A 72,089-nucleotide genomic window follows, 5' to 3' on the forward strand; every position below is an offset into this window, starting at 1 on the left:
CAAAAGATTCACCACATATACCTGTTAAGTGTTGAGAGAGAAAAACTTAATTTCTACTAAGTTTATTACAAAGTTAAGGATGATTTGACAAAGTAATAAATGATTGTGAGAAAAAAAATGAAGTTCTGGTGCTTTCGTTGGGTTTTATACTACGTTTTACCGATGAAATCATCGACGGATTATTAAATATTATTATTTTAAATTATTTCGTCGGTGATTTTTCAGCAACTTCACTTTGAAATTTTCATTTCGCACTAAAAAATTCAAAAAACCCTCTAGATTTTTTGAGGTCCATCCGTGATTCCGTTGGTAAAACTATAAATAATACACAATCAGAGATGCATTAATTACTAGCGTGTTGGAATTCACAGTCCATCTGTAATTCCCTCGGGAAACCTGCCACCCACTCAGTGAACTTTAATTGTCATCTCCAACATGAGAAGAGGAACAATTCCCTTCGCCTCTGGAATACATCGATGATTTTCAGTCCATCGGTATTTCCATCATTGTTATGCACAATGAACAGTGCCAAAGGTATGAGAATAGTTCCCTTCGCCTATGGAATTCACCGATGGTTTTTAGTCCGTCGGTATTTCTATCGGTGTTGTGCATAGTGAACAGTGCCAAGGAAAGGGGAACAATTCCCTTCACCTCTGAAATACATCGATGAACTTGAATTGTAGGTATTTCCATCGGTGTTTTACACAGTGAATAGTGTAAGGGGAAGGGGAACAGTTCCCTTCGCCTCTTGAATACACCGACAGACATCAACCGTTGGTATTTCCATCAGTGTTGTGCACAATAAATGATGCCAGATTGTATCTGTATTCCCTATCGATCCATTTATCAAATACTTAAATTGAAAGTTGCACGCACAATACAATAACACAAGTTCACATAAGAATAGTAAAATAAATACTTATTTGTTTAGAATTTCGTCAATAACTACTACATTATAGTTTATGGCAATACACTTTTATATTATGATAGTTAGTCAGAATTGTCTTCTTCTTCTTCTTCTTCTTCAATTGACTCATCGTCAGCTCCATCGTAATCTTCTATGTTGATATCATTGTTATTATCATATTTATCAACTTGTGCTTGTCCGCTAGAGCTCAAAACAACATACAACTCCTTAGCATCAACATCAACAAAAATATTATCGAAGATGCAAAAAAATGAATTTTCTTCTAAATCAATCGATGGTGCAACTCGATATAGTCCAACCAACTCACTAACTTGAAAAACATCATCTCCTACATTTGAGTCATCGTTCTCATCTTGAACAACCTCGACATGACCCCCGGGTTTGGATTTCAATACGGATAACCAATTAACTCTTGAACAATCCTTTCTAAAGGAAAGAGTGTATGTGTAATAAACTTAATGGCATTGCTTGGCAAAAACAAAGACATCATTGATGTTGTGGAGTCTAGCTTTTGAGTTAATTTTAACTAAACCATGATGGAGATTTACTATGATTCCTCTGTCAGTGGTGTCATAACAATAACATTTGAATAAAAAGACTTTATTATACTCACTATGATATTGCATTCAATTACCTCTTTTATTTTCTTATAATAGTCAACTTCAAACTCACTAGAAGTCGATCTCTTAATATAAACCCCACTGTTATATGTCTTTCTACCCTGCCTATATTCTTCAGTATGAAATACGTATTCATTGACAAAATACTCATTGAAGCACTTCACCTTTCTTTTAGGACCCAAACTTAGTAAAGATAATGTAGCACTAGTATTCATTCCCAGTTGATAAACCTTGTACAGTAAGTACAAAAATGAATAGTGAACGAGAATTCTATAACGAAATTAAGTATCCCGATAAATAATGAGTTTGTGATAGTACTTACATGTGTTCTGAATCACGTGGCAAATTATTCATCTTGTAATCGAAAGATTTGGGATTCGGTCAGCTATGAGTTATTAGACAGTAAATATTGATGATGTTGCGTACGAGGTATTCAACAATGTATGAGTTTGTGATATTACAAGAGATAAATAGTACATTAATAACGAAGTTTAAGTAATATACTTACTGAATAAAAGGTCTCAATTTATTGCAGTTAAATAGCACATAATTATATGTTTGTCTGAATTCTATTTTAGACAAATATCTTCCCATGACAATATTTTTTGGTTCGGGTCGTCTAGGATTGGAGAATATTGACAAGTTCCCACTCGAAGGCACTTCACCACCATCGTCATGCCTTGGAATGCGATTGATTTTTGTTCTCAAATGAGACTCAAAATAGTACGAGATAAATGTTGAGATCTCCTAAAAAATATAGGACTCACATATCGAAGCTTCAACATACGCCTTGTTTTTAACCCTTTTCTTAAGGTTGAACAAGTACCTACATGGAATTAAACAAATATTTTTAATTAACAAAAACAATGAAAATACATTTTTAATTACATTGCATATGTAATCTCTAACCTCTTGAATGGATACATGATATACTGGTCTGAGCCTCCAACTTTTACCTTGTACGATAAATGTATGGGTGGATGCTCCATCGAGTCAAAAAATGATGGAGGATATTTATTTCAAGCCTCTCAATGTGTTGTGTCTGCAACTTGTTGGAACATATATCTCTAAAAATTTGATTGATCTCCGTGAATGCATCCTATATCCCCTTTGGCAATAAATCACGATAAGCTAATGGAATGAGTGTTTGCATAAACACGTAGCAGTTATGACTCTTCATTCCATATAATTTGCAATCCTCCAAATTAACCAACCTTGATATGTTTGAGGCATGTTCATTATGAAAACACAAACTCTTAAGCCATTGGTAGACTAGTAGTTATGCATTATTATCTAAGGCGAAGCTTGATTTAGGCTTTGTAATCCATGACCCAACATAAACTAACTCCATATTTTTACGCTGACAGAACAATGTTATATCCATTCTAGCCTTGATATTGTACTTTGTCTTCCCAAACATGTTTTTTTCTATGTGCATGACGTCAAGGTTATGGCGAAGGAGATTAGTCTTCCAATAAGGAAGCTCCCAGAAAATACTTCGCTTTATCCAATTATGGGTCAAACCAAAACCAGGAAACTTCCAATTGTAAACCATGAGTATAATTTGCCAACAAGAATAACGAGCAATAAATGACCCGAATGGATTGAATCCATCTATACATAACCCAAGATGCACGTTCCTTGATTCAGTTGAAAAGTGAGGATGCACATTGTTAAAGTATTTCCATGCTTCACCATCGAAAGGATGCACCATCACTCCATCCACCACATCATGTGATTGGTGCAATGTTATGTGTTCAGCAATCTTTGGTGATATGAATAACCTCTATAATTTAGGTGTGATTGAGAAGTATCTAAGTTTTTTATGTGTAATAAGAGTCTTTCTCATAAAAACCAGTTCTGGGTTTATAATGGGAATGCCCACATGTCCTGCACTCGATCAACTCAATATTTTCAAGGTAGTACAACATGTAAAAGTTTGGACACATATCATTTTTTTGGTATCTTAGACTGAGGGTTTCATCATGGACTTAGCAGCATAAAAATTATTATTTCAGTATGTTCCCTTCAAGTAAAATGCTTCTCGTCCATTCGATACTTCTGTCATAACCGGCCTCACTCAACCCATAATCCGACTTGATGGTAAACACTTGTGCAATGATCGATAATTTACTATGATTTGTGCAACTATCCCATAATGGTTTGTCAGAATCTTTCAAAAGATCAGAAAACCTGGCCACGTCAGCGTTAGGTTCTTCATCTATGATTGGATATTGATTGGCATGACCCTGATTCATTCTCATCGCATCCATAATCATAGTCATATAAGGATTATTATTGTCATTTACAACTCCATACATGTTGCTAGCACTAAATGTTGACCCAACCATCTTTTCTACCATGGTCTCGTGAGGAACAAATATTTCTTCTTATGCATACCAACACATGTATTCCTCCATGAACTCTTTGTGTAGAAGATACATTGTTATAACATCTAGATCAAGAAACTTTTTATTTTTACACCTCTTGTATGGACACCTAATACCGCCTCCACTAATATTTCTCGGATTAGATGTTGCATAATTAATAAAACCCTAAATCTCATTGCAATAATCCATCATCTGCTATCCTTGGAGTGAATCTTGATACATCCATAAACGATCATCCATGACTTCTATCGAACCTATATCAAATAATGATGACAACATGTATTAATTAACTACGTTAACTAAATAAATTTGTAAAAATATTAGTTTAGCTCAAGATTATCCAACCTACTTTAATATTTCTCTTAATTCATTATCAATTATCTACACATATATAAATTTGTACACATTTACAGAAATTACAATTCGACAATAAAATTGACAAAATATAAAACGAACCTGTTAAACAAGCCATTATTTATTTCATCACAACACTCCTAAGTCGGTAATTCGACATAAATTTTGACAATTTACAAACAAATATAATTTTACAAAATCTAAAATAAACCATAACATGTACAAAATCACAACAAGTTTGTTTGAGAAAAAACAATAAAACAAGTAAACACCCAAACAAAATACATATACTACAAAAATATGCAATAAAAAAATTAACATTTTAAAATTGTGTTCAAATTAAAAAAATGGTAGATTTACTTAAAATAGAAAATCCACTATAAAATTTCAATCAAAACACGGATGTTGTCAAACAAAGTGTTGTTGTGACTGGAAAAGTTGAGAAAAGATGAGTTGTGTTGAGATGAAGGGGGGATGGATGGGCTGTTTGTTTTGTTGCAGAGAGGTTTTTTAAGGAAGAAGAAGAAATAAGGGAGGGGAGAGGAGGGAAGGGTCGATGACCAGGTCATATATTAACTATTACTGATGGATTTACTGACATATTTTTTTTGTCTATCAATCCGTCGACAATTCTGTCGGTATAAGTGAGACATCACTGTACGGGCTTCTCTATTTGAATCCAACTATAATTCCATCGATAACAGCGTTTATAAAAACTTACACATCATCGTATTGTTTGGTTTTTTTAATTCCTTGTATTCTGACTGGGATTTCCTTGGTGTATACCGACGAAATATTTATATCGGTAAATACCTACAGAATTAGTGATGGAAAAAATTCAGTTGATAAAAACCACCCCAAAATACTGACAAAAAAAATTCGCCAGTGATTCTGTTTGTATTCATAGATTTTCCGGTAGTGTTCGGAGTTTCCAAGCTAAGAAGGTATACATATTCAAATCTTGAAAGTGGAGACCATGAGACCTGCTGGATTCTTTTCTTATGTTCAATTTGAAGTTTTGAATGCCTTGATATGTTGTTGATTGTTTTTCTGCCATTATATTGCATGAACCTTGATTTAATAGATGCCAAAGATGGCAACAAAGAAGCAAGGGCACTCTCTGTTAATGAAATGATAGCCTCTACTTCTGGGTAGTTAGTCTGACCTTTTGAAGTGAAAATGGTTAGAATTTGAAGCTCATTCATTTAAAGATTGCTTTCTATTTTGAGTTGGTAGCTTTTTGGATTGAAAATCAATGCACTTTTTTAGTTTTTGGGTTGTGTTGTTTCTTTGGCCTCAATCATGTTCACCACAAATAGTATGGTCTGCGGGGATAAGGAGGACACACTTTAAAGGCCAAAAAAGGCCGTTCTGGGCACATTTTGTCTATTTGGGTATTCTGAGTTTGTTTTCCTGGGTTTAGACAGATTCATCCGTTGAATCTTGCCTTAGGTGCTAGTCTCAGAGCTTGTTTGGTTTAAATTCCAATTCATATAAGTTCACCCATCATCGTTGATAAGCAATCTAGGAGTTTTTTTGCACCAATAATAGGTTTTAATGGATTTTAATCCTAGGATTTTGGTTTTGAACCGAAACCCATTTTGGCAAAAATCATGTGATTTTGTCGATTATTGAAACAAATGATCCCCTAATTCTTGATCTGTGTAGGATTACAAAAAGAACCATCCCTCCTATTGTTCAAACTATGCTCTGGATTGAGAATTACATTTTATGAAGGGATGAAGAATGTTTTTCTGTTTTGTTTTGTTTTTTATGCTTTGATCCGTTTTGATTGAAAATTCTGTAAGTTTTTATGTTTTTGCAACTTTTGATCTATTTTGGTTTCGGTTTTTTTGGGTTTGTTTCTATGTCGACTCGATCGGGTTAATCCAACCGAATCAACCTGGTCGGGTCTGTCTGACCGGTTCAACCCATTTGGGCTGACCCGACCAAAATAAAAATAATAAATAATAAATATAAAAGAAAAGATAAAGAAAATAAAAAATAAAATAAAAAATCAGATTTTGCCTTTATGTTTTGTTTGGTTTTTTTTTTTTTGGGTTTAAGGATGTACTTGGAAAACTTCTTTTAACTTTCAGGGGTAGTTTTATTTCAAGAAACCTACAAATAAAAAAACTATTTTTTTTGTGTTTTGCATACAGCCAAATCTCTCAAAAATATAAAAAAATCATATCGTTTAGTATTTTCATACGAAAACAAAAAAAAATGTTTTAGTATGCATTTTAGGATTTAATAATCAATTTATTAAATCCATGAGAATTTGGCCAATGTTTCAATAAATCACCATTTTTTTTAATTCATGAGAATTAATGGTTAAAATTCTAATATAAAACGCTGAACCTACAAGTGAGGCTGATATTTGAAATATTAGGATTTCACCAGAAAATTCTCAGAGTTATTCTAAATATTCACCAAATTTAATTGGGAGTATTTTTCATCTTAATACACAAATTACAAAGAACCTTTTCCTAAGAATTTATTTGGGTATATGAGTTCATAAAAAATTCTTAAACGCCGGATTTATTCATTCAAGTAAATCTCAAATCCTAAACCACAAATAGACTACCGATCAGAAAACCATCAAAACATTTAAACCACATCAAACCACAAAGCAGTTTACCTTAGGTAGGGTGCGCTAGGGGTATTAACACTTTCCCTAGCCATAACCAGTCCCTTACCCTTGAATCTCTGATGAGACTAATACAGCCGGGTTTTCCTAGCGACCCTAAAGCAAATAACTAGATGGTAACTCCAATGGCCCCTACTCACCTTTCGCACACGTGCGACAATACCAATAATCTCAGGGAAAAAATTTCCTTTAAGAGCTAAAATATTGTTAATCTCTTTGCAATATTGGAACTGAGATATTAATGGAAAAACATAAAATATGATTTCAATAGTTGAAGAAGATGAGAAATATGTTCTCTGAATAATAGATGGTTTAACCAAGGTTAGTAGCCATCTTTTATATTTATATAGTTAGGGTTGTGTATAATAACAAGAATGCAAGGTTGCAATACACTATAAAAGATCACAAAACTATACAAGCTATGTATTTATGAAATGTAATTCCCATAATAAACCCTGTTAAGCTGAAGATGGAGACTCCACATGAAACTTGGATCGAAGATAACCAAAGGTCGCATCAGGAATAAGTTTAGTAAGAACATTAGCTAGTTAATTTTTAGAAGAAATAAATCAAACATGGAGCTCCTTCTTAGCAACTTTATCATGAACAAAATGATGGTCAATCTTAACATACTTAGTATGAGCATAAAAAATAAGATTGACAGATATATAAGTGACACCTTAATTATCACACCATAATATAGCTAGAGAAACAAAGGAAAGTCATAGTTCAAGGAGAGAATATATAAAACTTTAGTAGTACCATAAGCTAAAGCTTTATATTCAATTTCAGTAGAAGAACGAGTGGCAATTCTTTGCTTCCTAGATTTCAAGTAATAATAAATAAACAAGATAACTTGCTATGTTCATCAACACTGTCAACTCAATGAACATTAGTGAATCTATCATAATTCAATTTTGAGTCTCTTAGAATTGCTTATTTTTATGTAAAAACTACTTTTTTATTAAGAAATATTTAAAATTAAACCCTCATATCTCAATTGTTTCTTTTCATAAAAAAAAAAAAATTGTATCAGTCTCAACAACTCTAATTAATATTTAGTTTTAATAGAATATTGATCATGAACATTTAGGAACAATGCTTTGATGCAATAAGAATCTCATTATTAATAATAAATATTTTTTATAAATAAAATTAGTACTACATGTAATCAACCGATTAAATGCATGACATAACATAGCATTCATTAGCCATGGAGATGTTTTGAGTATAAATCACATCTGAATAGCAGCACTGCTGCACAAGTGAGATTCTAATTACTTTTGGTATCTATGCTGTTTCTGTTTCTTATCTTGTTTTTCTTCCTTTGTGTTTGCTTTGTTACGTGTTTGATGCGATTGTGGGTATGTTTGTGAGTGCATGTGTACGATATCCTTAAGTTGTAGTTTTTGCCGAAGAAGGTATTTAACAATTAAGTTCTCTTTCTTCCTTTTATTTTCCAAAGTCAGTGCCGGAATCAAAAGAAAAACAGAGATTAGACTACAGACAAGTTTAAAACCTCTTCTTGTTCATGACTTAATCCATTCAATGAAGTTCTTGAAATTCTCGCTTGAATAACCAGCTTCTCCAACATTCTGCATGGCCAATCTTTTGAGTTCTGCAGCTCTTGCCTTGATTTTTTCATCACTGATAACTGTCTCCACCTTATTCTTTATTTCTTCCCTTGTGATGATCCCACATTTGTTTTTGTCAAACTTCAATCCCACCTTCCAAACATCACAAATGTAGGTCTCATTAAGGAATTGGTCAGCAAAATATGGCCAGCACAAGAAAGGGACCCCATTGCTTACACCCTCCATGGTGGAGTTCCAACCACAGTGGCTCAAGAAGCAGGAGATAGAAGGGTGACTAAGGACTTTCTGTTGAGGAGCCCAGCCAACCATCCTTCCACGAGTGGCTACTCTCTCTTGAAATCCTTCTGGATAGGCATCGTTGGTTTCAGTGGTAATATCTGGCCTGACAACCCACAAGAATGATCTACTGGATAGTTCAAGACCCTGAGCTAACTCTTGGAATTGTGTTTTGTCGAAAACAGTAAAGCTACCAAATGCGACGTAAACAACTGACTTGGGCGGCTGCTGGTCTAGCCACTTCAAACATGTTGAGTCTTCTGGCCAGAAGTATCCCAACTGATCTCCTAGCCGATTGCTTGCCAGAAGTGGTCCTATAGGTAGAATGTTTGGGGCCAAGGAAAAAGCTCCAGGCTCAAGGTCATAAGCCGAGTTAGAAATTATTCTGTCTGCCATTTTCGCTGCCTCATTGGTTTTAACCATGAGATCAAATATAATTTTCTGTGTGGTAAAGTCACCAAGGCAGGCCCATACAAAATTTGCAGTGTCCATTGCAGGCATTGTTGGTGCCAACTGAATCATCTGGTTATTTAGCGGAGTTCCTTGAAAGAAAGAACATTAAAGTTTTAATAATCGATAGTAGGTATTCCTACTTTGAAGATCTAGAAGATCTGATACGTGGAACTTGTCACTATTACAAGTACCTTTGATGATCTGAGATTGGACTTGTTTAACCAAATTGCTACCAGAAAACAAGACAGTTGACGCTAATTCACTATGATATTGCAACAGAATAACTAAAAGGTTTGTGATAGATGATCTCACCATCGCCGTCAATGATTCCATCACTTAGTAGCTTTGGAATACTGATCAGTGAGCATAGTATGGCAGCTGCAGCAGGCCAGTAGATAGCACGTCGGATTTTCATCTTCTCTGCCACTTCAAGAGCCCATCCCATGCTCCAATCAGTAATTATACAGGTAATTTTCTCTTCTTCTGTCATATTGATCCTGTCTATGAGCTCTTCTAGCTTCCCTGGCATGACCTGAAAAATTGCTTTAGACAACTTTCCCAGTTCATTTCTATCCCCACAAGCTTCTAGCCCATCTGGAAGCGAAACAAGACTAATTTCACCCCCAAGATTAATGTTCCCCCTCAATGCTTTCAAGACCCTCTTGTGATTATACTCTGTGCTCACAAATGTGATTTTGAACCCCTGTTTTACCAGGCATTGTGAGAGTTCCATGAAGGGAATCACATGGCCCTGTGCTGGATAAGGTATGACTACAATATGTGGCTTGCCCATTTCTGTTTTAAGGATTTTCACCTTTGCCAAATTCAGCTGTTATCTTCTTAATTCAGCATCCAGATAAATCATTCGATTTTATAGAAGACTAGGAGGAGAGATCGAGAAACTAGGCAATGCATCCGGCTTTGTCTTCTTGTCTGTTGTTTGCAGTTGTTATAATTCGATTCTTTATCCTTTTTAAAAAAAAAAAATCCAAAAAATATAAAAAAAAAACAACAAAAAAATCTAAGAAAATATATTTTTGATGTTTTTGTGTTACTTTTAGCATTTTAAATGTCTTTTCATAAGAATTAAAATCTAAAAAATTTACTCTCAACGCGTTCAGTTTTTAACGTGCTCATTTAAAGATTATTGATTTATTTTTTTCATAAAATCGACATTGATGTTGTCTTTTTCAAAAAAATATAAGAAAACATATTTTTGATGTATTTGTGTTGTTTTTGGTATTTTAAGTGTCTTTTTATAAGAATTAAAAATTGAAAAATTTACTTTCAACATGTGGTTATTGGAAAATTAAAGACTTGATTAAAGAAATCAAAAACCAATGATCAAACTAAAAAAGACGTGTGGTTGTAGGGGCTGAAATTGACCATATCAGGGGTCAGATTGAAGAAAATAAAAAGTTTGATGATCAATTAAGGATCCAAGTGCACAAATAAGAAACCAATGACCAAGATGAAAATGACGTTAAACTTTGGGGCTGATGATTGAGTTTGGTAGGGGTGAAATTGAATGAAATTAAGAGTTTGAGAAAAATTATGAATGCAATTAAAAGTAATTGGAAGAATGGAGACTAAAGTGAAATCCGTCAAATTTCAAATTAGAAACCCTAATTTCTATGGCTTAACCTAAACGACATATTATTTGGCCACTGTTTAGCTTTTTTTTTTTTGTAGTTTTGGTTGATCAAGTAGGCACCTTCGGGCGAATAAATGTGGTGTCTCCGACCACCTCTAGGGTTGTAACCACCACCATTCAACTGAGAAACACCCCCTCTACAAAGATCAGTTACTCCCATCAAACATTTACATCTCATTTTCTTCAACGAACTCAACAACACCTTGTCCCTGATTAGCCATTACTGTATTTTCAGATTCTCGGCTGATCAAGTTGGCACTTTCAAACGAATGAATATGAAAGCTACAAACCTCTAATTTAAGCAAGAATGGATCCATTTGAAATGTATTCTTCTTCTCCATCAAGTTTAGGTGGTCTCCGATGATGTTTACATTGGAGTTAGTCTAGCGAAGTCTCGACTTTGTGCTAAACCACTCAACTTTTTCATGTGTTCACATTTAAAAATTCAAAGAGGGTTCTTATCAAGGGTTATAAATCTTTCATTTGAAATAAGAAGGTGAGGGATGCATGCATTTGTCTCCAAGCAAAAGAAAAATACTTAGGCAAATTTGTTACAAAATCACCATCCCAAAACCATTGGAGGACAAAGGTTCCAGTAGTTATCATTTATCCAATACCCTCTCATTTTAATCAGATTGGTAAACTTTGATCAATATATGTTTGAATCCATCAATAACCCTACCAAGACCCTATAAATACACACTAGAAAATAAAAAAAGAGGAAAGAGAGGAAAAACATTGAGAAACACACTGTGATAAGATCCTGGTGTGAAGGCTCAAGAGCCTAACATAGAAGTCTAACAAACTTTGGAAGGAAAAAATAGTGAAAAGGAAAGAAAAAATGAAGAGAGAAGGAAAATAATAGTCCATAGCAACATGTTTCATAAGCCTAAGAGCCTAGTTCTGGGTTTAACAGTAGGCTGAGAATTTATGGGTTGTTGGGTTCAGTTTCTTCATGTTCTTTGGAAGAACATTGTCTTAGCCCTATGATTTGGATCAACTTTAGTCCAATTCTTTGCACTAAACCATTCGGGCAACTTGACTAATTATCGATAATATAGGTTTTATTTGCATCAATAACAAGTTTCTGGGGTTTTAATCATAGAGTTTTGGTTTTTGAACCGGAACTTATTTTGACAAAATCCTGTTAATTCTTTGATAACCGAAGAGAATGGATGCTATATTATGATCCTTGCATGATTTCAAATAAAACATTTCCCTTGATTACATGAAAACTTGTCTGGATTGAGATTTGTGTTTATTGGGTTCTTGATGAATGTTCTTTGTGTCCTTCATGATTTAAGTGTTTGATTTGTTTTTTTACAAAAATCTTTATATTTTGTGTTAATTTTAAAATTTAATTTTGTTTTATTTTTAAACATTTGTTTTCCAAAGTTCGTGCCGGAATCAAAAGAAAAAAAAGAAAAGAAAAGAGAAGGAAAATAATAGTTCATAACAGCATGTTTCATAAGCCTAAGAGCCTAGTTTTGGGTTTAACAGTAGGTTGGGAATTTTCTGGGTTGTTAGGTTGAGTTTTTTTTTTTATGTTTTTGGAAAAAACATTGTCTTAGCCCTATGATTTGGAACAACTTTGGTCTAATTCTTTGCACTAAACTATTCGGGCAACTTGACAAATTATCGATAATTTAGATTTTATTTGCATCAATAACAAGTTTCTGGAGGGTTTTAATCATAAAATTTTGGTTTTTGAACTGAAACCTATTTTGACAAAATCGTGTTGATTCTTTGATAACCGAAGAAAATAAATGCTACATTATGGATCCTTGCATGATTTCAAATACAACCCTTCCCTTGATTGTATGAAAACTTGTCTGGATTAAGATTTGTGTTTGTTGGGTTCTTGATGAATGTTCTTCATGTCCTTCACGATTTAAGTGTTTGATCCGTTTTTTTGTGAAAATCTTTATATTTTGTGTTAATTTTAAACTTTCATTTTGTTTTAATTTAAACCTTTGTTTTGGTTTAGTTTTTTGGGTCAAATTATGGTTTTTGGTTTGGTTTATGGTTAAACCAATGTCTTTGGGTCGACCTGTTTGATTTTGTTTTTGGTCAAGTACTTAAGGCTTTGTTAGTTTGAATAACCTTTTGTTAAGAATTTTTTTTGGCCTAAGAGGGTGTTTGACAAACATACCTTTAAGTCCATTTTGGCAGTTTTCTAGGAAAAAAAAGATGATTTTGTCAAACATGACCTTACATAATAAAATAAAATAAAAATCATAAAATGATTTTTTCTTGTTGCATATAGCCCATTTCTTACCAAAAAAAAATGCATTTTATTTATAAAAATAAGAGAAAAATGTTTTTAGCATTGTTTTAGAAATTTTCGTGTTTTTGTTTTTGCATTTTTTTGGAATTTGTAATAAGTTTGTAAAATTCCTTAAGAATTTGACCAATATTTCAATAATCTTAAAAATTTTAATTCCTGAAAATTAATGGTCAACATTCTAGTATAAATGTTGGACCTACCAGCTGATATTTAAGTACTAGGAGTTGATTAGAAAATTCTCAGAATTATTTTGGATATTCATTTATTTTAATTGGTAGTATTTTTTATCATAATATACGAGTTAAGGAAAACATCTTTGCCTTCCAAGATAGGTGAACCTTTTCAGGGCACCTATATAGATTCTTCCTATAAAAATTTACCTAGTTATACAAGCCTATAATAAATTTGAAATGTCAGATTTATTCATGAGTATAAATCTTTGTTCTAAGTCATAGACGAACTGTAACACCCCTATTATTGGAAAACTAATATTGAAAATACCTTGTAATTTTGTTTTTATAAACATATAAATCTATCACTTCTTTCAACTTTCTTTTATGGTGAATCTACCTCTTTATCATTCGTTAAACTAAACCCATCTATTCTTTCATAATTCTTAAAATTTTTGGCAGAGTTTCCTTTGTTTTTATGGATACATCTTCGATATACCTGCATTTAGCATCAAAATATATCTATATATCCATAACCTAATCATATCAAGACAACCTTAGACACATCAACCCATTCATTTATCCATTCCTTCTAGTTTTTGTTTCCATCACATCCTTCCTTTTCTGAACACTAATTACCCATATTAAAAATTACTATCTTCATCAATTATATATATTTTCAAAATAATAAATGTCTTATAATTATTACAAACCAAAAGAAATTACAATATTTTAAATATAAAATACAACATAAGAAAGTGTTACGAAAAAAATTTCATTACTTAACAAAAGTACTAAATAACTAAAACAAGACAATATATAAGGGGGTCTAGTAGTATGAGAGGATCCTGCATAAAAAAAATATAAAAAGAATACCCACAATATCAGAATGATTACAAAGAAACATAATTATTACATGTAAAATGTCATCTACCACATTTCACTTTATGCTCATACTTTAAATCCTCACTAAAAATTTATTTCACAATAATTACCCACATTCTCTCAAAATATTGACTTCTTCCAAATTTCTCCATTTAAAACTTAGACCTTCATCCATAATTAAACATCCCCAAATAAAAACAAACACTTTAGCCTTGGAATAATCTCATCATAACCCTTTTACTTTAATTCATTCAATTTCAACATAACCAAAATGGTCTTCCCAACCCCAACTCATCAATTTCTCAATTACACCACATTAATTTAATACAACCCTTAGTTTCCAACTACCGGACAACTAAGTTACAACTTCATCCTCTTAATCTCTAATTTATCTAATGATTATGTTAAACCACTAACATTTAGTTTCCGTAACTACAGACCACTAAGTTAAAATTTCCCCTTCCTTAATCTTCGTCACTATGGACAATTAAGTTATAACACTAACCCTTAGATTTTGTAATTACAGACAACTAAGTTTAAATTTACATTCCCTTAATCTCCAACTTCGCAGATGATTAAGTTACTTCACTAGCCCTTACCTTCTGTTTCTACGGATAACTAGGTTATATTTTCCATAATACCTTTATCCACAATCATTCATCACAAACTTCATTTCAATTATATTCTCCAACAATCATTTTTATCCAATTCATGATCTTAGTACCAACTTTTTATTTTCTTCTATTTCACAAACATTAATTTAACAAGAAAATCAAACAACTAAAGTAAACAAGTTTAAGGTAGCAACTCCTACCTACAACTCTTGATGCTCGAGCTCCTTCCGTCGATGTCCCGACTCTGAATGCTCCTCCTAACATTTATTGAAAAGCATCTGTATTGGTACCAACATATAAGTCAAACAATATCCTATATCCATTTACCTTCCTCATATAATATTTTCACAATGTCTATATCATAACATCTTTTTAACATTTTCCTCATCTACATGATTCTCATTATCTAATCCCTACATTACATTTCATCAAGCCTATTAGTCCTTTTTATTTTCACCATATATAACAATATTCACTTTTCTTTCCAGATTTTTAACCTATCATGTAACACAACCCTAATATAATTTTATCCTTTATGCTAAATACATATTTCTTTTTTACACTTTCCTATTAATAATCTTAACCTTAATATACATTACTCATGACATACTTTTCTAAACAAAACTACATAACCTCATTTCCTTTATCACCTATGCCATAATCACTTTCCCTTATCTTTCCCTTGTTATATCCTTTCCTTCATTCTACATAATAATCACACCCCCATTCATTAAATGTTTCTTCTCCCATGGTTAGCCATTCAAGCCCAATTTTCCTCCTCCATCATATTTTTTTTCCCAACCATCTTTTAATCTCACAACATCAACATAAACCACAAAAGCCAATTTCAAAGTATATCCTACCAATATTAATACAAATCTTAACATTTCAAAATTTAGGAATTTCAAAGAACCATATGAAAAACATAACAAATCAAGCAATTGTTACTTTAAAACAACTTACCTAAGTGTTTTAATCAAGAATCAAGGCTAACTACATTATCTTGGTTTTCTATTCATCATCTTCCTCATTCAAAGTCTACTTTCTCTCTCTAGAACTTCACTTTGTCTCCTAAGTTCCCTTATTCCTTCTTTTCTCTCTTGTTTCTTGTTGATTTCTAGCTAAAAACACTTTTCCTAACACAAATTTAGGGTTCCGTCTTGCCTTTTCTCTCTTTCTCTCTTAAGCTCTCTTTTCTCTCCTATTCTCTTCATTTTTTTTTCCTGTCCAACCGTGGGTTCAAGAAAGAAAAGAGTTGCTGGAATTTTCCAGCTCATCAGGTGTATTTATGAAACTACCATTAATAAATTTCATGCTATTTTTTAGTCTAATTGTTGACATTTTTTTGACAACTTTACTGAACTTTGATCGCTCTAAAATATTAACTACATATAAAACAATATGTGAAGAGATTCCTCGTAAAATATCAGCCCGGTTTGACGGTCGAATTGAACATTATGCTTGATAGCACAAAACTGGTTGGTAGGTGATTTTATGCAAGAAAATTTAATTTTTCTTGTTAAACTCTTACATAAAACATATCAATTAGTCCTCTACACCCTAAGGGTCATTTTATCATTTTTTTAAACTAATATATAAATGTTTTAGCTTTAAAAATTCGAGGATTTACATTCTCCCCTACTTATAAAAAATTCATTTAGAAAGCATGTATTTTCAACTTAATAGTACCTAACTCTCCACCTGAATCGTCACGATGCCCAAAATCTTGGGAATTCTCTCTCTAACAAAAAACTCCACCATTTTCGAAGCTTACATTCCTTCTTGCTCTATTCGGCACAAACCTGTTTCCTTGGCCTACAAATGCAAACTTATAGTCATCATCACCCATATCTGTGTTATCATTAACAAACTCATCAAAATCAGTTCTATCATTCTATATAGTCCTTCAAATATTACTGCTTCTGCATTCATCCCCACTATTATGTTGCTTCATTGAGTCTATTTCATCCTTCAACTCCTTGGTCACCTTAGTCAAAAGTTTAATTTGTTAGTCCATAGCTCCCATTTGGAAAGAGAATTCGATGTTTGGTGTCGCTGATTCGTTGTTTTCAGAAATCCTTTGAAATCTGCAAAACTTTGGTGAATAGCACAAAATATATCCTCACATCTCTCATATTTCACATAAAATCAAGGCTTTTCACTATAATAAACTCATTATGCCTTTTACCTTATAACTTGTTTTCTTTCGGTTCTTTTGAAACTAAAAATCCAACCAATCAAAGTTAAAGGCTTTCGTAACACAATTCAAATATGAATATAGACTCAAGAATTAATAAATATACTTAAAACAAGCAAAATAAAACTACAATTATGATTTCACGAGTAGCAATGCAAATTCATACGAATTGTGGACGAAACAAAGATGCGAAATAAAACAGAAGTGAAAATTAATGAAGACACTTATTTGACTCCTAAATAATCCCAAAATAACATAACAAACTGATTTGGTCAAAACAAATAGTAGAAAAACATAGTTTGGAACTTGACGCAAATCTACCTATTACATAATTTTGAAGCACCATAATTGAAACTAAGACCTAATGATATCAGAATGACCTAAAATTAAATATCTAGTATATTAGTACCTAAAAACTATAGATCTCAATTTAGAGGTCATTCTATTATGCCTAAGTATCGAAACCCGTGTATGATCAGTTTGCAATAAAATTAAACTCTGAATTGAAACCTTATCTAAATGATATCTAATTAAGCCTAAATTTAATATATAGGGAAAATTCACCCTCAATAGAAGTATATGAAATTTCAATTAATTCTGAGGTGTCTTTCTTTATTCATTTTTTTTAAATCTTTTTTTAGACTTTTATAATACTTATATGTTTAGAGATAGTAACAAAATGAAATATTTTTTTTACTAGTATGCCACATACACAAAGAAGAAGATTGACGCAAACACTGAAAAAACTTAACAAACATTAGAAAAATGAAAATTTTATAAGGATATGACTTGTTCTCGGAGCCTTGCTTTGATACCAACTGATGTGAACTTCATGAGCACGTGGTCACTCAACCCATAATCAAGATTGAGATCTGATCCCGGAAAGCGGAAAGATGTCTGATAGGAGTGTGACAAAATGAAAACATGTCCCTAGGCACCAACACTATTAAAATGAAGTCGAATGATGTCACAAAACTAGTCAATCTTTGATAAGTCAGATTCAGTTTGTTCAAGTACTAAAGAATATAAGAATCTCTCTCACATGTTAAAACTAAAAAGTTCAGAAGTATTATTCATCAAAGGTGTTGAAATTTAGGCTTACATGTGTTTAAATAATTTTGAGAAATTAACCCTAATGGATCTATCATTGTGGGCTTAATTGACTCACTTATAAAAACTAACCCAAAACCTTTACTAGTAAGCCCAAACTCTGATCCAAACAAATTTTGGATCCTAGCTGAAAACAAATTATTAATTAAGCCTAAACAAGCCTTGAGTTATAGCTAACAAAATAAAAATAAAGCCCATAAGTCCTAAGTTTTTATTTGTCGTGAGAAGATAAGAAGAAAAAAAACATTGTAGGTCTAATACAAAACTTATTTATAGCCATAATGCTGCCTAATAATTCCAGGAACTAAAGGAGAAGTTGTCGCCCATTTGGTTTCCAAGTTAGAATATGATTCTAATCTCAGCCTTGTATTTACCCTTCTTTTGGAAGAAAAAAGATGTTGTCTTTAATGTTTCTTTTTGCCACCTCTTGATATCCTTCCAATACTAAAGACACAATTAAGTTGCTAAATTATTCTCCTTGCACAACAAGGAAACTTTGTTGTCACATGTGTTTCCTAAGTCAACTTGAATTTCTTTGTTATGTTTTCTCCTTACGTGACAAGGAAATAAAATAAAAATAATAAATTCTAATATTTAAATAAAATAATTAATGTTCCAACACATATTAAAAAATCTAAAACTAGTTAGAAATCCACAAAATACATGGAAACATCACATAACAAGGCTGACTGAAACTGATACAAAATTGTTAGTCTTGTTGTCAAAACTTTATAACCCAAATAAGGGTATAGTAAGACCTTCTTGAACATGAATTAAATGTACTAAGAGCTCCAAAGAATCCTTTAAATTTAGCATTAACCAAAACTTTCTTAAGTTTAGCCTTAATCAAAACTGGTACGACCAGCCCATTCGATATTTATTTTAATGTAGTTTTTTTGAACTTGTGATAGGTATTTGTAACGTGTAGATCCATGCACGTCAACTAATGCCAATTAAGCATGTTGGCCATGGGAATTAATTAAGTGGACGTTGTTTGGAATGGAATTAGTTCATTTAGTCTGTTTTTTCTTTGATTTTGGGATGGCTCATCATTGAAATATTTTCTAGGTCATCTACGATGTCTTATATCTGACCACCATACCATCGGGCTATGCCAGTTTTCTCATGGTGGTTGAGCTTGTTAATACACCATGTGCTTTTTTGACGTATCTCATTCTTGCACTTGATTTTGTTCCTTTTCACGGTGCACCTTTTAAATGTTGCTGTCTGCGTTTTGCTGTGCCTGGGAGGGGATCCTCGAACCGCTGGGTCATTAATTGAGCTTTATTGGCTTTCTTTGTGCTTTTAGTGGCTATTTTCTCAATATTTTCTAATCTCCATTTTGAGAGGATGATTCACGATGTCTTTTGGTCCTGCTCTGAAGATCAATTTCATTCCTGCATGCATCTCTGGTTAGCTCCTTTGCAGCTCTTGGGGCGTAGGCAATGGCTACTGAACCGCCTCATGATGGACGGAGGAAAAGACCTCCGGTTAGCAGGACTTTAAACATAATCACCAGGACCACGTGGAGGAATGTCATTGGACATAACATCTATCAAATAATTGTCCTTGCCATCCTTCAATTTGATGGGAAAATTCTCCAAAATAGTTTCATACTCAATACCTCCTAAAAATCTGCTGGATTTTATCATGTTCTCCACAGCGGTTTTCCAGATTGTGATCATTGTATTCGTGGGCTCAGGTGTTACGTGAGCCTTTTGTTGGTTCTGCCATTTCTTTCAACACTAGTCTCTCTGGGAATAATGGTGGTGAGATGGTGACAAAATAAACAATGAAAGGGAGAAAGTTGTAAACCGTTAAATAAATGTAAGGAGGAATGAGAATTACCCTATTAAATAAAGTATTTTACTTGATATAAATCAAAATTGATTCCATAATCAAAATTTTAAATTGCAATTAATAAAGATATTAGCATAGTTTTTAAACCCGATCCGGGTTCCGGGTTTTGACCGGGTCACCGGGTCACCTAGGTCAATTCTTTTTTTAAAAAAATTAAAACGATGTTGTTTTAGTAAAAAAAAAGTCAACAAGTTGCAACTAGGTTTTTAACCGGGTCTGGACAGGTCAACTGGATCGCCCGGTCAGCCAGGTCACCCCAGATTTTACCTTTTTCTATTTTTTCTTAAACCCGGCTCGGTTCCAATTCTGGGTCTGCCAGGTCCCGGATCGATCCGTCAAGTCAGACCGGATTTTAAAACTATAGATATTAGGAATACCCTATTCTTTTATCTTAACATTCAATTTTTAAAAAAATTTAATTAGAGTGAATTACCGGTTTATTCTAATTTATAATATATTAATTTAAAATAATATTATAAAAACTCATTTATGCGCTGTAAAAATATTTTAAAATTTTTTTGAATTTGTTTTAATTTTATTTTAAATTAATTTTTCTTTGTATTTTCAAATATAACAAATAAATTTAAAAAATATATTATTTTAATATATATTTTTTTTAAAAATATTTCTTTTAAAAATCTTTACCGCAAACTGAGTTACGTAAGTTTTATAATATTCAAATCATCCATAAAAGTGAAACACAAGCAAAGCACCGCAATTCCAGACGTAACTTGACAGCCAATTAAATTAGTACAAATGTACGATACACATGCACTTGCGTAGCAACTTGCCAGTAACTTACAATACCTCCATTTCCTTGTCGTTTTACCCATATAAAAAAGAAAATCCCCCTTCCCCCACGACCAATCTAGAATAATAAAAAATGGCAGCAACTCAACATTAGCACCCAATTCAACTCAGCCACGTTAGGTAAATAAAACTCACAAATCCCACCTGGCAGTCTTAGAAATTCAAACAGAAAATAGACCGTAGAGGATCGAATTCGAAGAAGTAAGCGAGCACTTATGGGAAGAGAGACGGGCGGCCCTCGTGAATCGATCCCTTTTTTTTTTCTTAATTAATTTATTAGAACATTGATGATTTAACCAAAAAATCCGTGAGGAGATAAGATAAGTTCCTTTTTATTCTATATTATTATTAGTACTATTATCATAAATAAATCATCTGAGATTCAGTCTCTCTTGTGATCACACAGAGAGAGAGAGAGCAATGGCTACTACTAGTTCACATTTCTCACCGACGTCGCATTGGTGCAGCAATGGCAGTTCAATATCAAGATTGGTCGATTTTGGATCAAAATGGAGGAGGAAGCAGCAGCTCTTCTCCATGAATTCGCGTCGTGTGGTAAAAAGGAGGTCGGTCTCGGTCAGTATTAAGAATGTGTCAAGTAGCGAACCTAAGCAGAAACTCAAAGATGATGCTCTCATCGAAGAAGAAGGTGCGCGCGTGCTTCTTTTACATTTTACTCTTTCCTCAACTTCTGTGTTTGGTGCGATATGTATGCTTTATTATTGTTGTTGTTGCTGTTATAGTGATAGTGATGAATTCTATTTTTATTTTTTTTACTATCTATTAGATTGTATTGGAACCCGTCGTCTCGTCTGTTCGGATTAAGATCTTATTATTATTATTATTATTATTATTATCAGAAGCTGTCACGATATTTATTTGGTGATCTTGCTTGCTGTTTAATTAATCCAGGAACAGGTCGTTTGAGATAAGCAGCAAAAAGCTGAAAACCATCTCTCATTATGATGTCTTTTTATTTTTTATGAGTTGATGATGGGTTCGGATCTTTTTTGATGCTGAAATGCCAAATTTTGAACAAAATCAAGTGTTTTTTTTTATATAAAAAAAGTAACATGGATGTTTGTTTTCCTAGCTCCTTAGTTGCAAAAGAATAGGGAATGTCAAAATAAGTTTTTCTTTATATATATATATATAAATATTTATTTATTTTCTTTTTTTATTGCAGAAGTCCCAAGAATTTTGAATCCTTCCACTCCAAATGCTTCATCTATTGCCTCGAGTATCAAATACCATGCAGAATTCACACCGTTGTTTTCTCCGGAGCGATTTGAGCTTCCCAAGGCTTACTATGCTACTGCACAAAGTGTCCGTGATGCTCTCATTATAAATTGGAATTCAACATACGAGTCTTATGAGAGGTTAAATGCAAAACAGGCATATTATCTATCAATGGAATTTCTACAGGTTTGTTGTGTTCCCTTGCGTCATTTCCAACATTCCATAGTGTTATTATTATTATTATTATTATTAGCTAGAAAACAGACTTCAATAATGCCTGGCATTATTGTTTAATCATTCTCTCTTTTTGTAGGGTAGAGCACTGTTGAATGCCATTGGTAATTTAGAGCTGACTGGTGCTTATGCAGAGGCTTTGAGCAAGCTTGGGCACAGCCTAGAAAATGTGGCTTGCCAGGTGATTTTCTTTTAGTAACGTCTTTAGGCACAAATTAGTAGTGTCGCTGATCATTAATGGTATATTTTGCATAACCTGGTGTTACTTGAAGCCCTTTTCTTTTAAGCAAAACTTACTTGAAATCAAAGGCCAGTTAGATGAAGCTGAATGGTACGTGTCACAATCTTTGGGGAAAGGCAAAATGGAGAGGATACAAAGAAACAAGCTAGCTGCTGAAACTTAAGACTCAGATCTCATTGACTTGATTAAATAACAGTTAACTAATATTTGGAAAATTAATTGAAAACTGAATTGGAACGTTTCTTTAAATTATTGACTATTTCTCTTTGATATTTTGAAACCTGTGGCTTGAAGCCTCTGCTGCTTACTGCAATGACTTTGATATTTATTTAATAAAGCTTTTCAATAAAAATAAACCTACATGCGTACATGTTTTTCTCTCCGTCTGTGTGCAACCTAAAAATAAATCCATCGAGTGCGTGTTAATAGGAGCCTGATGCTGCACTTGGAAATGGGGGTCTTGGGCGACTTGCGTCCTGCTTTTTGGACTCGTTGGCAACGTTAAATTACCCAGCATGGGGCTATGGATTAAGATACAAGTATGGCTTATTTAAACAGCAGATTACAAAAGATGGTCAGGAGGAAGTTGCTGAAGATTGGCTTGAGGTATGGTTTCTTTGATGCTTTCTGCTCATTATCTTTCATTTCAGGCAATTCCACTGGTATGTGAAGTTTATAAAACTTTGATTAGGTTTTGGTGACACTTTATTTATCCATTATGATAACCTCTTACATTTCATTTAACTTTATTTTATCCTTGTAGATGGGCAATCCCTGGGAAATTCTTAGAAATGATATCTCATATCCTATAAAATTTTACGGCAAGGTTGTCTCTGGATCAGATGGGAAAAAACACTGGATTGGTGGAGAAGATATTAAGGCTGTGGCATATGATGTCCCAATACCGGGATATAAAACTAAAACCACTATTAACCTTAGACTTTGGTCAACAAAAGCTCCATCAGAAGATTTGGACTTATATGCTTTTAATGCAGGAGACCACACCAAAGCATATGAGGCCCTCTCAAATGCTGAAAAGGTGTGTATGTGTGTTTCCTTCTTCTTAATACTTATGTTCTCACAAAAAAGTTTGCTTTACATGTTGCATGTTAATTTAGACAGTATAAGCTATTGTCCCGGGCTCAAAATTCATTAATCAAACCTATTGATTCAGGGTTTTGCGTACTGCCATGTTTTCTTCTCCAAGTTTACGATGTCTTTGTCCGTTGCTGCACTCTCTTTTTTAGCTTCCATATCTAATGCCATTGCTTTGTTTTTTAGTACAACATGAACTGTAAATGGTAAGATTTGGTTATGAAAGTGATTTCATGTAATATCAGATTTGCCACGTTCTTTACCCTGGGGATGACTCACTGGAGGGCAAGATTCTTCGGTTGAAGCAACAATATACCTTGTGTTCAGCTTCTCTCCAAGATATCATATCATGTTTTGAGAGAAGATCAGGATCGAACATAGATTGGGAAAAATTTCCAGAGAAAGTTGCAGTGCAGATGAATGACACTCATCCCACACTGTGCATCCCTGAGTTGATGAGAATTTTGATAGATTTGAAAGGTTTAAGCTGGAAGGAGGCCTGGAATATCACTCAAAGGTACTCCCAATCACAGCTGTTTAATGTAGAGGGATTTTACCAAATTCATTTGTTTCGGAAGATATCCTCCTAAACAGTCATGATCTGAGGAATTCAAAATATACCAAGCAAATAGCTGAATGGTTCTAATGTAATGGACATATTAGCTATTACTTGATGAGTTTCTTGTTTACCCCTCATTCTGGTTGATTGGTACCAGTTAGCGGATTTCGTTAGAGAGCCTCTTCTTTAGGTTTCTGTCTTTCATTCTAAGACAATTTGCCAAGTGATCTGCAGAGAATAAAATGGAGAAACGAAATTCTCCATTTAATTCTCTAATGTTTGCTCCTCTATTATCTGTTTGCAGTTGACAAATCATATGTTTATTTTTTCATTTTTTATTTCCTGTTCTCTCTTTAACTTCAGTTCTTTCCAACTTGTTTCATGCATTAGATTGGCCTATCTCATTTTCCTACTTGAAATAGCTGAGAAAATCAGATAGAACATAGATATGTTTGAAGGTTTTTTGAAGCATTTATTTTCCTTCTTCTTGTTTTTATTAATTATTTAGTCCATAAAGTTATCTCACTTTTGTTATTCTCTAGTTTGATAACTTGTATCCTTTCAATCTTCCTTTTATTTAATAGAACTGTGGCATACACAAACCATACTGTTCTACCAGAGGCTTTGGAGAAATGGAGTCTAGAACTTATGCAGAAACTACTACCACGACATGTTGAGATCATTGAATTGATTGATGAAGAGGTAAAATTGAAGATGTTCATGAAGCAAAACCCAGTTTCTCTGTTGTTTTCACCTTAAATCTAATTGTTCTCATTTCATATTTGACAGCTGATTTGCACCATAGTATCAGAGTATGGTACCGAAGATTCCGATTTGTTGGAGAAGAAACTGAAGGAAATGAGAATATTAGAAAATGTTGATCTCCCTTCAGCTTTTGCAGAGTTGATTGTTAAGCCTAAGCAAAGCTCTGTGGGTGTTACCAGTGAGGAATTAGAAAATTCTGATGAAGAAACCAAGCTAGTTTATAATTCTGAAGAAGAAACTCTCTCTAAGAGAGCTAATGATTTTGAAGAAGAAACTAAGAGAGCTAATGATTTGGAAGAAGAAACTAAGAGAGCTAATGATTTGGAAGAAGAAACTAAGAGAGCTAATGATTTTGAAGAAGAAATGGAGCTGGTTGATGAAAAAGATGAATCCAAAAGCAAAGTAACTCAGAAGAAGGAGAAGATAATGGCAGAACCACCCCCTAAACCACCAAAGATGGTCCGTATGGCTAATCTTGCTGTTGTGGGTGGTCATGCAGTAAATGGAGTTGCTGAGATACATAGTGAAATAGTCAAGGATGAAGTATTTAATGCATTTTATAAGGTATTCTTGCCTTCTTTAATGGCAATATAATTCAGCTAAATGATTCTATTGATTCTGAGGATTTTCAGTCCATTTAATAATTAAAAAATCCCCATCTCTTTAACCATTGTTCTGAAATTTGACAGTTGTGGCCAGATAAGTTTCAAAATAAGACAAATGGGGTTACACCAAGAAGATGGATTCATTTCTGCAATCCAGGTTTGAGTAAAATTATTACTGACTGGATTGGCATGGATGATTGGGTTTTAAATACTGAAAAACTGGCAGAACTAAGAAAGGTAATCCACTGCATCTGGATTTCACATCTCCGAAATTCTCTTAATTGGTAGATCACACTTGTCCATTGCTGAAATCAAATTATACAGTCTTTCCATTTTTCTGTATGAGCATTTCTTTTGCTTTCCATTGTTGCGATATTTGATATGTTAATATTATTGGGAACTTCAAAATCTTGGGAGTACCATGTTGTACATGTCTTAATATCCACTCGGGTCCGGAATTGTCTGACTTCCTTACTGCTACAGAGACTATGATCATATCCCTTTTTTTGTGCTGTAACATTTTGACCTCTGGGAAGAGAGCTCATGTTCAAAGTTCATTAATATCTTAGGATTTCTTGATCAAAATTTGTGGTTAGCATTTACAATGACTTTAGCATCCATGCACAACCTTTAGACAACGCTACCAAGATAATTCATGTTAACTAAGGGCACTGAAGAATAAAAAGTGTCATGTTTTAACTAATTTATCCTCTCAATGCTCTACAGTTTCAGTTTATACAGATTGGCTGGTAACCCATAGATTTGTGCCATATTGGTTAGTAGTTCCTAAGATTTCTTGATCACAACTTCTTGAAATTTCTTTGCTTCGAAATGAGTTGAGTATCCGTCTTGCTCTCGTTTCAAACTGTGTTTCAGAAGCACTTCTGTTTAATAGAAGGCTTTGAAGAAGAAAGTTGTCACTTTGAAATTTTCATCGCCTCCATGTCCTTTTAAAGCTCAACATCCCTCAGATTGCAACTATGCCTTGGCCAACATATTCCTGCTGACCAACCAGTTTGCAGAAATTTTGGATTCTTTGAAGACAAAAAATTACTGCTTTCATAATAATGTTGAAAAGTTGTATCCCATCTGAAGTCTGGGACCTGTATTGATTTTTTACACCTGGAACTTGAGTTTCTAACATCCGTCTACTTCTTTGTTGATTAATCATGTCTGTACATTTAATTGTCTTTTTTGACTTTGTTGCTTCTGTACTTCCTGACCAGAATGTGTGATTTGCATATAGTTTTCCGATAATGAGGACCTCCAAGTGCAGTGGAAGGCAGCCAAAAGGAGCAACAAGATGAAGGTGATATCATTCCTCAAAGAAAAGACAGGATATTCTGTTAGCCCTGATGCAATGTTTGATATCCAGGTAACTTCATTGACGTTGAACTTTTCACATTCTCATTCATGTGATGTAGTAGAGAGCTCTCATCTTTTAACAAACAGATCAAAAATGAAATTTCAGATAAATATAGAGGGTTATTTATATTTTTGTAATGAATTTATTTATTTTTATTATGTTGAACTCACATCCTGACAATGGAAGGAGTAAAACTAACACACACGCACACGAAGCCTTTTGTCCACTAAAATTTTCTTTGTCTATAAAGTTGATTAAAACCATCATGTTCAGGTGAAACGTATTCACGAGTACAAGCGACAATTACTGAATATTTTGGGAATTGTTTACCGCTACAAGAAGATGAAAGAAATGACTGCTGCAGAAAGGAAAGCTAAGTATGTTCCACGAGTTTGTATATTTGGGGGAAAAGCATTTTCTACATATGTGCAAGCCAAGAGAATAGTGAAATTTATCACAGATGTTGGGGCTACAGTTAATCATGATCCAGAAATAGGTGATTTACTGAAGGTATGATTTCATCACTAAATAGTGATTTACTGGAGGTGAGATTACAGTCTCTCCAGTGCCACTTTTTTTTTAAGTCATTAACTTAAACCACAAATATCTTCTCCAATCCTATTGGTAGGAAGTCCTTACATGTTGGCTATTTCATCTCCATATTCATAGACCATATGGAACCTTGGGATCATTTCAATTTGATTTAACACTGATCTGAGAAACAATGAAATTCAAGCGCTATTTCTTCTTTTCTCTGCAATTACAAACCACCTAACTTGCCAGAATATCCTTTCTATCCACCAATCTCAAGTGTTATGCTATTTTCTTTGTTTTTTCATTTCTTACTCCTTTTCTTTTAAACGTAGGTTGTTTTTGTCCCTGATTACAATGTCAGTGTTGCTGAATTGCTTATTCCTGCAAGTGAGCTCTCACAGCATATCAGGTAATTAAACTTTATTCATACATTACAGAGAAAAGATATATATAATCATATTATCTGAATTAATCGAGATTATTAAATACAATTGAGTCAATGATCCTTTTTTTTTTTTATGAGTACTTACATCATCTCAGCATATTTTTTGTTGAAAAAAAAATTAGGTTAGCCTGCTGTGTAACGCGGGACTGCTATCTAGTAACCATCTAATAACCAAAAGCTGATACCAAATGAAGTCTTCAAGTACTTTTAAACTTAATTAAATATAAGAGTATTTTTTAAGCATATATCTTTAAATATCTTATAATTACAACCACAACTAATAATTCCAGTCAAATTAAAAACCACTACTGTACTCAAAATCGCTACACCTCGATGGCTTGTTTTGCTTATAAATAGAGTATCACAGTTTTTCTGCATCTATTTCTCTGTAACATATTTTTTTTTTATAGGATATGATATGTTGAGATAAAAAGTCTGGAAATGGCATATATTCTAATATTCTCGACCATATTATTATGCCTTTCAATTTGGACTTGCTCAAGCTCAGCTTGTTTTACCTGAAAGTGGAGCAGCCTTTCCTTATTCAGGCTGTATGGACCTTTGTTTATGCATGAGGCCTAAATTTGATCAGAGTCAATAGATAATCGACATAACTGTCACATTGATTAGCTTTTTGAACATTTTCATGTGTTGTTCTGGTATGACCAATTACCTTTATATGAAGAGAGTTTCAGATTGCATATTCAGTCAGGAGGTCTAGTAATAGGATTCCAACCATAGGTCAGCTTTTACTCTGATCCAAGCCTGGAAACAAGGTTTTGTAACAAGCCTCATAATTCAAGTTGATAACAATAGAAATTTTATTGAATAAAAAGAAATTGACTCACAAAGACCTAATTGAAAAAAGATAAAAGATAATTTATAGGCTTATATGAGGTTTGCCTAATCCTCTCATGACTTGATAGAAAGTCTCCATGACTTTTTCCATAACTAGAATTCTACTTAAATATAAGAGAGAAACAAATTCAAATTATTCAAATTCAAATTTAAAAGATCCTAATCTAATCTGAAAACTATAAATTTAAATAGGAGTAAATCAAGGCTAAGACTGTTACAATTCTACCCCCATTAAAAACCTTGCCCTCAAGGTTAGGGTAGGTTCCTTTAGCTGACATGTTTTGAAGTTGTTACACCAGTTCTTTCATAATTTTTTGATGAATATGTTGGTGTAGTTGATGCTTCTCCTGTTGATGTTCATGCCTGTAATTGCTTATTAAATTGTGATATCCTTGTTACTTCTACCATGGATCTACCATTGATACTAATTATAACGAATCTGATAATTCAGGTTGATAACAATAACAATTTTATTGAATAAAAAGAAATTAACTCGTAAAGACCTAATTGAAAAAAGATAAAAGATAATTTCTAGGCATATTCGAGGTTGCCCAAGCCTCCCATCAATTAATAAATAGTTCCTGGAAGTTTTTCCATGATTTTTTCCATAGCCTAGAATTCTACTTTACAAGAGAAAAACATATTCAAATTCAAATTTAAAAGATTCTAATTTGATAACTATAAATTTAAATAGAAGTAAATCAAGACTAGTACTATTATAGATTTCAATAGAAAATCTCTCTGTTTTCATGTTATTTTGCTAAAACCAAATCTAATCATACTGCAAAATCAAGATTTCCCCACTGAAGTAATAAATGAAGACACCGATACCTGTGCATTTTTTGCAATCAGTTTTCTCTATATTAAGAGACATATGTTTCTCTTAGTCTTGTAACAAAGAATACATGATTCTAATTATTGGAGGAAACTTTTGGTTACGAGACTTTTGACTGAAAAACCGTAATTGCTAAGAGAACATGCAATTCATTTTATTTCATTACTCTTAAATTTGGTTTTCACAAGATACTCTGATGCTGAGTTTGTGAGAATGAGAGGGTCAAACATTTTAGATACGGGTTTACTGTCTTTGATTTTGTGAATAGCTTTTGTGCTGTGAATTGACCACATCCCTCTATGCAGTACTGCTGGGATGGAAGCCAGTGGAACAAGCAATATGAAGTTTGCAATGAATGGTTGTATCCTTATTGGGACCTTAGATGGCGCCAATGTTGAAATCCGAGAAGAAGTAGGAGAAGACAACTTCTTTCTCTTTGGTGCTAGAGCTCATGAAATTGCAGGGCTAAGGAAAGAGCGAGCTGATGGGGAGGTACATCCAATAACCTAATATCCTTTTACAGTGATTAGAAACAATTACCGACAACTATTTATCAAGCAATGCTTACTGACAAGGATCACCATGGAAGGATGCTATGATAATAAGCTTTTGGTTCAATTTCAGTGAATATCAACCATAAAAATAGTACCCTTCCATGTTTTTTTTTTCTTTTGTTTTTTAAAAAAAAAGAAAAAGAAAAAAGAGAAACTGAAAAAGCAAATCGCCACTTTATCAAATTCTATTTTCATCTAGTCACATTTTGCTCACTGACCTCTCAACAGTTTGTCCCAGACCCAAGTTTTGAAGAAGTGAAAGATTTTGTCAAAAGTGGAGTTTTTGGGCCTTGCAACTATGATGAACTTATAGGATCATTAGAAGGAAATGAAGGTTTTGGCCGTGCAGATTATTTCCTAGTGGGCAAGGACTTCCCCAGTTACATAGAATGCCAAGAGGAGGTCGATAAAGCATACCATGACCAAAAGGTAAGTTTTACACGCATATGCTCAATCTCGCTTCTACTCAAAATACAAGTCAGAACACGCTTTATTGCTATACCTGTACGCATTGCTCAGTTTCTGGATTATGAATTTCCTTTGATCCTTTTTGCCTTGTGAATCATCAGACCAGTTTAGCACAGATCCTTAATTCTATTATTGATATTTGCATTTCTTGTTAGTCTGTACTAGGGGCGAGTAAACATGTTATATGCTCCACGGCATTTATTATTCTTTCTTTGCATATTAAGCCATATACTTCTTCAGTTATTTATTCCTAGCATTTGCAACTGTTGGCAGACATGGACGAAGATGTCAATCATGAATACAGCAGGCTCGTACAAGTTCAGCAGCGACAGGACCATTCATGAATATGCCCGAGAGATTTGGAATATCGAACCTGTCGAATTGCCATAAACGTGTTGCTAGCTGAAGCGGTGGTGGTAACCCACCCTTGGGATGGTTTTTATCTTTTGGTATTACTAGATAATGTAAAGGAAATTGCATCAGCTGTAGTTTCTAGTTATCATCACAAAATAAAAAAGAATAATGGTGTATTGTACTTGTAGTTCACCTTCATAGTACTAAAGAAATAAAGAATCTGTTTCTCATTCTACCTTGTCCCACATTCCATATCATGAAGGGGTTTTTGACTGCTGATCCAATTTTTTTTTTCTTTGGTTTTTCTTTTATATATTTTTTTTAATTTTAATTATATCTTTCAATATTAGATTTACTAGGAATTAGACTTCATATTATTTCTTAATTTATTTTTCACGAGGTTATTTTAGTCTTGACTTGGATTGCAAGGTTATTTCTTTTTCTTTTTGAATTGATATTTTTTTCCTCAATTTTATAATAAAAACATTGAGTTGATTAGAAATTTGGTTTCGTGATTTGTTTTGGTTTATTTTTTATGATGTTATCCTCTTCTCATGACTCGAGAATTTGGTGGATTAACTCGGGTTGATTTAAATCGGTTTTTTTTATAATTTTTTTAATTAATTTCATCTTTTAACATTGGATTGACTGAGAATTGTTCTTAATTTATTTTAATTTGCTTTATATTGGGTTATCCTGATCTCATGATCTGGGATGCAAGTTTGACAGGTTACCTCGAGTGATTTTTTTTTGTCATTATTTTAGTTTTTTTTTTTTAACTTCATTTTTCAACATTGAATTTATTGGAAATTAGGTTTCATAATTTGTATTGATTTGCTTTCCACTGAGTTATTATAGTCTCATGACCCGACATGCAGATTGACAAATTAACCTAAATCGATTCAATATGTTTCCGCCTAAATATTTATAAAAAAAAAATATCATATTAAATATTTATTTTGAGTCAAACTATGCTTTAACTAATTGTCCGAGTTGTCTTAGGACCTGCCAAGTCGATAGGGTCATATTAGGTCAATACACAAAAAAACATTTCTACTAGAAGAAACATTAGCAAAGCCTAGATATTTTTTATGTTAATTCTTTTTTTATCCGACCTGCATTGTGATACAGAATAATGAACACCTTTCAATAGAATAATGTTTTGACTAACTTGCCCTTGGCTCAAAAAACCATTAAGCTAGGATATAGGGGCATGATAATCTTTTTACCATGATTCAATGTCATTTTCAAATTGTTTGGGGGTAGATTAGTCTTTTTGACTTTTTTAAAAAATTAAATTACTTAAATACTCCTGGAACAAAAAAATGATGGCTTAAGCTCAAGAGCTTTTATTTGTTTTTTTTATTTTTTTTATTAAAGTTAAATTACTTAATTATCTTTAGTTTCAAAATTAGCAAAACTATCCTTCAGGGGTTTTTGGGTCTTTTCATGATGTTTATTTTTTATTGTTAAATTAACTTAGTGGAATTTTTGTATTTTAATAAATATTTAATATTTTTTAAAAAGAAAACTTTGCTGGTGCTTGCCACGCACGCGCCAATAAATGGGTGGCCCCTGCGTCCTTCGGGTGGTGTTTGTGGGGCTATCCGGTCACCAAACTCTGCTTTTCCAGGTGGAATTTAAAAGGTCATGGTTCCCCCTCTATGATGGGGTGAGGCATGCGCCAAACACACCTCTAATTTGACGTCGATGACCATTTCTCTTTTATCTTCTTCTCTCTATCCACCTCAAACTCAACGTCAACCCCTTCAAAATCTCATATCAGCCCCTTTAATTTTTTTTCCTTAATATTTAATCTCTATTTTTTTAATTACTATTGCTTTTATTTTTAATAATCTATAAAAATAGAATTCTTTCTATTCTTTTATCCACCTCAAACTCCACGTCTACTTAGATCCGCGCGCCTAACATGGCTTTTCTTATTTTCTTCTTCTTCCTTTTCTTTTCAATTTCATAATTCAAATTGGGTTTTTGTTGGATTTTTTATTGCCTTTTGTTTTTCAATTTTATCACTTAGTGTTTGGTTAATTTTGATTTGGTCTTTATATTTTGTTATTATATAGTTAAAAAAAAAAATATTATTGAACCTAGTAAAGTCCATGACTCGGGTCACGAGTGTGAATGGTTAATCCTAGTCAATCTAATATGTTCTCATCTCAATGTTTTTTTTAAAATATCTTCTTAAGATATTTTTTAAAAACCTAACCATGATTTTATCGACTGTCTATGTTGTCTTTGAACCCAGACACCTGGATTTGTTTTTCTTTTTTGGTAATTGTTTTTTTTTTTTTTGCCTTTGGACTCGTGAAGCTAGCTAGTTATGTTGAGGATACTCTCACACAACTTAATGTGAAACCCGTTGTAACATCCCGCACTTTCTCATTTGTTTTTATTTAATTTCAATGAGAGAGTATGTAAGAATTTGGGATATATATATATATATATATATATATATATATATATATATATCAGGAAATCCTCGACAATCTTTCAACACTTTTATAAATGTACAAGATTTACAGCTCTTGTTAAAATTACATCCACATTAACTATTTATAAGTTTTTTTATTCCCCGATAAATTCTCTTCCCGTCATTTTATTCATCATATTATCATCCTTGCATCATGATTTTCATTCATAATCTAATTTAATTCATCACTATACGATTTATTCTTTACAACTTTAAAATTGATTGATCTCATTCAAACACTTTCATACAGTATTTCATTTTCACATCAAGATTACTTCATAACTCTTTCCATTTCATGAATATATTCGATTTATATTAGTATTATTATTTGAAAACTCATGAAATTTTTCCCACAATTATTTCCTCAACACTTATAAATCATATGATCATTTCCTCTCTCATCCACCTTTAATACATATCGTAATTCATTACATAATGTCTAATTCACATCATTATTTGATTCACAATATATTTTATTCATGTCATTTTTGTACTTCCCTGACATTTATTACATCTATGTTATATATCTTACTTCAGTCCATATAACAACCTTGTTATATTGAGAGATTTCCACAATTCATTATTCATTCCACTTATTTTATGTTCATTTCTATTATTTATAATTTATCATATAACCTTTCATTACTTTTATACTTGCAATAAGTGCTCAAATCATTTTTCTTTTCCATTAAACTTTGTTGGTATGGCTAATTTAATACCCAAACATTAACTTGTCAACACAGTCAAACTCATATACACCTTGTTCCATTACATGTTATTATTGTCAATTAGTTAGCCAAATAACTTATTAATCACTTTATATGACAACCGCAACCATTTGGATACAATTCGTATGTATCTACTACTAGGCACGATGTTGCGAGGTACCTACAAATCTATTTAATACTAAATACAATAAGTTTTATATACAATGATTATTTACTATTATCTCTTCTATATATTGACCACATCAATTACTAAACAATTAATTTCTTATTTTACCCTTAACCTTACAAATCAATACAATTAGCATAATTTGAGAACATACCAATGTCCTCTCTAGCCCAAACCAGACATTTGTTCCATTACCAAATTAACTAGTTTCTTCAATTGCTCATTAATCAAGGCGTTAGTCCCATTAACTATGGTAACTAGTACTACCGCCCATTACCGGGTAATTAGTTTCACACATATTAATATGAAAATAAGAACATATCACATTTAAAGTATTTTCCATTACTTGACATAATGAATTTGTTGAATAAGGTATCAAGGTGTCAAACACCTTTTCCACAACAATATACATTCATCTGTCGGCTATCTCACATGTCAGTTATTTTAGAGTTCTCATCACATATATTCTTTTTTTCTTCGACATTAATTTATGTTGTGGTGGTCTAACACGAATTACATGTGATTTTCACCATTTCAATAGGTAATAGATCATATATCGAATCCCGCCAATGCGGTCGATAATAATTTTTGCATAGAAATTCCACTGTTACGGTCAAAAGTAATACATATAAGGTTTTTCTGTTGCTGCAGTAAATCACATCTTATAATGTATTACACATTATCACCTATACAATTAATTACAAATTACATATCAATTTTTACCTTGAAAGCATACACCTTCCATTAACAATAACAATAACAGTACGCTATACAATTTAATTTCCATTGTAATTCTAACAATGATAAAAGCATGTATAAATAATGGCAAGGGAGGGTCAATCCCGTACCTTAACTCTTGTTATCCAAGCTCTTGAAAAGTAAGGTTTCTTTCTAAATGTTTCTCCTAAAACTCCCAACCAAACAACTATTATTACTCATACCATAAATTAAATTGAATCACTAGCATATTCATTCTATGCATCTCATAATCATTCAAATTAGTCTCCTTGCATGTCTTTCAACACAATCCAAGTATTATTATTAATGTAACATAACAACACTTTTTAAAATAACACAAATACCACATCAATCTAAAGTAACCGTTTTATTCTTAACTGAACATGTTTTCAACCAACACTCTATTATACCATTTGTTCCTCACAAATTCATAACAATGCATTCAAACATATTTCAATCAAATCAATTTCATAATAACTTTTAATTGTCTATTTTATTTAAATCATTGTAACCATGTTGAGAAACATCAATCCTTAATTTGCATACACATATTTATTCTTGGAGAGCCCTCCCTCAAATTGTTTTCTTTAGTTAAATATAACATACCCCATCCTATAGGTTCTCCTTTTAAATTTCTTCACACTTACATAATATCACCTTTTTTCCGACCTATTTATGTTATAATTTTCATCACTTCTATATAAATGACTTATATCAACATATTTACTACAATTCATATTTTCAGGAATAAAGTTCTAACTTCCGCTAATTTCTGCAAATCATTTCATTTTACTTTTGTTCTTTAAAACCTCAATTCCATTTCCAATCTACCATCTATTATCCATATATTTATCACAACTTTCACTTATACTTCCAATTCCAAAACATGATAATCCACTTTTCAATATACGTATAATTCAATTTATTCTTTTTAACTCATAATAACTCTCTTAACATTTAACTTAATCATAATTCATTTCACTTCATCTTTACTTGTTAAATTTCTTTAAGTCAACCTATGGCCAACCCCAAAACTTCCATTTTCTCTTGAAATATTTTCGTAAATCTTCATGGTTTAAACTAGATTCTTCATCATTTATACCATGTAATCACAACTAAAATTAACTATGTATTTAATTCAATTATTTATTAACAAATCTGTATTCTCACTAACCTAAAAATTCCATTATCATTTTGATTAAATAACTGGCACAAACTAGCCCGCTAACTCAAAGGATTGTGAGAATCAACAAACATTACCACATGATCCTCGAGAGTAACCAATTGGGCTAATTACAAGGCCAAGGGCCAAAAATATTAAAGAGATATTGATTGGGTTTATTCAAGATATTTGGGCTAAGACAAGTGTTCAGATTTCAATAAAGGATGAGCATACTTTAATTAATGTAATCAAACAAGGAGATGGTAATAGGACTTAAATAAAATTTGGAATAATAAAGGGGGAGGCAACAAACACTAGATTTTCTTGAGTTGTAAAGTCTTTATAGAGCCAAACATAAGGCTGACAACCTCTTTTTTCAACATTATTGCATGCATGCTTGCATTGAGTTTTGTGCTTTCATATTTTAATTATTATAAAACTTAATTTATTGTATTTGTGGTCTTATGTTCAGATAATTAAGTTTTAGGTTTTTGGTACTATAAATACCCTTTTGAAAGGGAGTGTAAGGGTTACAAACCTTGTTATATAAATTATATGTGTTTGAGAGAATTCTCACACTTTGGTTTTTGAATGAACTGAAAATTGACTTATCGAAGAATAATTGTCTTTGTGGCGTCACTCCTTATACTTCTCATTCGTGATTCATTATAATCATTGGACAAGGGGTTTAATTCCAATAGTTTTGGTGCCTTGATTTAGGTAATCGGTGTCGAGCTTCTATCTCAAATATGATTTTTAGCTTTCCTGGGTCTATATATCAATCTTTGTTATGGGTTACGTGACCACATGATCATGAGGTATGTATTATTTGGTATCAAAGCTTGGCTCTAGAAATCAGGTTATATCCTTTCAATTTATCGTTATTTTAGTTTCCACGTCAAATGTCATTATGTTCATCAAAATTGATTGTTTGCGGCAGCTAGCATAAAAAAATATTTCTATCAAAGTTTAGCTACTGTCAAGTCAATTAAAAAAAAGTAATAAAAGAATAAAGATGTTGAAAAGTGCAAGTTTCAATTTTGGTCGTCTATAACCATTACAAAAGAAACTGATCCAAAACTCTTTGAAAACACATGATAACTAATATACCTAGGTTTTTGGGTACTGTAATGTCATATATAAAGCTTGAGTTCATTTGGATATCTTTTTGTTTTGGTTTCAATTCTGATTGCGAAATCGTTAACTTTGTGTCAGTTTGTGTTAACAACATTATTCTTAGTTTACCATTGTCAGTTTCAGTTGAAATTAGTTTTCTATCATATTCTTGGGTTTATTGAGCCATATTACATTAGTTTTCTTTCCTACACATTTTGTTTTGTGTCTTCGTATTCTGATTGTGTAAATTGCGTATTAGGTCAATTTTGCGTCAACATATAAGTTCATGCTTGCTACTGTTGAAATTGACCTAATCAATGTACTAATATTATATTTGGGGTGTTTGGGTCATGAAAATTCATTTTCATTGAATTCGTAACTATTTTAATTCGTGTCTTTAGAATCTTTCATATTCCGTACGAATTTGTTTGTTACTCACGAAACTGTAATAGTAGTTTTTTATTTGCTTGTTTCTGTACATTTATTTCTTCTTGAGTCATTACATATATTTGGATTGTGCTACTAAGATGTTCTTTTAGTTTTGTTGAATACTAAGATGTTCTTTTAGTTTTATTGAATTCTTTTAATTCTAAAAGAACTAAAAGGGTGAGATGAATGGAAAAAGATGAAGCAAGCATATTATAGTGAAAAACCTTATTACTATGAAACATGAGAGGCATGAGGGTATATTTTTACTTGTCACTAACCAAATTTTACAGATTCAAAGATGTCTAATAGGAGCAATACAACATCACCTATGTAAGGTAACAATCAGGCTTTGAATCAACAACTAGAGAGGCTGGCTTTTATGTTGAGAGATGTACAAGATAGGTTAGAGAGATTGGAGAGATGTGATAATGAAAATGATGGGCTATGAAATACGGCTTGCATAAAGGGTAGCAATGTTAGGATATCTGAAAGACATATTAATGCTAATTTTAATGATTTTATTGATGATAATGCAAATGTAGGAGATGATGAATTTAACAATATATCTGTGGGACATGGAGATAGATTTTGGCAGCCTAGAAACAGATAAGGTGATTGATTTCGGTAGAGTGGTCAATTCAGACAAAGGGGTAATTTCCGTGACTATGGAAACCATGACGATGTGGATGGTAACTTGGACTCTATTAAACTTAAAATTCATAGTTTTTAAGGTAAAAGACCCAGAGGCATATTTGGAGTGTGAAAAGAAGGTGAATTGAATTTTGTATTGCCATAGTTATTCTGAACAGATAAAGGTGAAACTTGTGCTAATTGAATTTATTGATTACATGATTATTTAGTGGGATCAAGTTATGACTTTTAGGATGAGGAATAGAGAGAGATTTATTGGTACATGGGATGATTTGAAGGCTTTGATGAGAAAGTGATTTGTTCCTAATCATTATTATAGGAGCTTTATCAGAAACTACAAGGTTTGAGTCAAGGTTCTAAGTCTATGGAGGATTACCATAAAGAGATGGAGATAATAATGATTCGAGATATTGCTTATATAGTAGAGTTAAAAGGAAGATGGAGATACAACTTAAAAGGAAGGGAAGCACACGTCAGGTGTTTAATTTGGGTTTTTCGTCATCATGAAGGTCAAATTTAAGGAGAGATGTGCCAGCCTAAGCCAAACCTTTTATGAGTACTCATGTCAAACTGCTTAAAGCCAAGAAAAAGATCACTATAGGTTCCGAAGGTAAATCTAAAATTCAACCTACTTGTAACCGTAATATTAAGTGTTTTAGGTGTTTGAAGGTTAAATACATTGCTTTTCAATGTCCAAACAAAAAATGATGATTTTAAGAGATCACAATGAGATTAAATTCGAAAGTGACAAATAAAAAGATGATGAGATGCCACCACTTAAGGATTATAGTGAATAGGAGGTAGCATACCTGGTTAAGGGTGAAGCTTTGGTTATTAGACATGTGTTTAACATTTAGATTAAGAAAGATAATATAGAGCAATAAAAGGAGAACATCTTTCATACACGATATCATATAACAATGTATATAGTATGATCATTGATGGTGGTAATTGTGCTAATATTTCGAGTATTACTCTTGTTAGGAAGTTGAACTTGAATATTATTAAAAATCATAAGCCCTATAGATTGCAATGGTTGAATGATTATAGTGAAGTCAAGTGATTAGTACTTAAAAGTGCATTGTTATTAAGGCTTTATATCATCATTTTGTACTTTTAGTATCATTAAATTCCCTAACTTAAGCATGTTTTTATAATAACAAGTTGGATAATATAGATAGCTTTAATTTATGGTAAATGCTCATTTTAAATGCAGGCATATTTCACAATTCAAAAGATTGATTAATGTAATTAACTATTGAAAGTGAAAAGACGAAGAAAGGGCTAAGGTTAAAGAAGAGATATTGGATCAAACTGGAATACTATTCAGTCATTAGATCATATCTGGAGTTATGGACATTGAATTGATGTTTGGTTTATTGTTCTGGAAAGTTAAGTCATAGGCCTGAAACTTTCATAAAGAGTGGAAGACCCAAATCTGCCGTTTGCAAATTCAAAGCTTGGCCATAAAAGAGAAGTCAAAATTTGTCCTACAATCCAACCTAAACACTGCTCAGAAGTTTACCCATAGCTAGAGTTATAAAAGGCCAAATGACATAAAATTTGGTGGGTAGAAAGATAAGACAATTTCCAACAACTTTCATGGAACCACCTTCTCCAATTCGGATGTTAGAAATGACGTTTCATCCATACAAGAGCTCGAGGGCTATCCACAACGTCCACCAGAAGCACTACTCAATATTGTAGCCATATCTTGAGCTGTAGTGATCTAAATGCTCTGAAATGTTGTGGGTGGAAAGATAAGTTCCAACGATGTTCATCAAAAACACCTTGTCAAATTCTAATTGAATCAATGTCATTTCATCCAGCCAAAATGCTTGAGTGTTGTTGTCCATCAAGTCCACTAAATCAATAGTTGGCCACTGCATTAACAATCAATTACTAAATGAATATTTTTGAATTTTAGCCTATAAGAGAAGGCATTTTGCATTCATTTAGGCATCTTGGTTTTCAGATGAAGATTATTTTCTTACTTTCTCTTTTTGTAATGTTCAAGTTTTCTTTCATGTTTTATTTTCATTAATATCTTGTTCATGCTTTTCATTTTCTTTACTATTCTTAGTTTACTTATATCATAATTATGTTCTTATCTTGTTTATTTATGTTTTTCTTCTTCATTATGTTTAACTAAGTTAATTATGTCAAGGTGAAAAGGTTTCACTAATGATGTTAGAATATGTATAATATAAACTCAACATGGACTTTAATGTTTATATCCAAGAAAGTTTGTTATTAATATGTCTTATCTTTTTATCTTATTAATTCTTAATACCTTTCTTGTTAAATGATTAATCTAGATTTGTGTTTTATAATACTTGGTACAATAAATGCTTGATCCTTCATAGTCTTCGGCCGACATTGTTGTTATGAGAGGAACTTGATTTGTTGTTAACATAAGTTAGCATCATGAATTCTTGACAATATTTAAAAGTATGGTGTTACTAAAATAAGATAATTAATATGATCATGTTAAAAATCTATAATGAACTATTAAGGATAAATCATCCGATTGGAACCTCCTTTGTGTGTGGTTTCCAGTTGAGTGATAAAAAGAGTTTATACTATACTTATTTCTAATACCATTAGTGGATCCTCTAACCTTGACACCTGTTTTTATCATTGTTTAATCCTTACATTAATCTCACATCTTAAAGATCTCTTTAACTCTTTGTTAAAAAATATATGTTATTTATAATTTATATAGTTGACCTCCCTATGGTTTGACCCTGGTCTTGCCGGGTTGTTTATTACTTTGACACTCCTGCACTTGGGATAAGACATCAACTCTTTGATCGTGTCATCAAGGTGACAAGGCAAGTCTTGGTTTCATTTTTTATAGAAAGATATTCTGATGAGGTGTTGTGTGCATGTAAGTCACTTATTATTGGGTCGTTTGTGAAAATTTGATAAAAAGACAACGCATGATGGGTTTAAAAATAAGAATTATTTTGTAAAAAATGGAAAATCTATGACTTTTATACCATTATCACTAAAACATGTTTACGAAGACCAATTGAAATTGAAAAGCGACAATGAGGGCAATGGGAGTGAAAAATCAGATCAGGTCGTAAATTGTGAGAAGGGAGAAAATTCTATAAGGCATGAGAGGAGAGAAAAGTTAGATTCATATAAGAGAGAAAACAAGAGGGATTTGACTAAAAATATAGAGAACAATAGAGGAAAGAATAAAAAAAAGAGAAAAGAAAATATTAAGGGAAAAACATAGAAACAAATAAGCTTTTATTCGAAAAAGAGTGAGGTTAAGAGGTTTTTTTATTTATTTATTCTAACCAGCCTATGTTTGTACTTTTGTACATAAAGGATGATTTTAATACTAACAAACTTGATCCTTCAACTCTTAATGTTGTTCTTTCTTTGTTACATGAATTTAAATATGTGTTTCCAAAAGATGTATTTAGTGGTGTGTTACCGATAAGTGGTATCGAACATCAAAATGATCTCGTATCAGGAGTTGCAATTCCTAACAGACTAGCCTACCGAAATAATCTTGAGAAAACAAAGGAACTCCAAAGGCAAGTTGAGGAATTGACATCTAAAGGGTACATAAGAGAAAGCATGAGTCTACGTGTTGTTTCAGTGTTATTAGTGCCAAAAAAGAATGGGTTTTGGAGGATGTGTGTTGATTGTCAAGCTATCAACAACATTATGGTGAAGAATCAACATCTCATTCCTAGGCTATATGATATGTTAGACGAATTACATGGCTCTCATGTGTTTACAAAAATTGGTTTGAAAAATGGATATCATCATATTAGGATGAAATAAGGTAACAAATAAAAAACTGTTTTTAAGACTAAATATAATTTGTATGAAAGGTCAGTCATGCCATTTGGTTTTATTAGTACAATAAGTACCTTTATGAGATTAATGATTCATGTCACACCCATACATCACGGCGACCGATTAAAAATTCATCTTGATATGGAAAACGAACAGATATCTGGCATCCTGTTCTTTTTAGTGGAAAAGGTCTTGTTTAAGGAGTCGCCACCTAGTATTATGGTTACTAGGAACCCTAATTGGTCAATTGTTCCAGGCGACTTACCCGATAGGAAGAAGCAACGCGAAGGATTTCACGAGTGGTCTCATTTTTCCAGGTGACCTGCCCGATGAAGAATAAAACACCAAAAGAGTTTCGCGAGTCGTCTAATTGTTCCAGGCGACCTACCCAATAGGAAGAAGCAACGCGAAGGATTTCGCGAGTGGTCTCATTTTTCCAGGTGACCTGCCCAATGAAGAATAAAACGTGAAAAGGATTTCACGAGTGGTCTAATTGTTCCAGGCGACCTGCCCGATAGGAAGAAGGAACGCGAAGGATTTCGCGGGTGGTATCATTTTTCCAGGTGACCTGCCCGATGAAGAATAAAATACGAAAAGGATTTCGGAGTGGTCTAATTGTTTCAGGCAACCTACCCGATAGGAAGAAGAAACGCAAAAAGAATTTCGCAAGTGGTCTTATTTTTCAGGCGACCTGCCCGATGGTGAAAACTACAGAGAGAAATTTCATCATCGTTTTTTTTAATTTTTTTAAAAAAGTGGTCTCATTGTAATGGGTGACCTACCCAGGAAAAGGAAAGGAAAGGGTCTCATTGTAATGGGTGACCTGCCCAATAAAGGGTCGGGTGACCTACCCAAGAAAGAAAAGAAACGTCTTAAATGGACGTCATGATGGGGCTCAAAGGCGCACTTGAAAAGGAGGTGAGGGCTCGGAGGCGCACTCAAAAGGAGGTAGGGTTAGGAAATGTGCTACCTTGAATGCTCGAAGACTCAAAGGCGCACTCGAAAAGAGGTGAGGGCTCGGAGGTGCACTCGAAAGGAGGTAGGGTTAGAAAATGCACTACCTTGGATGGTCGAAGGCTCGAAGGTACTCTTGAAAGAAGGTAGGGTTAGGAAACGCACTACTTTAGGGATGGGAAATGAAAGGTGGTGAAAAAATACAGAGATTTGTTTTTTGCGGCCTAATTCTCATGAGCGGCCCGCCTAGGTTAAAAGCTCTCAAAAGTGAAAAATTTCCAAAAGTAATTTCAATCTTAGCCATTTCAAGGCGGCCTTCCATTTGATGGATCTCGTCAGAGATTTCTCTTGTGAACTTTGCAAAACTCATTGTCCAATGTCTCAAAGGTTAGATGATAAGCATGCATCTTTACCTGATTTGAAATATAGGCCCTCATTTCTTCTTAATCTTCTTGTTGCTTGACTGATGAGGACTTTTTATCTCAGATTTAGGTCATCTTTGTCGTTTAACTTCTAGCCCACTTGAATTGGCCCATGTAAGTCTTTTCCCATATTTGTTTACACAACTCAGCCTTCATGGTGCCCATTGTGGCCTACTTGCTTGCTAAAGATTTTCTGTCTCGTCATATAATTTGAGAGGATCATTCATTAAACACTCGGTGTCACTTATTGGAAGGATCAAGCTGCCTTTTATAAACCACGATGCTCTCTTGTCTTGTTGTAGGAAATGTTCCTCTCTTTTTTTTCTAGAAGGGATCGATTTTCCTTCTAAACACAATGTTGCCCCCTTGTATTGGTCATTACCTCTAAGTGTGTTCTGTGAACGACTCAGACAAATAATAGTTTTAAGTGGCCATTCTCTCATTTCTCTCCTTTTCAGTTTGGGTGAAGGAATATCTGTTCAGAAGGAAACTTGAAATCTTGATCTTGCATTTTGAAAACAAAAATTGTTTCGATGTGAGTTTAAAACAATTTGCTTTTGAAACCTTGCAACTCCTTGATTATTTTTCTTGGAAAAGAGATTATTTGCTCTTGTGTTTGGCGATATTGTCTTTAGTGAAAGTATGTCATGAGGTGACTTTTTGTTTTTATGGGTTTCAAAATGAAGGGCTCGAGAAAAAGCTCGAGGTTTTGTTTGAGAAAAATTATCTCTTTTTGAACACTCATTTTATCGGCATGAATAATAATGAGTAGCTTGTTCTCGATGTTATGACTCCTATGAAAAAGTACTCTTTGCATTTTGAGAGCATTGTTTATTGTTCCAGGTTGCTTGCTTGCTTGATTAGAAGAGACTTTTATAGGTATATAATATAGGCTATGGTTTTTGGCTATGAAAGAAAAGGATTCATAAGGCTCAAAGAGTGTTTCAAGGTTTCAAAGATTGAGGATCACTATTAGCAGTTCGACTCTTTGTGTCATTCATATTTTCTTTTACCGCTCTTCTTTGATTTGCTTTTTCATTGTTTTGCTAGGGCATACTCATTTTATCTTGGTTATCACTCTTTCTTGTGATTTGGGCATGCCCCCTAGCATTTAAGTTTCTTGGGCTCTTTTGCCTTTCTGGCTTTCTCATGGCTTTTTTTTTCATTAAAATTCTCACTTGCCCCCAGTGTGGGGTGTGATCCTAGTAGGGATTTTTTATGAAAGAAAAATTATTCAGGATCAAAGAGGGACCACAAGGGATATACTTTTTTTAGAATGTGAAAGGAATAACAAAGATGGTCTTTCCTCATTTCAAATGCAAGCAGTTAAGATCAATAAACTTTGGCCTCGTCCAATGTGATGGTTTGGTCTTTGCAAAGAGATGCACTTCATGAGTCTATGAGCAAAGAGTTCACCACATACCATTATTCATACATTTAAAACAACATGGCTCAAGAGTCATGGTGTGAGGATGACAGTTCATTTTCTATTCGTGCATTTTAGTTCAGAGTTTAGTCACCTCAATGAAGGAGTTGCTTGATTCATGTGTCATTCTACAAGTAGAATGTCAAAAATATCATTTTAAATAAACATCAAATTATATTTGAAATCAAAATGCAAGTTTAATTTTTAAAATTCCAATGGGGAAACTGATTTTGGTAAAAGAGATGAATTGAGTCTATGAGATCACGCGAGGCTTCAAAAGTGTATTTGTGAGTGATTAGAAGGAATCCCTTTCAAGATATATTGGCTATAAATCAAAGGAAAAGACACAATTGAAGGACAAACTCATTATTTCATTGAAATCCTAAAAAAGCAACAAAGACCTTATACTAGCAAGGTGACATATAAAAGGGCTAAACACTTAGCGATCATCGATTGGAATTTCTGGAATATTCCAACCGTCCCTCTCTTATGAATTTCTCAACAAGGGCACCTTTCCAATAGTCAGTTAGGGTCACATATAGACCAGTCTTGGCCTAGTGACACTATAGCTTCGTCTTCGAGATAAGTGATCTCTAGACGTCTTTGTTTTGGTAGCTCTTTCTCTCGCCTTTGTAATCACCTTCAATATTATGAACCTCGGTTTCTTTCTTTTCTCTAGTGAAACATTTCTCCTCGGTCGAGTCAGCAATCCTTCCTAAGTGGATAGCTTATTCAATCCTCTCAGCTATAGCAACCAGGTCAGAAAAATGTTGTGCAGAACTTCCAACCAGGTATTCAAAGTACGGGGCCTTGAAAGTGCTGACAAACAAGTTAATCATCTCCTTTTACAATAAAAGAGGATTAACCTATGCGGTAGTCTCACGCCACCTTTGAGTGTATTCTCTTATGGACTCCTTGTTGTCCTTTTCCATAGCTTGCAAGCTTAACCTATCAGGGCCCACATCCATATTGAACTTATATTGCCTAATGAAGGCATCAACTAAGTCCTTCCACTTTTTTATCTTAGTATTGTCCAACCGTATATACCAAATAAGGGCAACATCACTCAAACTGTCTTAGAAGAAGTGAATCAACAATTTCTCGTCATAGACTACCTCAACCATTTTGTTGTAGTATGCCTTGAGATGAGTTACAGGGCATTGAGTTCCTGTATATTTGACGAATCCTAGCAACCTAAACTTTTTAGGAATGACTACGTTAGGTACCAAACACATCTCGACAGCTTTTATATGGTCATGTAGGCTAGTTCCCTCGAATGCCCTCAGCCTTTGTTCTAGGGCGGCCCATTTGTCCAGGCCATCTTCTTTTACCATCTTGTTCTTTTGAGATTCCTTTATTGTAAGGTCAATGGTAGATGACATTCTTATAGGATATGCTGGTTGAGAAAATTAGGAATACATAGCCTGTTGAGACACCTCATTTGTCCCTAAATTCTGTGGATTTACGAGCATAGGTTCAGGCTAAGCTGTAAATTTTACTTCTTTAGGTTTAGTCTCAAGGCCTGTTCGAGTAGGCTGGTAAGCCTTACGACTTCTTCTCTAAGACTTTTCATCTCTTTTCGGTGTTGGGCTTCCAATTGGGACTTTCTTCGTTTTCCATTTGTCTTTTTTGCAGTCGAGTGTTATAAGTGTTTTTCAATGGGGGACCTATATTTCACTTGTAATACGGTATTATGATAGTTTATAAGTGTATGTTCAAACATGCATGAAAATGAACGCAACATATTGGATATGGATTCGTTTTTTTTAGGGGTGACTTAACGATCGTTATTCTTTGGATGTGTGGTCAGATCCGAATCCGATATTCATTGCAATGCCGAGAAGAGATCTGTTTAGCCTTTTATCATCTAAGCTTTCATTCACATTCTTGGTGTCTTTTATTTTACATCTAATGTCTTAGCGTAGCGGTATCTCACCGACATCCAGTCTAAGGCATTCTCCCTCGGTCATTTGTAAAGATTCAAACTCGAGTCCATACTCAACAGTTGTTATCTTAGAAATAGCGGTCATTACATCACCCAAAAGCATGTTTAGCTTATCTCAGTGAATTTACACAGGGATTAACCTAAAGGATAGGTTCTAGTCATTAAATGCATCAAGGTAGATTTGCTATCTAGTCTCAACAGTCTTTCGCATGCTCAGTGATCGCCCTCGAAAGTTTAATATGAGGTTTACAAGTAGCATGAAGAGAGAGGCCCTGAGTAATATCAGTTCGGCATATCGACCACTGTCGAGCAAACAATCATGCGAGAGTTGGTTAGTTTCGCGAGCCTTACTCGGGCTAAAGCCATTGGGGTGTCGTTACTCCTCCACTTATCTTAAAATTGATACCACACGTATTTAAAAATGAGATAAGTGATGTGTGAAGACCTTAGATCCATATCCAATATATATGCATGATAAACATGAAAAACTATGCATGCTAAAACAGTAAAAAAGAGCAAAAAATAAAACTTGGTAAACATAAAATAACAAAAATAAAGAAAAAAAACTATACGAAAAATATTGTTTAGCAATAAAAAGACAAATAGCAAAGCTTAATCCTAAGAGGTCCCCAGCGGAGTCGCCATTTTGTCACACCCGGACATCGCGGCGACCAATTAAAAATTCATCTTGATATGGAAAAAGAATAGATATCTAGCATCCTGTTCTTTTTGGTGGAAAAAGACTTGTTCAAGGAGTCGCCACCTAGTATTATGGTCACTAGAAACCCTAACTAGTCAATAGAGATTTTATGGTACGGGACTGGTTACGCAAAAGGAAAGATGTTATCACCCCTTAAACGTCCTACCTAAGGCAAGCTGCATTGCTGGTTTTGTTAAAAATTGCTAAGAAATTTGTTCTCTTTTTCCTTTTTTATTCTTCATTTCATGTTCTTGACTCTAGCGTCAGTGAACAATTCCTACGAATATTTCCAACTATAGCATTGGTAAATATCGCACAAATCCAAAAAAATACGATACTACTGACTCTGGTGTCAATGAATATTTTTGCAAAAAAATGAATTTGATGAAAAACTTTTCTATGCCATTTTTTCTTGTTTATCCTTTATTATTATTTGCCCCTTTTAGATGGAAATAAAAAAAAAACATTACACAACAGATTTGTATTTAAAAATAATAGGCCACAGATTGAGCATATAGCTAAAAAAAATACAAAACGCGAAGAAAAAAAATAAATCAAAGTGCGAGGGACCCATAAATAAATCAACAAAGATCCCCAAATATTTTTAGAATTTTCTAATATTGAAAAGGGGCTCGTTTGGCCAAATATCAAACTAAAATGGGCATAAAAATTATGATCAAGGCATAAGGGTGTGTTTTGCCAAACACACCCTTAATAAACATAATTTGGGTCGGCTGGGCCTAAAGCCCAGATCCGGCCCACTCTCTTTTTTTTTTTGGTTAGGTCTAGCCCAACCAACATGGGCTGGGTTGGACCTAACTGGCCCGGTCCGGTTAATGGTTCAAACCAGTAACCGGCCCAGGAAGCAGGCACACGTGAATCAACTTACGTGTGCACTACACAGTACGAAGGTAATTAATTACCTTCGCACTGTTCTGAAGAGCTCAAATTTAAAACAGAGTAAGAGAAGAAAGCCTTACCTGGCGAAGACGAACACGAAGGTAATGGTCCTAGCACCAGGCGGAGAATGTTCTCCTCTTCCTCCTCCTTTCAGTCACTCTGCTCTAGTGTGTTTCGTTTGTATTATGGGTTCTCTCCATCGTTTTTGGGTTTTTTCTTTTTCTCGGTTTTTTTCTCTGTTTTTCTCTCATTGTTTTCTCGCCTCTGTTTGTTTTCTCTTTTCTTTTTCTGCTGTTTTTCCTCCCTGCCTTACTCTGTCGACTGCTGGGTATTTATAGGAACCAATCCTCCTCTCCCTCGGCCTAACCTCTCTCCTCCTGATAAGCACAGCTGAGGGAGACGGTTCCTGCTAGGACTCGGACGCGAAGCCTAATCCTTATCTCACCGAGTTGTGATTATCATGAAGATAAAGATTGCTTTTCTATGTTTTGATAGGACTAGGATGCTGGTGCTTCACACTTTCATTTCCTTCTTTGCAGGCGGACGTTCGGTGCTTTGAAGATGAAGATGACAAACAGCGCCTGATTGAAACGACGCTGTTTTCGGGCTGGAAATGGTTATTTCCAATCTGGTCCTTGAAGTTTCTAAATCCTTGTATTCAAACCCCTGGTCTTTTAATTTCAAATTTTAACCCCCTTTATCATTAAATTAAAAAAAAACAAAAAGGGTTCAAATTTGGGTTACAACAAATCATGTGCTGCGTTTATTCATAAGTAAATTCACAGTTGTCTATTTTGATGATATTTTGATCTATAGTAAGAGTTTGGATGAGCATGTTGAACATTTACAAAATGTGTGTGAGGTTTTATGTATGAAGTCATTATATGCTAATCTGATACAATTTACTTTTTGCATGAAAAAAATTATGTTTCTTGGTTATATTATTAGTGCAAGAGGTTTTAAAATGGGTGAGGGAAAGGTTAAGGTTATTCAAGAATGTCTTGCACTTAAGTCGATCATAGAGGTAAGAACTTTCCATTTTTGGCTAGTTTCTATAGAAAGTTTGTTAAGGATTTTAGAACACTTGTTGCACCACTCACTAAGATTGTCAAAAAGTCAGTTACTTTTAAATGGGGGTATTGAACAAGATAATGTATTTAACTTGTTGAAAGAAAAAATTTGCTCAACACCTTTATTAGCTTTACCTAACTTTACAAAAGCTTTTAAGATTGAATGAGATGCCTCATGAATAGGTATTGAAGGTGTTTTAATACATGATAAATAACTTATTGCTTATTTCAGGAAAAGTTCAATGGTAAAGTGTTGAACTACCCTACTTATGATAAGAAGCTTTATACTTTGGTGAGAGCTTTGGAGACGTGGCAGCATTACTTGTGGCTAAAAGAACCCATGATTCATTTGAATCATGAATCCTTAAAGCATTTGAAAGGACAAGATAAGCTGAATCGAAGGCATATAAAGTGAGTGGAATTCATTAAAATATTCCCATATATGATTAGATATAAGCAAGGTAAGGAAAATATAGTTTCCAATGCACTAGTACAAAGTTATGTTCTTTTATCTACTTTGAATGCTAAGTTGTTGTTAGGATTTAAGAATATAAAGGAATTGTATGTGAATGATGGTGATTTTGCTAATGTATTTCATGCATATAAAAATTAAGCTTTTGCAAAGTTCTAAAGGCTTGATGGATATTTGTTTAAAGAAAATAAACTTTGTGTGCCTAATATTTTTATGCATGAATTACTTATTCGTGAAGCTCATGAGGTGGCTTAATGGGTTATTTTGGTGTCTCTAAGACTTTGGATGTATTGTATGAACACTTTTATTAGCCTAAATAAGACATGATGTGCAAAGAGTGTGTGATTAGATGCAATATATGTAGAAAAGATAAGTCTAGGGTCTTACCGTATGGTTTGTATACTCCTTTACATGTACCTAAAAAACCTTGTGTATATATTTTCATGGACTTTGTTTTAGGTTTATCTAGGTTGAAAAGAGGAAGGGACTCTATCTTTTGTGATTGTTGATAAGTTTTTTAAGATGATGCATTTCATAGCATATCATAAAACTGATGATGCAACCAATATTGTTTACTTAGTCTTTAAAGAGATAGTCGACTTCATGAGGTTTCTAGGAGCATAGTTTCATATCGTGATGTGAAGTTTCTTAGCTACTTTTAAAAGGTCTTGTGGGAAAAATTGGGAACTAAGTTGTTGTTTTTTATTACTTGTCAAATGAAAGTAGTCAATAGGACTTTAACTACCCTTCCACGTACTATCATTCAAAAGAACCTTAAGAATTGAGAAGATTGCTGACCATTCATTGAGTTTGCTTATAATTGTAATATGCATTATATTACTGATTTTTCATCATTAGAGATTGTTTATGGCTTTAACCCATTAACTCTATTAGGTTTTATTTATTTACCTGTTGATGAAAGGGTTAGTCTTGATGGTAATAAAAAGTCTCAAATGGTGAAGGCACTTTATGAGAGTGTAAGGCAGCATATCAAAAAGAAGAGTGACTAATATGCATCTAAGGAAAATAAAAGGCATAAATGCATTGTTTACCAACCAAGTGATTGGGTTTGGGTGCATATGCACAGGGAGAGGTTTTCGGCTTATAGAAAATCAAAATTGCAATAGCTAGGAGATGGGCCTTTCCAAATACTTGAGAAGATCAATGATAATGTCTCCAAAGTAGATCTACTAGGTGAGTATGGTGTCACCGCTACTTTCAATGTTTCTGATCTCTCTTTGTTTGATGTAGGTGACAATTCAAGGTTGAATTCTTTTAAGGAGAGAGGGGATGATGCAAGCCATCCCGCTAACACAAAGGATGGTGAGAATCAACAAGCATTATCACATGAATCCTCTAGAGTTACCAATTGGGCTAATTACAAGATCAATGACTAAGAAGATTAAAAAGACATTTATTAGGATTTGTGATTAAATTGATGATCAAGAGCGTATATAATTATGACCATTGATGTGTGATTAAATTGATGTTGACACCTGAGATGTTTAAAATATAAAGAAAACTCTACCAAAATTTCATTAGAAATTTAATATACACTATGAGATGATAATATAAAAAAATCCCTATCTTTTATTATCCTTGAGATTGAGTTTATGTCCAAAAAGTTGGTACATTATTAGAGATATTACAATGCATATTAAGGGTAAAATAATTTTTTTTTGTATTTTATTTTATCTTATCAACATCAACCGAACATGATAAAGTGAGAATAACTCTTTCTTGTACACCACTATCGAACTTCTTTGTCTCCTGTTCTATTTGTTTACTATATTTTCACTATCTTTATCTCTTTTATCTCGAGATAGTAACCAAACACACCTTAGCAGACTCAGTTTTCGTATCCTAAAATTAAATCAAAGACTAATATGAACGTAAACAAGGTATTTAATTTGAAATGTAATGATGTAATTTCAAGAATTATGCAATTAACTTAGTTTAATATTTTGTATGGGATGTTTTGGATGTTTATTGTATGCAATAAACTAATTAGGATTATGAAGTATCAATTGCTAAATTATTAGCTTAAATACATTTTCAAACCTTATACTAAAAGAGACTTGTCTGTGAAATAATATAATTATGTAGTATTAATCTTGCATGTTATAATTGTCTAATAAAATAATAAGATCATATTTGATTTGATCCTGGAGAGTGAAATGAATTAAAAGTATAGAAAGTTGGACTAATAAATTTCTAGATGTATGTATGGATGATGAAAAGGTCTAAAATGTTTAGATCATTGCATATACGTGTATAATTGTGACCATTGATGTGTGTTTAATTAATGTCTGACACTTGGAATGTTTTAAATATAATGAAAACTCAACCAAAATTTCAGTAGAAATTTAATATACATTATGTGATGATGATAATAAAAAAAAAACAATTCTTGTCTTTTATCATCCTTTAGATTGAGTTTATGTCCAAAATGTTGGCACACTATTGGGGATATTACAATGCATATTAGGGGTAAAATAATTTTTTTCATATTTTATTTTATCTTATCCACATCAACCAAACATGATAAAGAGAGAGTAACTCTTTCTAGTATACCACTATCGATTTTCTTTGTCTCTCTTGTTATGTTTGTCTACTCTATTTTCATTGTCTTCGTGTCTTTTATCTCGAGATAGCAACCAAACTCACCTTAGTGGACTTAATTTTCATATCCTAAAATTAAATCAAAGACTAATCTGATCATAAACAAGGTATTCATCTGAAATGTAATGATGTAATTTCAAGAATTATGCAATTAACTTAGTTTAATATTTTGAATGAGATGTTTTGGATGTTTATTGTATGCAATAAACTAATTAGGATTATGAAGTATCAATTGCTAAATTATTAGCTTAAATACATTTTGAAACCTTATGCTAAAAGAGACTTGTCTATGAAATAATATAATTATGTAATATTGATCTTGCTGTTATAATTATCTAGTAAAATAAATAAGATCATATTTGATTTGATCCTGGAGAGTGAAATGAATTAAAAATATAGAAAGTTGGACGGATAAATTTCTAGATGTATGTATGGATGATGGAAAGGTCTAAAATGTTTAGACCATTGCATATACGTGTATAATTGTGACCATTGATGTGTGATTATATTGATGTCGACACTTGAAATGTCTACTCTATTTTCATTGTTTATGTCTCTTTTATCTCGAGACAGTTAACAAACACACCTTAACGGACTTAGTTTTTGTATTCTAAAATTAAATTAAAGACTAATATGATCATAAACAAGGTATTCAATCTGAAATCTTATATCTAGCCTCTTTTTTATATATACTACATATAGGTTTAGAATCTGGTTGGGATTTTGTAGTGATAAGAGTCGTTTATGTATGCATTCCAAGGAGCTCATATTTAAGTACAAAGATTTCAATGTGAAATACCAAGTGGGTTCCATATCCAAGAGCAAGATCGTGCTTTCTTACATAGTGATCCCATGAAAAAGTTTAGACTCCTACTAGGGGTGAGCAAAAAAAACAAATAAACTGAGAAAACCGAAAAAAAATTAACCGATAAAATCGAACCGAGAAAAAAAACCAATTAAACCAATTAGAATATTTAGAAAAAATTCTGGTTCGGTTCGGTTTTGGTTTTGTAATGCAGAAACTGGTTAACCCAAACCAAACTGAACCGCTTCAACCAACATTTAAACCCACTATAAAAGGAAACCCTAAAACTAAACTTCATAGTTCACAATCCTTTAGCTCTCAGCCACCCCCCCCTCTCCCAAATGTCTTTCAATTCTTCACAATTCACAATTATTCTCTAATTCTCTCATTATTCTTTAATTCTCTGGTAGATGTTACGCTCCTTGGCAATCAGTCTCCACCCCTGACCCCATTCCTTCTAGCTCGGGAACTTCTATTTTGAATTTAAGTTTCTACCTTTCCATGTTCCCGTGTAAGCTATTCCATGTGATGTCTTTCACAAAGGTATAAGGATTTGAGCTAGTGAATCTTTTCTTTCCTTGTAGGAACTTGGTCTCTCTAATACGTCAATCAATATGGTAGATAGATCAGATTGAAGATCAGCTGCTACTCTCGCTGTCTTCGATCGGCTTCAAAGCTTCTTCACTTTTTATGCTTAGCACTTCCACCGGATAGTATCGGTTTTTCCAAAAAAATTCTCAATTAACCGAACTAAACCAAACCAAAAATGATCGGTTTGAACATGTTTCGGTTCGATTTCGGTTCTGAATTAAAAAAAATCAATTTGCTTGGATTTTTAAAGTAAAAAATCGAACCGGACCGAAAATACTCACCTCTAATTCCTGCTCATATCCATTAACCTAAATAGTCAAGGTTTCGGAGTTGCCCTCCATGAGTAACTAGGATTACTGCAAGGTAGGAGTTCTTGCTAGTTGCTAGAGTCTAAGAAACAACATTGAGGCATTTTGTTGTTCGTTTTGAAAACTTTAAGAAACCTAATTTCAATTAAGAAATTATTCTATCAAGAAATTATTCTATCTATCTTCCAATATTCAACGACTTTCTAGTACTATTGTATATATAAATGGGCCGGAAAATGAACTTTTTGTAAAGCGCATGTTTGTCTGATTGGTTGGAAATGTGATATAAACCACATTCCTATAAATTTTGATTTTATTTTATTTATTTAAAATAATTTTTTTTATGTTTTCATATCGTTTTGATATATTAATATCAAAAATAATTTAAAAAAAATAAAAAAAAATTATTTTAATATATTTTTAAACAAAAAAACACTTTAAACTGCTACCGCTACCACAATCTTAAAGTAGTTTTTTATTGGTTGCTGATGAAGCAATATAGATAGAGAATACTTATGGCATTGAATTTGAGGAATTGCGGCATAGCATTAGAGGAACAGTTGAGGTACTTGTAATGGAAGATATTTGGACCGAAATCATGAGTTTCCGAGGATTGAACAGGATTAAAATCACATTATGCTTGTGCGGAGGATCAGTTTTACTCACTTGCCATCACACTATAATGTCTGAGACCACATTGTCTGATAATCATCCTACTAGAGCAAACAAAAACCTTCATTATCTTATTACAGGCATAGTTCCAAACATAAAAAATCACATGTTCATCAAAGTACAGCTTTAAATCCATACATGGATCAATGAAATTTATTACTGTTCAGCAGAAATCCTTTCAGGACTCAAAACATCTCCAATTGACGACTTTACATCCTGAAAGCCCTTTCGCTTTAAGTTCCCTCCAGCAAATCTGTGACGATAGGTAAAGAAAAGGGTAAGCTATCACAGCTTAGCAAGTATAAACTCACACACTCAACTGGACCACGTAGAAAATTTCATGTGTTCATGATAATTATCAATTAGCTCAATAATCGGAAAACACTTAACCAGAGAAGAGTAAGGGAACTTCCTTAAGCCATAAAGTGAAACATTGGCACTCTTACAGTCTTACTTCTAATAACTGCTACGGGCACATCGAACCAACAGTTTGTGCCTAAGACCAACTATTATGCCCAGTGGCCCTTCTCACAAAAAGTACTTCAAGTACTTACCCAGAGGTTACTGACATCCATTCCCAGCCATCTGAGAAATCGAAAACTCATCTTTGAAACATTAGTCTTTTTCCATATAACATTGGCGACTCTTTCCCTCATAATCTCTTATTTTGAGTAGACAGCAAAACATTTTCATTTCATAAAATACAATCATTTGCTTTACATTCATAAAAACATTCCATGTATTGCAAATCATGACCTTCATGAAATGTTTCATATAAGCAAAACTTTATTCAATCACCATAACATGTGCTTGACCATATTTAACAGGAAAATATTATCATGCTGTTTCATCAAAGTCTCAAGTATAAAAAGATATTTCTGAAACAACAGCATGCCACATTCAACTAACTGCCTTCCTTCTACATATCTCATGTCGTCAAATTCCAAAGCTTAGAAACTTAACCATAATCATATAGTATTCTTAGACACCTCAAATTAACTTTTTGTGCATTAGTTGATTAATGAATCATAACAATTCTTTATAATCTCAGATAGATGTAACCATCTTTCTATCCATACATGGCTCAACCTGTGTGATTAACTCCATGTAAATCATTAGAAGTCCAAAACTGATCCTGTACAATGCTGCCTGGCAGCACATGCACTTTTCAGAATTTCATTTGTATCTTATTATAAAGAAATCCAATTTAGTGTATCACTTGTGGCATCAACAACTAAACTTAATAATCTTTCCAGTAGCATAAAAGTTGTACTTTTTTGGATACACAACCAATACAGTTTTAAGTTTGAAATCAGACCAATAATCAGATCCTTAAACTCAGAAACGTTCTGGCTACTGCATATTTTGATTTTATACCCTATAGCCTCCCATCACTCACTAATCCAAAAACATACTTGATAAGAAAGACATAAAATACCTTTCCAATGCTACAAAAAATTACTCTAGAATCACTTTTGATCCAAAACAGTCCAACCTTGAATGTGATGGGATAGTGGGCTTGGAAATCTTCCCAATCTACAAGATATTACAACTTAACTATCCTCTCACACAATTCTCCGAAATTACGAGTCTCGCTTCCTCTCATACAATGTCTCTACACGCATCACCTAATGAAACAAACCACCTCTTAGACTACTTTGTTAGGTAGGAAAGTTGAGTGTGTAAATACCTAGTTCTTGTACAAAATTCAGCTATCATAATATAAATGCACTATCATGTAGATGTAGAAACAGATTATTCTGATACTACGAAGCAGGATGCGCTATCTGATTTAATTCCAGAATTTCCTCAACTTGTAGCTTGAAAGGAGATTGCAAATGTTAGTAAAACCCATCGTCATGTCATCAACCTCCAATATCCACATCCAACCAAAATCCACAAATCCCATCCCTGATCAAATAGAACCAAAAACACCACCATTCATTCATTGTCTAAAATCTACAATAAACCCATCACTTCCAAAATCACTACCAAACAACTACAATCAGCACAAAAACAAAACTTACAAATGAACACCCTAAACCCACCATTCAAATCCTCAAAACACACAAAACCCACATCCCAATTCTTGTCAAAACTAACAAACAAACACACCCAAAAAAATGATCCAAATTTCCTTAAAAAAAAAAAACTCACCAACCATATTACTTGAATCCTGTTTCATAGCCTCCACCATACGCATTATCATCCTCTTCAACTTTAGCAGTCAAGTAAGGGATAGGAAATTCAGTAACATCAAAGCTCTGTTTCTCCTTCATCAAGTTGACCACATCAGATTTCTTCAAGACGGTGCGTTGAATGGGAGGCCTGTCGCGGCGCTGATCACGGACAAAGTACTTGATGTCGTAGACAGTTTCTGGGTTAGAAGTGGGCACCACAGGCTTGACTTTAGTGGTGGCAGGACATTCGGGACGGTACTCAGTGGCCATGGGTAAAGCGGATTTGTATTCCGGGCTGGCACATGGCCCGGTTATTTCCCATGGCTTTTTGAGGTATCGTTTTAGGGTCTGGAAGAGTGATGTGGTAGCGCTAGAGATTGGTTTCGCCATTTGAGACCAAACTATAGGAGATTGCTAGCTACTGCCTTGTTGCTGTTGGAGAAGGGAAGGAGGAGGAGACCTGATAGAGATCGAGGAGTATGAAACGACGTATCGTCTTGAAAATGGTTGCCAGCCCGGTTTTAAACCAAATATACTTCCATATTTCTTTCTTTTATTTATTTATTTATTTCATCTTTTCATTTTAGTTACATGTTCTTTTTTTTTCTTTTTTTTTTCATTTTGTAAAACATGTTTTAATTATATTAATTTAATTCTTTCTTCTTAATTTTCTTATGAAACTATGTTAAGATTTAGATTCTTTAACCTGAAAATAAATAAATAGAAAACAAAGAATATGTTTATTCATTTGAAAATAAAGAGGATTATTTAATAAAAATAAATTTAAAACCAAATTAAAGCAATCTTTATAAATATATAAGTTTTGTTATCTTCTATTTATATATTGATGGTCCAAATTTAATAAATTCAAAAAACCATCTAAAAACCAGATTTAAAACAGGCCCAAAATAAATTAATTGGATTTATATACTATGTGTGGACCTAATTAATTAGGGGTATTGAGCGTGCCAACATCTAATTTTTTAGGGGTGTCGAGTGTAAGTTCAACGCCTATTGGTACATAATTTCCATAACATGTATTCAACTTTTTATTTTTTTTTCTAATTTATACATTATTGTTGGCTTAGACATACAATAATTTATTTTATAATTTTAACTGATATTATATTTTTTTCCCCAAAAATAAATTAATCTTCAAAATTTTATATGCAATTTCAAGATACCTTAAATGAATAGAAAAACAATTGTAGAACACGTAGGAATAAAAATAAGATTTTCAATGTATAAATATTCTTTTTAATTGACCACTTATCAACTCTATAAATAATATAACAAAAGTATTCTTTCATCAAATTTCATATTGATCCCATGATTTCCATTACAATCATTATTTACATTTTAGTTCGACGACTTCCATGATATTATTACCAATACTTTTAGTTCATAGTCCAAAATAATTTAGAATTTTATCTCCCTTTTATTTACTCTTTATCATATTTTGACTTCGATATTAACATCACCAATCCATTATAACACCCTTAATATTTGGGGTCATTATCTCAATTCATACTTGGTTTCAATTATTTCAATGTATATAAATCATTTACATTCATTTAATTACACATAGTGTTGTTTCCAACCCATTTACTTTTATTTGATTATTTTGACATCTCTTGTCTTTTCAATCTCCACATATAATATCTTAATCAAACTTCACTCATATTATTTTTCGTTATCCATTATTACTCATGCTCATTCATAGCTCATTTGTCATGCTTATTCATGACTCATTCATCTAATTTTCATCCTCGATTACTCATTATGTCATCTTATGATTTATCTATATATTTTCATATTTAATATTTATTTTTCTCATTTATGGCACATTTATATATTCTTCGTACACCATATTCATTTGGCCCATTTGTGGTCCATCTATAGTTTATTCACAATTATTCCATTGGCCTATTTATAGTCCATATATGTATTTTTTTTATTCATAATTATTCCATTGGCCTATTTAGACACTATCAAATATTCTTTTTCATTTTAGATATTTCTTCTGTCTAGGGCTATCATTGTGACCGAATGAATTTTACATACTAAACTCCATCATTATAGTCAATTTAATCAAACTCTCTTTGCTAGGCTTTATTTCTATTTCATGTATTAAATTCCACCATTGTAGTAAATTCTCCTTTTTTGTATATACTATACATCATTGTTGTGGTTCATTTACTTTGCATAATATTACATTCCTCTCATGAAATAAAATTTTTGTTCAAATCATTCTTCCCGGCCCCATAGATGTATTTCTTACTTAACATTTATTTTAACAATAGCCCTTTATCCACCTAGTTGACTTATCCATGTATTTGATCATATCAATAATCTTAGTCACCATCCACATGGTCGACTAAGTATTCAATTTCATAACCTTTGTTTCGTTACATGGCTAATTAAGTAATCAACACCATAACCTTAGTCTCGTTACATGATCAACTAAGTAATCAATACCATAATTTTATCCTTGATTGACATCCGACTAAGTATCTTCACCATAACTTTCTTCCTGTTACATGGCCGACTAAGTAATCAATACTACCTTAATCCCATTATATGGCCGACTAAGTATTTTTATCATAACCTTAGTCCCGTTACATGACCGACTAAGTATCTTTACCATAATCTTAGTCCCGTTTCAAGACTGACTAAGTAATCAATACCATAACTTTAATCCTGTTACACGACCGACTAAGTATCTTTAACATTTTTACTATTTTGATCTATTTAAGATTCATACAATTCTTTATAATGTTATAATCATTTATAATTTATAGGTGGATATTCACCGTTGTGGTTGTTCGTAATTATATATAAACACCCCACTAGTGTGGATGTACATAATCAAATACTAGTTTCCATCGTTGCAGTTAATTACAATATATACATAGACTATTTTCGTTGCGGTTGTGTTCAATAAATTAATGCCCAATATTTATGTCATCAAATTAAATCCTCACTCAAGAATTCGACACCATCAAACTTTATAAATTAATGTCCAATAAATCATAAATCATAAACCAATAATTAATATTTAATATACAATTTTCCACTTTTACATATCCAATTCAAATTTCAAACATACACACTTCCTTATATTTTCCATATTCTCAATCTATCCAATTATGCTCAAACACATCAAATTTATATTTTCTTCATATTAATACATATCAATGAAATTCAATTTTCCAACTTAACCTAACAAAATCAATTTAATTGAACATGTAAATTTTCAAGACTTGTATACTTAAACTTTTTCTAAGACAACCCATAAATTTTGCCAGCATGCAGGTTTTGTGAAGAAATAAATCCAACTTACTTCCCAAGTATCCAAACTGACATGAAAATTATTTCTTCATATGGAAAAGGTCTTTATTAGAGCAGTTTAAGTTCTCTAAGTCCAAAGTCAAAGGTTAAAGATTTTATACAAGACTATTTTTTTTTTTAGGAAAGTAGTTATTGTACTACTTAAATCTAGATTGTCTACTTTGAAAAGGGACTATTATTATTTTAGAAGATACAAATGGATTGGAGGGGTGTAGGGATTAGGGTTTTCTATCAAATAAAAAGAAAGAAAGAAAGAAAAAAGGTACGACCAAAAAGAGAAAGAAACTCTCACCTTTTTCTCTTATACCTGAAATTATATTTTCATCTTTTCTCTTTCATTAGTTTTTTGATAGACATACAAGACTAAGTTATTTTTCTTGGTTGAAAGGATACAAAAACTTTCAGATTTCAAAAATGGTGAGATCTATTCTATCTTTTCTTTTCAATTTATATGATGAGTATGAATGTTTTCCGATGCTTATTTCATATTATTGTTTAGTTTGATTGTTAGAGCGAACTCTAAGTTATTATTCTAAACCAATCTACTGCTACATTTGCTATCAAACCCGGGGTTGTGATATTTAAACTTGTGAAGTGACCAAGTTTAATAATTATGGCGGATTTATGTTGTTAATTTTAGGGAAAACATTCAATTAAATCAAACATAGACTGCAAATAATTATGTAGTCTAGATTTATATACCTATCTAGTTCTTAAGGTTGCCATTGAATTAAATTACTAGTGTAGACATTGTGGTTGTTTAATGGTTAGGATTAGTTACACTGCAGATTGGTTAATTGACTAATATTAAAGAAAGATAAATATTGAGAATATAAATTGATGTATCATTTCAATGATCAGTTTTGATTTTCATAGGTGGATGTTTACTTGAGACCAATGTTTTTCTCTTAATAAGTTTCAGTGTATTTAATTAGTTTGATTACTTTATTTTGTTTACCATAGTATAGCCTAGATAACCTCAAAACCCCTAATTTTGAAGCATTTAGCATAAAGACCTGAACTAAACCTTCCTCATGGGATCGATCATTTTCTTGCTCTATACTATCTTATTTGTTTAAGTTAGGGAATTAATTTGTGTGACTGCGACATCACAACAACAAAGAACCTCAATTTATGGTATTCTTACACCATTACCCACTCTTTTTATTTTGATAGAAAAATAACCTTTTATTATTCTTACTTATCTAAAGGAGTTTATCAAATTATTTATTGTCGATGATTATTGCAAATTACCCATAACTGATGCATTCATGTGATAAAAGTTTTCATGTATCATAATCATCCTTCAAAAGGGTAAATCATATTTGTGGCCATCAAGATGCCCCTCAAGTGCAGCGTTACTCTCAAATACTGCTGGAGTTCACCAAGTAGTCTATTGTCTTTGAGCAAAGTTTCCATCATCTGATCTAGTTGTGCTAATTCTGCCAATTATCATTAAGAAGCACTTTTTATTATCAGATGTCATTCATAACTTTAATGGATTTTGCTAAATCATCATTTGATTATTGTTATCACAATAGCTTTTTTCCCTTCAGCTGATTTGGATATCATCGGTTATCCCTCTTAGGATCCACTGTGTTGCCCTTCAATTGCTTAAGTTTTCAAGGACAACTCATAAGAAGTGTCAATGACTTCTTTTGTTTGAAAATTGTTTTTTTTTTTTGGAATCAACTCATAAATTTCAAGGATATAAATCCATTCAAGTCTAATTATTATAAAGAAATTATGAGATGTAAATTTGAAAGTGTTTCTTTGATTGTAACCCCAAAACATGTCATTCAACACTAAGATGCATCTTTTATGTGTTTTTTGGTTGAGAATTGTCAGGGTAAAGTTTGAGAGAAAGTGTTAGCTCAAAATTGGGTTATCCATGGCTCAAATGATTTTTTGCATTTTTGAAGATAGAAATTTATTCGATGTAAGCTTAAAAAAAATGTTTTGAATTTCTTACAATTCCTAAGGGATTTAATCTTTAGGAAAAAAAGAGAATTTGATCCTTTATTTAGGTAAGAATGAAATTGGTGAAGGTACATGATGAGGTGACCTTCTGTTCTTTTAGGTTTCGAAGCAAGAGACTCGAGTAAAATCTCGAGGTTTTGTTTGAAAAAAAAATTCTCTTTCTTTGCACTTATTTTATAAGCATAAATAATAACGAGTAGCTTTGTTTGCAATGTCATGATTCTTGTGAAAAAATTCTTTTAGTTGCTTGCTTGCTTGATTAGAAAGAGTTTTTAAAAGGCACATAATGCAAGTTAAAGCTTTTTGTAAAGAAAGAAAAGGATTTTTAGGCTCAAAGAGTGTTTCAAGGTTCTAAAGACTTAGGATCACTACCATAATGTCTTTCTTTTATTTTATCATGTTTCTTTAATTTACCTTTTTGTTTCTTTTAGCAGGCATCCTTATTTTGTTTTGATCTTGACTTGATCATTTTTTGTTTCTTCCATTTGGGTATGCCCCAACATTCTAATTTCTCGTGCTCTTTGGCTTTTTCATAACCTCTTTTTAGCTTTTGATCTTTAATTTTTTGCTTGCCCCTCAGTATGGGGGTATAATCTTAATTAAGATCGATATTTGACTTTTGGAATTTCCATTTGTCCTCCAATGTGAGGTGTGATCCTAGTTAGTATCAATTCTTGATCATTGGAATTTTCATTTCCCCCTAGTATGGGGTGTGATCATATTCAGGGTTTTTACAAAGAAAAACTTATTCAAGCTCAAATAGGGACCACAAGGGATATATTTTTAAAACATGAAGTGATAACAAAGATGATCTTTCATCATTTCAAGAACAAGTAATTAGAATTGATAAATTTTATCCTCGTCTGGTATAATGATTTTGGAACTTTTGCATAAAGACTTTGAGTTTTTATGAATCAATGACTAGCAAACAAATTACATGTGATTATGCATACAACTAAAAATATAGCCCAAAAGACATGGGACTTGAGTTTTTCATTTTTCATGTCTAGGTTTAAAATTCTTTGTTCACCTCAAAATGGAAATTGCTTGAATAATTTGTTTGCCACCTTAAAAAAGGGTGTCTAAAAACTTTTTTAAGCAAACATCAAATTATTTTTTTAATTCAAAAGGAAAAATTAATTTTCAGGATTATTTTGGCAAAGAGGATTTTTACAAACTAATATGGTTAAAATATTTTAAATAGAGCTATGAGATCAGTCATACGGGTCAATTTTATGAGTTTCTGTATACTTGTTAGAAAAATTAAGTTAAATTGAGTTATAGCAGTACATATAGTTATTAAAAAAACAAAATTGACCTGATACCCACCCGGAAAAAACATGAGGGAACCAACCAATGTATAACTTAAAAAAAAAACACTAGGATAAAAAATACAAAATCTAAAAATGGCCTATCCTCATTTAAGAGGGGTTATAAATACATTGGGAGAGAGAAAAGTGACTTTACTTCTCTCCCATGGTCGACTGAAACAGCTATAGCAACCCCTTCTCTTACAAGTTCGACCAAAGAAATTCCTTGCATGTCACTCATACAAGATACTTGAGTGAAAGAAGAATAGAGGTGAGGTGAAAAACCAAAAACATTGAAGTGGTAAGAGAGAGAAAAGGCCAGTAGGAATAATAGTGAAGGAGGAAGGAAAAACCAAAAAGAAGAAGAAGAAAATCACCAAAACACTCCCTCAAATTCTGTTTAATTTCGTGTGGTAAGGATAACTTTTGCTCTTGCATTTTTTGTTTTGAATTTATTAGAATGATATTGGAGGAAAACCCCAAATGAGGTAACCTAAGGTTCTTATACCTCATGATTGTGAAAGACCAAATGAAGAGATTAGAAAATTGAGATAAGAAGAGGACATTTTCAGATTCTATAACAAAAAAAATTGAAATATGTTAAAGACAAAACCCTAGTTAAGGTCGGCCTATTGAAGAAGTGAAGAGAGAATATAATTGAAGGATATAATTTATCAATTAGTGACTTTGATAAGTATTTTAAATGAAGTACCTAGGTTGAAACAAAATATTTAAAAGTGTTAATATTCTTGTTTTATATCATGAATTGTAGAACTTATTTAATTATAAGCATATAGTATTGATATATGATTATTTCATATTAACATAGACATATTTGGAATGAAAGTGATGATTTACATAAATGAAAGAATTGAGACAATATATTAGGGCAAGAGAAAAAAATGGAAGAAAACATCCTTGTATGATGAACATCTTTAAATAAACAAACAAGATAATACAAATTGAGTTTATACATAATGTGAGAATAGTTATTAGTTTGTGTTTAATGATTTGAATTAGAAATGACTGTGAATGATGAAATGAACACATGGAAATAATGGCCTATGTTTCGGCCACCGTGAAGATTTAGGAAAGAAAATCCTTGAAATGTAAATACTTGAATTGATTGAATACTACTTAGCAACATTGTGATAAATTAAATGAAATTATGGAAGTAAACATGATCCTTAAAAATGTCTAGCAAAATTACATAAATTAAAATATATAGAACACATTATGTCATGTTATAATATAAGAGAATTTGATGATATTATACTGAAAAACACAAAAGTATGCTTAGTAGATAAAGAACATAGGTTTCAGCCATCTTGGAAGAAAATAGAAAAGAAGGGTCTTCATGAATATAATGATAATTAATGGATCCTCCTTAACAATATTCGAGGATTGGGTGAAATTGTAATAAATTGGAGATATTAAATGTTAATTTTACTTTATATTCTTTTGGAAATGAATTGTGATGTGGTCAATGTCCATAAAATAGGTTATTGGATTTTAAGCATGAACTTGGGAAAAGAAATACCTTAATGATTTAGTTTTTATTGATGATTTTCAATGTCGTAATGACTCAATTTTCATTGACAATTTTTAGTGTCATAATAACTCAGTTTTCATTGATATTTTTAGTGTCATAATAACTCAGTTTTCATTTATTGTTTCTAATGTCATAATAACTCAGTTTTCATTAATGACTTTCAGTGTCACAATGACTTAGTTTCTTTTGCCAATTTTCAGTGTTGTAAAGACTCAGTTTCCATTGAGTATTTTCAGTGTTGTAATGACTTAGTTTTCATTGGTGATTTTCAATATAGTTGAAATGAATGCTTTATTATAATATTGTTACCATGCAAAAATATGAATAATACACACACATATAAATATATTTACATGTGTGCGAGTGTACGCATATATATATATATATATATATATATGTGTGTGTGTGTGTGTGTGTGTGTGTGTGTGAAAATAATCTTTGATGATGCTTAGAGATAATATATTAATTAATAGCCTTTTATGGATCAAGATGTACAAAAGGAATCAAATCTTTAATCGAGCAATGACACACTACAAGGGGAGCAGGTAGGTGATTTTCACCTTCATCTAATTTTATTAAATTCATAAGGTGTATTTTTAATAATATATTATTGTCTGAATTATGTTATTTGATTAACCATGAGTAATAAAGAATATAAAGATTAACTTCGTCTAAGGATATTCGTAATTGGGATATCCAAGAATAAATAATGAAATGACCTTGGTTAATAGTATTCATGTCAGGACAACCAAGAATGAATGATGAAATTAACTTTGGCTAATGGAATCCATATTGGATAGCTGAGAACAAATTATAAGATTAACTTTGGTTAATGGAATCCATATTGAATAGCCGGAAACAAATGGTAAGATTAGCTTTGGCTAATGGTACCAATGTTGGATAGCCAAGAAAAAAATGATAAGATTAGTTTTGGCTAGTGGTATCCATATTGAATAGATAGAACAAATGATGAGATTGGCTTTGGTTAATGGTGTTCATGTTATGACAACCGGAAGTAAATACTTAGAATAGCCTCAGTTGATGGTATTTATCGATATAATGAAAGGACAATTATAACATATTATTATTGACCAGAAATCATGTGAAATTGTATTAATTGATTATGGTCAAAGATGAACCATCTTCATAATGAAGGATTCTCCATATGTTAATTCCTAAATTATAATATATAAAATTGGTTGATTGTTGGACATAGATTGAAATAAAGTGACGAGAATTATTGTTAAATGAAGATATGAATGAATGTATTTAAAGTAGACTTGGTAGAAAATGATTAATGTGAATTTACTTTGTTAAATATTAATCTTAATCGTGACTATATGCTTTATTACTCTTTTGTACCATAATTAATGTTTATACACTTACATCAAGTTAATTGTAACAAGACTATCTCATGACCATGACGTCTAGCAATATTATAGTATGCACATTGTAAAAAAATCATGTAATAATCTAAGTGGTAGTAAGAACAAACAACTTATATTTTGTAAAATTTTATGACGTAAATATCTGAATTTATGATATGTAAATTATGGTGTGTTTGTAAACTTCATATCATGAACATAATAAATATGTATCTTTTCTTTTTACAGTACTATCATATATATATATATATATATATATATATATATATATATATATATGCTTTAAAATGTTGGGTTATTGAAATGACAATGCACAATTCTAAAAAGTTAAAAATAGAATTCAAGAATTGTTTATGTTAGATCTTATATAAAGGACCATGATATTTTTTTTAAAAAAAAATTACCCTCATTTGTATCAATTACGAATGAATAATATGTTGAAAATATTTGTAATTTTGTGGGTTATTACAATTTCAAAAGGGTAGCCTCTCAGTGTTTTGCATAACACGTCTTGGGATTTAATCATTTCTACCATTATATTTATTCAATTGTGGACAACAATACAATGTCAAGTAATTACTTTCATAAAAAAACATCTTTCGATTTCAAAATAACAAAAAGATGGAAAAGACATGTTTCACTAAAAAGATGAGAAGCAATCTAAAACAAAAATGCAGAATAACAAAGTTCTATAACAAAATAATTGACAATGCAAAACCTTTCTTAGATCAGCTTCCCCGTCAATATATGTGTCTCATCAATATTTACCAACCACTTGTTATGCTGAAGATGATTCGGTGACAATGTGATTTATGACCTTATTTTTCACAAACTTAACTTGTCTCTTTCTCATCAGCTTACCAACTTGATATTTTGAGATTCTTGTGATTTTTAATTGAGTGGCTTTAGACAAAGGTGAAGATGTTTGATGTAATTGGTTTGTAGCAAATCACAATGAATTTTAAGGTAAGACAACATAAATCTTTGAAGAACTCAAGACGTTAAAGGCAATAATTTACAAACTTTGATTAACCAAATAAATATAAGAAACAATCTTTTGATGAAGGTGTGAAAGAAGACAAAGAGACATATTCATTAGGAGCTTCTTAGTATTGGCTTCCATGTATGGGGCTTCCTTTCATAATGAATAATTTGTCTTATCAAATCAATTAACTGACCATCTCATTTCTCAGGAAGTTATCTTACTTTTGTCCAAGTTGAACTCTCGTATTTGCTTCTTATTGATCTTGGTAAGGGTTGATATTTAGGGTGAGCTTATTTTTTTCTGCAAATGAAAGACATATAATGTTTCCAAAGCTAATAAATAGGATATGCATGTGAAAAAAAGTTGAATTGAATACGAGTTCGTTCTTGAAGGAGTGACAATGGTCGTTACCTGATATTCTATTATACTGACGAGAGAATTCATATTTGTCTTAGTAAATTTGCAATAATATAGACTCTTGTAAAATTTATGTGACAACTATTTGCTACCAAAATGATTATTAAGTTTCTTTTCTAATCATTCTCTTAATTACATTATCCTTTCAATTATATCCTTTAATATTTTATATCATTTTGTTTATTTCTTGTTGTTATTATTTATTTATTTATTTTTATTAAATTATTAAATTAATCAAGGTTTAATTTAACGTAAAAGCTTTTTTACTTCTTTAAAAGCATTACTGTCATCAAAACATTTTTTTATAAATTAAAAAAATTTAGTTTAGCTCGCGGTATGGCAGGGAACACCAATCTAGTAAAATCCCAAACTTAGTAGCAACTGTTAAGAAAAGAAAAAAAAAGTTAATTATACTTTATTCCTCAATGATTTAGTTCCTATAGTTTGGCAAATAATAACTCGATTCTTCAGCCTTTCAAAAACTAATAAGAAATTAATGACATTTCTTCAATCACTACCGGGTTCCTGCAATAAACTTCCTTCCTAGCCCCTCATCATTTCTCTTTCTCTTCATACATCCACCACCCAGAAGTGGATATAAATAAATATTAATATTAATGGATTAATTTACAGTTTATTAACTATAGGGACTAAATTACTAATTTCTTTAAATAAAAATAATTAATTATAACTTATCACAACCAAAATCTCACTCTATTAAAAAAAAAAAAAAGTCATTGGTGCTTCATTTATGTAGGGGTATCTTAATATTTGTAGTTTATAGAGATTAATTAATTAGTTTCTATAAATGATTATTGCTAACGGTTCTCAGAGAAAATCACACAATGTTTGTTTTAGTGGTTGAACCATAATTTTTTTAAAAATTAATTTTTTAAATTAATTTTTTGATGTATTTAGATCATTTTGACATGCTGATATAAAAAATATACATATTTTTTAATTTTGATATATTTCAAAGCAAAAAACATTTTGAAAAATAATTGTTATTAAATACCAAACCCCTTAGTAATGTAGCTTTGCAGTTAAGATTTTTTAAAAAATAAGTTTAAGAAAAACACTTTTAATTGCAGTTTAAAAAAAAATAGATTTAAAAAATATATAAAATTAAATTAAAAACATGTGATAACAATTGCTTATTTCAGCTTTTTTGTGGGTTCTACACACAAAACTCAACCTCCACCTCTAAAACAAACACTCCTACATGTAAACGGATTAAAAATCTAAGAATTAAACATATAAGTTCTCAAACAATGAGGATTAATTTATTAGTTATGTTAAACTAAAGGGATTGAGTTACTATTACCTCTATTTGTTGCCTGGAAAATGGAAAATGCCAAGGTTACTGTTATGACCACTCCTTTCCTCTCTCTTGCCCAAGCTGCCTTGCTTGCTGTTTCAAACTGCCCAAACTGCCCTATGTTGAACACTTTCCCTCTTTCTCAAGCGCGTCTCTGTCTGACTCTCTCTCTCTCAAAACTCCTTTTGACTAAACTTCACAACTGGGCATCACTGATTTCCTCTCATAGTCACTTGTTTTTCTATTGTTGATGGTTTTGATGATTTAAAGTTTGTATCTTTGAAATGGGTTTTCTCTGTTATGATTAATTTGACAACTTTTGATTAAGTGTTTATATTTATGAAGATGAAGATGGGTTTGAGTCCAGATTCAGTAAAGGTAAAGAATTTTAAGGAGAAATCAAAGAGCAAGAAAAATAAGAAAAATCAAGGAAATGAAAAGGACGAGGAGGATATTGGATGTTGGTTTAAATTCAGGTCGACGGGAAGCTGCATGCCTTCAAGATCAAAAGTTGATAGCTCTTTAAGTGGCATCTCAACTCACTATGGTAAACATCTCTCTGTTGTTTGTTTTTTTTCTGTAATGTTTTGATCAACTGATATTTTATGCAGAACTATATGTCTATAGGCTTGTGTGGATATTGCTTTCGATAGTTTTTTTCTTAATTTTTTAATGTTATGTTGATTTGGTTCAAGGCAAATTAAGAAAAAGCGAGTTAAAAGTGTTCCCGAATTTTTATCCTTTTAGTTAGTACCGTTAATTAAAGGGCGTGTTCAAATTGATGGACCCTTTTTGAAGATTGTCATCTCATGATGATTTTGGTGTGGCATGTTGTTCCTTGATTAATAGGTCTATCGTGATCAGTTACCATATTATCCATGCATCGAATAACATGACTGCAACTAGTTCTTCAATGAACTAGATTAAAATTCAGAAATTTGTCACCTTTCCAATTAGTTCTTGTGAGAAACGTTGTTAATAAGTTGTTATCTATAAATATTAAGAGACAAATATACTTCTGGATTTGAATAATAGCAAGTAATTGCCCATTACTTTGATTTTCAGTGCCAAGTAAATCTAAAAACGAGAAGAACAAAGACCAACCTATTGTTCCAGCTATGTCTTCTACTACCACGACTAGCAATGCAGAGAGTGCATCCTCACTTCCAACATTCAGTGAGGAATTGAAGCTTGCTTCTCAGCTCCGAAAATTTACATTTAATGACCTTAAATTAGCAACTAGAAACTTTAGGCCTGAGAGTCTTCTTGGGGAGGGTGGGTTTGGGTGTGTCTTCAAAGGTTGGATTGAGGAGAATGGAACTGCTCCTGTGAAACCTGGCACTGGGCTTACCGTTGCAGTCAAAACCCTCAACCATGATGGACTTCAGGGTCATAAAGAGTGGCTTGTATGATCTCTCTCTATTTGTCACTTCTATCTTGGTCTTTCAAATGCTAGATGATTTTTGTTCTTGGAAAAATAGAAGATGATTCTCTTACTTTATATTATTAGTCATGTTTTTTCACAATATTTCAGGCTGAAGTTAGTTTTCTTGGGAACCTTCTGCATAAAAACTTGGTGAAATTGGTTGGTTACTGCATTGAAGATGATCAAAGGTTGCTGGTGTATGAGTTCATGCCTAGAGGAAGTTTGGAGAATCACCTCTTCAGAAGTATGTAACTGCAAAGCTGTAGGCTAGAATTTTCCTAATTTATCCCAGATGTAATTGCTTATCAAAAAATTTTTCTTTGTGCCAAAATTAGTGTATGTTACCATGATTTTCTATGCACATAAAACCAATACCTTTCTTATGTTGACACACCTAATGTTTCAAACATAATACATTCATGATATGCTTATTTTACCACAGAAATGAGGATCTCCGATGCACATAAATTAGCTTATACATTTGAAGTCTTTTAGAAAGTGTCAAGGTTCTTGCTATGTACGTGATGTGCTTTTCCAATACTTATTCCACAAATCTTAGAGCCTTCAAATTTTATTGACACAATGTTGTAGAACTTTGGAGATTAGCATCCTTTAGATGTGCATCAGTCCACTTGAAAGTAAATAACTATTAGGCCATCACTTGCACTGAGATTAGCATCTTTTAGATGTGCATCAGTCCCACTTGAAGGTAAATAACTATTAGGCCATCACTTGCACTGGTATCTGTATATTAATTTCCCAGTTTAGTGGTTTTTTTCTTGGCCAAATGAGCAATAGGTCCAACTGTCTGAAGCAGTGTCTATGGCTCTGCCTAAGAACCAACATCACTGTAATATTGTTTATTGCATTCTAGTCAGGTAGATAGATTTCACGTTTGGTAAAAGTTGATTTAAGTTTAGGAATTAGTATTGACTTTACGTAGTCTTGAATTGTAGGAGTCTGCCATTGGGCGTACTTCATTTCTGTGAA

At 32.4% G+C, this 72,089-nt stretch overlaps 4 protein-coding genes across 8 annotated transcripts in view; 2 read left to right on the top strand and 2 right to left on the bottom strand.

The window, feature by feature from the left end:
- Positions 1-8,366: 8,366 nt before the first annotated feature.
- Positions 8,367-10,199, bottom strand: LOC7472606 (UDP-glycosyltransferase 83A1). Its single transcript, XM_002306002.4, has 2 exons — positions 9,579-10,199; positions 8,367-9,355 (listed from the first exon to the last, which is right to left on the bottom strand). Exons 1-2 carry the CDS (start codon positions 10,057-10,059, stop codon positions 8,472-8,474), a joined length of 1,365 nt encoding a protein of 454 aa, XP_002306038.2. The 5' UTR covers positions 10,060-10,199; the 3' UTR covers positions 8,367-8,471.
- Positions 10,200-20,923: 10,724 nt separating this feature from the next.
- On the top strand, positions 20,924-31,235 carry LOC7463047 (alpha-1,4 glucan phosphorylase L isozyme, chloroplastic/amyloplastic). 3 transcript variants are annotated; one of them, XM_052452059.1, is made up of 16 exons: positions 20,924-21,177; positions 21,260-21,502; positions 22,040-22,278; positions 22,406-22,507; positions 22,997-23,173; positions 23,331-23,606; positions 23,908-24,179; positions 24,806-24,923; positions 25,011-25,550; positions 25,676-25,828; positions 26,838-26,966; positions 27,231-27,467; positions 27,824-27,900; positions 29,935-30,121; positions 30,412-30,612; positions 30,925-31,235. In XM_052452059.1, exons 2-16 carry the CDS (start codon positions 21,274-21,276, stop codon positions 31,039-31,041), a joined length of 3,054 nt encoding a protein of 1,017 aa, XP_052308019.1. In that variant the 5' UTR covers positions 20,924-21,177; positions 21,260-21,273; the 3' UTR covers positions 31,042-31,235. The 3 variants fall into 3 exon arrangements, with proteins under 3 accessions (XP_052308019.1, XP_052308020.1, XP_024455164.2); XM_052452060.1 differs by lacking the exon at positions 20,924-21,177 and having other exon boundaries at positions 21,207-21,502; positions 25,011-25,213; positions 25,250-25,550; XM_024599396.2 differs by lacking the exon at positions 20,924-21,177 and having other exon boundaries at positions 21,207-21,502.
- Positions 31,236-55,240: 24,005 nt separating this feature from the next.
- Positions 55,241-57,897, bottom strand: LOC7472607 (uncharacterized). 2 transcript variants are annotated; one of them, XM_002306003.4, is made up of 2 exons: positions 57,353-57,897; positions 55,241-55,448 (listed from the first exon to the last, which is right to left on the bottom strand). In XM_002306003.4, the coding sequence occupies exon 1, from the start codon at positions 57,763-57,765 to the stop codon at positions 57,361-57,363; it is 405 nt and encodes a 134-aa protein (XP_002306039.2). In that variant the 5' UTR covers positions 57,766-57,897; the 3' UTR covers positions 55,241-55,448; positions 57,353-57,360. The 2 variants fall into 2 exon arrangements, with proteins under 2 accessions (XP_002306039.2, XP_006384313.1); XM_006384251.3 differs by having other exon boundaries at positions 57,357-57,887.
- Positions 57,898-69,719: 11,822 nt separating this feature from the next.
- Positions 69,720-72,089, top strand: part of LOC7463048 (serine/threonine-protein kinase PBL34) — a 5,111-nt gene continuing 2,741 nt past the window's right edge. For both annotated transcript variants that reach the window (XM_024599990.2, XM_002305332.4), the window contains exons 1-3: positions 69,720-70,220; positions 70,739-71,079; positions 71,208-71,343. In XM_024599990.2, the coding sequence (XP_024455758.1) occupies positions 70,013-70,220; positions 70,739-71,079; positions 71,208-71,343 (685 nt within the window). In that variant the 5' untranslated portion in view covers positions 69,720-70,012. The remainder of the gene's footprint in view (positions 70,221-70,738; positions 71,080-71,207; positions 71,344-72,089) is intronic.

Source organism: Populus trichocarpa, chromosome 4 (assembly GCF_000002775.5).
Source record: "Populus trichocarpa isolate Nisqually-1 chromosome 4, P.trichocarpa_v4.1, whole genome shotgun sequence".
Lineage (NCBI taxonomy): Eukaryota > Viridiplantae > Streptophyta > Magnoliopsida > Malpighiales > Salicaceae > Populus > Populus trichocarpa.

Excerpts from the sequence above, each read along its gene's own strand:
- LOC7472606 (XM_002306002.4), bottom strand. The coding sequence starts at position 10,059 with ATGGGCAAGCCACATATTGTAGTCATACCTTATCCAGCACAGGGCCAT. Across the intron at positions 9,356-9,578 it reads TGGAATCATTGACGGCGATG|GAACTCCGCTAAATAACCAG; the intron begins GTGAGATCATCT and ends CTTTCTTTCAAG.
- LOC7463047 (XM_052452059.1), top strand. The coding sequence starts at position 21,274 with ATGGCTACTACTAGTTCACATTTCTCACCGACGTCGCATTGGTGCAGC. Across the intron at positions 24,180-24,805 it reads GCCTGGAATATCACTCAAAG|AACTGTGGCATACACAAACC; the intron begins GTACTCCCAATC and ends TTTATTTAATAG. Across the intron at positions 26,967-27,230 it reads ATGCAATGTTTGATATCCAG|GTGAAACGTATTCACGAGTA; the intron begins GTAACTTCATTG and ends CATCATGTTCAG.
- LOC7472607 (XM_002306003.4), bottom strand. The coding sequence starts at position 57,765 with ATGGCGAAACCAATCTCTAGCGCTACCACATCACTCTTCCAGACCCTA.